We start from the raw sequence: 72089 nt of genomic DNA, 5'->3' as shown, positions 1-72089 counted from the left end.
AAGATTTTAAAAGCAATAACTGTCTTAAAAGTTCAGAACTTGGAATTTAAATAAATAATATCTACATCATGATAGGCTGATAATAATCTTTTAAAAATGTACAAAAAATTTACTTACAAATTGGTATTATTAGTTCATTGATGCATGAATCTCAATATAATTTCGGCTAACAATTTTGTTAAGAATTTTTAAATAACGCGAATAAAATAAGCGCACAAACGGTAATAATGAAATAATCAGGTTGATTTGTACCAAAAAAAAACCTCGATTTATCAGTTTTTTCCATTTATGTATAATATAATGTTACTCGAATACCGCATCGAAAGCGATGATTCCATCCTGGTTTTACTAAAACCGGGGTTTGATGATTAAAGGGTATAGAAAGCGGCGGAAATCTATTACGTAAATTCTTGATAGAAAACTCCCACAATCATCCTGACAAAAGCTTATCAAAATGATTCAAAATGGATGAGTTTCGTTCAAAGTAATTGATAAGTATTGTGAGTACGTTTGAGAGGAAAAATTGATTCGTGGTGTTGATAGGTAGATAATGTGTTACCGTTGAATTATTTACTCCACGAAAAAGTATTTAATTCATAGTAAATTGTTCACAGTTCACCTAGGTAATGTATGAAGAATCTAGTTATTCCATGAAATAGCTAGGTGTGATCAGTTAAATCATGAAATGAGCTGTTAAAAATTATTTTATACAAAAATATGGTTTTGAGCATGATAAAAAACATGGGTGACAAAAAAAGCTTCCAAAAATTAAAAAAAAATTATTTATTACATCACGTTTTGCTCGCATGACATTTTGAGTTGCACTTCATTCAATTTTTTACACATTGGCAACGTTTATTTTTTCAGCTTTTTCAACGGATACGTTACAATAGGAGTAATCAACTTCACCAGTCAAAACTTTTTTCCATGTTTTAAATGAAAAATCGAATTTTTTTGCAACCTTTCAATTTTTTTAAATCGACTTTATTACGACATAATGCCATCCCATTTTTTTAATACGTTGCTCAGCATAAAAAGTTGTCCATCATATAGGTGTATTTTTTTCAGAATTTCTGACAAAAAGCCAAAAGGGCTACAGGGCTAGGTCTTTTCACAGGAAAAATTACAAAAAAATCGCCGTCCCCCTCCTTCCTTACCACTTCTTGGTCAAATTGACGTAGAGACCCTTCATATATGTTCTAGCTTTGAATTAACCTTCATTTCTTACTTTATCACAGTTCATTCATTGAATTCACACTTTAACTGAATACACCTCGTGTATTTATGAAATAACTAGTTATTTCATACATTACTTGGGGTAAATACTTTAACGGTAACATATGTATTATAATTATTAGGTAATTTTAATTTTCATGAAAGGACTTCCAGTATTTTTCATAAACCTCTGTGAGAAATGGTCAGATAAGGCTTTATGTAGCTTTGTAAGTTCAATTGGTTGACATTTTTGAGCTTTTCAATTTTCAAAAATCTGTTTGAGGCTCCACAACTGCTCAAAACGGTTCGAAACCGTTTCAAATTGTCGGGGGGGGGGTCAATAAGATGCATACCAAATTTCAGATTTCTAAAATTAATGTGATGAAATATTGATTCTTTTCGATTTTCGGTCCTAGTTAGGGTTTCAAAAATTCACCAAAAATCGAAAAATGTACTTTGCCATCTTACTCATTTAAAATCATTCTATAACATCTCAAAATAAATTAAGTTTTATTTAATAATTATCATGTAATAAACACACATTCATAACTCTTATAATAATTGAGATGAATTAATTTCAATGAAAAAATGTTTAAAAGAACTTGATATCTACATTAAAATAAACTAGACAAGTTCTAGGAAACTTTGTATGGACGTTTTGTCAAGAAAGGAACCTTATGAAAAAATCAATTGCATTGCCGTGTGCTGTACTACCATCACATTTATGATTTCCCATCAATGTGACTCCACTTTGAACTTGTCTGCTCCTCGATTTTCTTGCGATTTGTCACAATTCCACAACTCTTAGCATTTTACAGCCACTGTGATAGTTTTTGTCGACGTAGGCGAAGATTATACCTATATACTCTGCACAGGTTTCAGTGTATCTGTTCTGAATGTAAATGCCACAGCAATCACCAACCCCTCTATGAAAGCACCATATTCCATGATGGTTAATACAAAGTGACGTATGTTTATATTCGCGAGCCCTGTAACTTTCGCCCCCACTTCAATAAACATAAATGCAAGGTCTGCCACGGAAGAAAACCCTCCGATCAGTACAAGAAGACGCAACTGTAATGAGAAGTTCTTCCATAACTGATTTCTGTCAATGCTGCTTTTTCTTAAGTACCAAATCGCGCCCAAAATCGGAATTAACCGTATGAGAGGAATGACGAATTCGGCACAAATTAGAATACTTCTATTGTAGTCATTGAAAAATACTTCAGAGGTAATGATGAGTAACGAAGGTGCTGAAGTACCTGCCAGACAATAAATTGCGAATTTTTTCGTATCGTAATGCGAAGATGATTGCAGATGAAGAGCGATTTTTCTAAAACACGAGCATATATCTATAGCCATAATTAATTTTAGACACATGGTTATCAAGATTAAATCGTTTCTAATGGCAGGTAAGGTCGATTTAAAGATGCCTTCCGGATTTACCACATAGCAAATCATCATGATGACATGATTAATGTAGTACAGTAATAATATAAAACAGTAAAGTGCGAGATATTTAGTCGTCAAGTTTCGCGGAGGCTTACTCTTGATGAATTTATAAATATGAATTATTACGCAGATGAACGATAGCATGCACGCAACCATAAGCAATACGAAAAAACTTTTGGTCACAAGTTTAAGAATTGAATCGGTAGCCATAGTTGCGAGTTTCTTGCAATCAATTCGTCTTGTGTTTTTCTACGGGATCGATGTTTAAGCTGAAACAAAATTGGAAAGCGATCATGCTAAAGCCTTGACGAGTATTTTTATCGATTTACTGAAGATTAAAAATATTAAATGCGTAAGAGTAACTCATTATGGTTTGCAGGGAGCCCAATACGCACCGATCAAAGTTATTTATGTAGGTGATGAAGTTCATTTTTAGTTAGTAAGTATTTCTAAAGCAATTTGAAATTTCTTAAAAAATTTAAAAACTCGCTGGAAGCTCCAAAAAAGTCAAATTGAGGTAGTTTTCGAGTTGGAAGATCGTGTAAATGCACCAAATAATACATTATTATACTGCTGAAAAAAACCTTTTTTTGTCCTTAAAGAAACAAGATTTTAAAAACAAAAATTGCCTCAAGAGTTCAGAATTTGCGATTTAAATAAACAATAGGTACTTCATGATAATCAAATAATAATCTTTAAAAATACACACATTTACTTACTAGGTAATTCAAATTATCAGTGCATTGATGTTTGAATCTCAATATTATGTAATTTCGGCCAACAATTTCGTTAAGAATTTTCAAATAACGCGAATCAAATAAGCGCACTAACGGTAATAATGAAACAATCAGTTTGATTTTAACCATATTAAAAGTACCTACTCGATTTATCATTTTTGTCCATATACGAGTATTATGTACAATGTTACTCGGAATACTGTTAGTATCGGAAGCGATGATTCCATCCTGATTTTTCGAAAACATTCATCGGGGTTTTCTCGGATCTATAATTTCTGATGTTGAAATCAGAGGTGTAACGATTACGATCATAATCGATCATTTCCGATTAATAATCACCGATTATTTTCAGTCGACCGCAATCGAATAGTTGCCGATTAGTCGGATCTTTGGCTAATTTTTTAAATTAATCCAAAAATGTTGTTTTTAAGTCTTCCTTTTGGTTTTATGTAGTTTGTTATATTTTGATGTTTCATTTTTTCATTTTCTCTACAACCCTTCCATTGCAATTTATTTTTGAGTAAAAAAATGAAAATGAAAAATTGTTCAGATAATGATTCAGAAAACATTGATGGCGGTGACTGACGTCACTCAATTCCAACCAACCATGAAACAGCAAATTTTTTTGACTGATTAATCGATCATCTCCGATTGAAATAAGATCGATGCAGCATCGATTATAATCGTTACACCTCTGGTTGAAATCGATTGATCTTGGATGCATACCTACATTTCAGCCAGGTAATGATTTCGTCCAATGGCAAACCTTTATTTTGTATGCTCAACCTATCAGATGTTCGTATTATCAAAATAAATAGGTCAACTCACCATACCTACCTAACTTGCATACATACAAGATTATTCAATCTCACTGTCTCTGTACTAGTGCCCTAACTGTACCTCGTGTACACTATACAGGTTGTGAAAACCAACCTAGTGATGCGATTTAGTCACAGATGATTAAGAGGTGTAGAAAGCGATAGAAATGTATTACGCGAACGCTTAATAGAAAATTCCCACAATCATCCCGACAAAAACTTATCATAAATGATTCAAAATGCAGTCTCATTCAGAGTAATTGATAAGTATTAAGTACGTTTGAGAGGAAAAATTGATTTATGGTGTTGATAAGTACCATTATTTTGATTTTAATTTTCATTAAAAGACTTTCAGTAGGGTCGTTCCACATCGATTCGACCAAAAACTGGTAGGGGGGGGGGGGGTCGGCGATTTTTTGAAATTTTTTCTGTGGAAAGGCCTTCCGAAGGGATGACTAATGGCGCAAATCGCAGCCCTCTAGCCCTTTTTTAAAGGCTGCTAGGGGGTGTCAACGTTTTCATTGACCTTGAAATATCATCCTTATTGTTTGAAATTGAAAATTGAATTTTTTCGAATTTTGTTTTTTTTTGTGATGAGTTTATTTTTTCGAGTAAAGATGGTTTTTCAACTTTTTCAACGGATACCTAAAAATAGGGCCAAATGGGTCAACTTTACCAATCATAACTTTTTTTCATGTTTTGAATCGAAAAATCGCATTTTTTCTCAAACTAAAATTTTTTTAAATCGACTTTGCGACGTGGTGCCATCCCAATTTTTTAATATGTTGTTCAGCATGAAAAGTTGTCCATAATATATTTTTTTCGGAATTTTTGGGAGTCGGAACGATATGAAAACTACGTTTTGAATAAACTTTTTGAGCTAATTTTTTGTACAAAAAAAGTGGCAACACTGATTTTTATGATATCACCTAATATCACCAAAAAGCCTTTCAAAACCCCTAACTGTTGGAAAAAGTTGCATTTTGGTACTGCTGAAATGGATGATATTTCAAGGTCAATGAAAACTTTGACACCCCCTAGCAGCCTTTAAAAAAGGGCTAGAGGGCTGCGATTTGCGCCATTATTGGTCATCCTTTCGGAAGGTTTTTCCACAGAAAAAATTTGAAAAAAATCGCCGACTCCCTCCCCCCTACCACTTCTCGTGGAATGACCCTGTATTTTTCAATAACCTCTGTGAGAAATGATCAGATAAGGTCTGATCAAAGCCCAAGTAACGTTGAAATTGACAAAGAAACAGCCGGTTTTCTGGTTTGGAGCATTAGTCCGCGAATTGTGAGTCGATATTATGGAATGGCATCGTCATTTTTCGGACAATTAACCTGAATAATAGGGGCAAGGGCATAGTTTCACTGCAATTCCTCAAAAACTGAATAAAACTACATGCATAAAAACCCGCTAGAGGCTTTAGAGCAGATCAAAACCATGGCCAATTGGCTGTAAAGGTTGAAAATGGGATACAAATCAAATTCAAGCTATTTTCAGTCTCCTATTCTCGAGTTCTGAATTTTTAATTTTTAAAAAAATAATAATCACTGGAGAAAATTTTGGAATTCGAATCGGCACCAAAGAATCTTGGAAATGTGTTCAATAATTCATCTTAAAGGATCACAAAGACCGAAATACGGTTTTATAGCTACTGAAAACGACTCGAAATCATCACCAATAGACCCACGAAGCGTAGCGATGTGCTATTTGTGGTGGAAGGGGGGGCAGAAATTACAAAATTCCCAACCAAAAATGTTCAAGCATCAAAAAAAAATTATAATACTTAATTATACTTTTCTAGTGCATTTTTAAAAATTGTCATGCCGGACTGAAATCAACTACTGGCATCTAAAACTTGAAAAAGTGTGTACGTATTTCAGTTTAAGATTTCTGGAGTTTTATTTGTAAATTTTTCTTTGAAAAAATCAACTAGTTTTGAACGAGGCTTTGGAAATTTTATAAACAAGAGGTAAAAAAACATAATTTTTGAATTGTGAAATTAACTTTTATGATTTTAATTTTAAAACTTCTACGAGAATAAAGTAAATTGGCCCGAACGAAGTAAGGGAAAATTTTGTGAAATTTGCTTATCTCTTATAAATGTGAGGGCGCATATACGAAAAGGGCCCGAATGACAAAAAAAAAAAACAATTTCAGGGAACTTTTTTTTTGGTCGTATGGTCCTTTTTCGTATGCGCTCTCACATATGAAATTGATTTTTCTGGATTTAATGCTTTTTGAATTGGAATAAAAACGTTTCAGGAATTTGAGTAGGTACCTACATCACTAGTCAAAATTTCTGCCATCCGTGCAGTTCACGCATGTTAATCTCTTTTTTAGTGATGAAGCGTGTAAATAATTTGCCTCCAAAAGAGAAGAATATGGCTTAGAGATGCGCTTAAGCCGCAAACCGATTAAAAATTAGCCGCGTATAATTTTTGGCCCGAATTAGATTTTTAAAAATTCACCAAAAATCAAAAAATGTACTTTAGAACCTACACATTTGAAATCATTCTAACATCTCAAAATGAATGAAGCTTTATTTAATAATTATCATAATAACTGCCTAGTTAGTATAAATCTAATAATAATTGAGATAGAAGAATTCCAATTAGGGAAAAAAAATTGTTATAATTACGATCAACTTGACATGTTCTGGGTATAAGGCTATTGATGTTAGAATGATTGCATAACCATTTGCCTAAATATTATATCAAATTTGCTCTGAACCTCAACTAAGAGGGGATCTTTTTCTCCCTTACGATTTAACTGTGTTTAAAATTGAAGAAAAAACTACATAAGTATACAGTATGACACAAAAGTAGTGCTCGGTGGCTTTTATTTCCAAGTGGAAAGAGCTAGCGAGATGAATGAAGTGGCGTTGAGTAGTGAAAAATAAGGGCTTTCAAATGAGACCTTGAAAATTTCTGGCCCATGCACAGGATGTCCACAAATTGAAAAACCGGTTTGGTCAAAAAATGCAAACTGGTTTTTATTAGCGCGATGTATTCTACACACTGAAGCGACAAAAATGTGATATGAATTTTTTGAAACTGGTTTATTAATTTGCAACCAGTTAACAAAAAATACCAAAAAATAGTAGATAGAGAAACAAGCGTGGAACAAAAGTTGTAGAGCATGAAAAATTACACAATTCTGTCTAATCACATTTTGAAACCGGTTCATTGGTTCGCATTTATCAACCAGTTTTTCACAATCACCCAAAAATTAAAGATAGAGAAAAAAACTTGAAACAAAGTTGTAGAGCGTGAAAAATTTGAAAATTGTCGCCGATCAGATTTTGAAACCGGTTCATTAATTTGCAACCAGTTGACAAAAAATACCCAAAAATTATATGGAGAAAAAAGCGTGAAACAAAAGTTGTAGGGCATGAAAAATTACACAATTTTGTTCAATCACATTTTGAAACCGGTTCATTGGTTCGCATTTCTCAACCAGTTTTTGACAATCACCTTAAAATTGTAATAGAAAAAAAAGTTTGAAACATAAATTGTGGAGTGTGAAAAATTGAACTATTTTCGCTTATCAGATTTTGAAACCAGTTCATTAATTTGCAGCAAGCCATCGAAAGTTACCTGGTTGCAAATTAATTAGCCATTTTCGAAATCTGATCAGCAAAAATGGTTCAATTTTTCACGCTCTACAACTTTTGTTTCAAGTATTTTTCTCTATCTTTAATTTTTAGTTGATTGTCAAAAACTAGTTGCTAAATGCGAACTAATGAACCGGTTTCAAAATGTGATTGAACAAAATTAACTAGTTGCAAATTAATAAACCGGTTTCAAAATCTGATCAGCAAAAATGTTTCAATTATTCACGCTCTACAACTTTTGTTTCAAGTTTTTTTCTTTATCTTTCATTTTTAGGTGATTGTCAAAAACTGGTTGATAAATGCGAACCAATGAACCGGTTTCAAAATGTGATTACATAGAATTGTGTTATTTTTCACACTATACAACTTTTGTTTCAAGCTTTTTTCACTATCTACAATTTTTGAATGATTTTCGATAACTGGTTGCAAATTGATGAACCGGTTTCAAAATCCGATCTGCGAAAATGGTTCAATTTTTCACACTATACAACTTTTGTTTCAAGCTTTTTTCACTTTCTACAATTTTTGAATGATTTTCGATAACTGGTTGTGAATTGATGAACCGGTTTCAAAATCCGATCTGCGAAAATGGTTCAATTTTTCACACTATACAACTTTTGTTTCAAGCTTTTTTCACTTTCTACAATTTTTGAATATTTTTCGATAAGTGGTTGCAAATTAATAAACCGGTTTCAAAATGTGATTAGACAGAATATTTTTAGGTGATTGTCAGAAACATGGTTACTACTTAGTAAATGCAAACCAATGAACCGGTTTCAAAATGTGATTAGACAGAATTGTGTTATTTTTCACGCTCTCCAACTTTTGTTTCAAGCTTTTTTCACTATCTACAATTTTTGAATAATTTTCGATAAATGGTTGCAAATTAATGAACCGGTTTCAAAATCCGATCAGGAAAAATGATTCAATTTTTCACACTCTACAACTTTTGTTTTCAAGTTTTTTTTCTCTATCTTCAATTTTTAGGTAATTTTTGATAACTGGTTGCAAATTAATGAACCAGTTACAAGATCCGATCCGCGAAAATGGTTCAGTTTTTTATGCTACATAACTTTTGTTTCAAGCTTTTTTCTCAAACTCTAATTTTTAGGTAATTTTTGATAACCGGTTGCAAATTAATGAACCGGTTTCAAAATCCGATCAGCGAAAATCGTTCAATTTTTTATGCTGTACAACCTTTGTTTCGGGCTTTTTCAATTTTTAAGGTGATTGTCAGAAACTGGTTGCTACCTCCACGCTTTTTTCTCTATCTATAATTTTTGGGTATTTATTGTTAACTGGTTGCAAATTAATGAACCGGTTTCAAAAAATTCATATCACGTTTTTGTCGCTTTAGTGTGTAGAATACATTGCGCCAATAAAAACCAGTTTGCATTTTTTGACCAAACCGGTTTTTCAATTTGATGGACAACTGGACATCCTGTGCATGGGCCAGAAATTTTCAAGGTCTCATTTGAAAGTCCTTATTTTTCCCTAATCAACGCCACTTCATTCATCTCGCTAGCTCTTTCCACTTGGAAATAAAAGCCACCGAGCACTACTTTTGTGTCACGGTACTGTATACTTAGAAGCTTTAAATTTTGAAAACACCTTGTAAAAATTGCTCGAAATACATTTGTAAACTCACTGATAAGAATGCCTATTACATTTAGGCAAATGGTTCTGCAACCATTCTTACATCAATACCCTCTTCTATTCCTTGATTTGCTTGCGATTTTCCACAATTCCACGGATCGTAGCATTTTACAGTCATTGTGATAGTTTTTGTCGGCGTACGCGAAGGTTACCTATGTATATTCTGCACAGGTTTCGTTGTATCTGCTCTGAATGTAAATGCCGCAGCAATCACAACTCCTTCCATGAAAATACTATGTTGCATGATTTCCATTATAACGGAACGCGAGTAATCCTCGTATGTACTCATTCTAATGAAAATAATATCAATTGGATCTATTACGGAAGAAAATCCACCAATCAGTATGAGAAGACGCATCTGTAGTGCAAAGTTCTTCCACAACTCATTTCTATCCATGCTGCTTGTTCTTATATACCTAATTGCGCCAAAAGTCGGAATTAAACGTATGAGAGGAATGGCGAATCCTGCCCAAGTCACAATACTTACACTGTCGACTTTGAAAAGTATTTCAGCAATAATGATAAGTAAGAAAGGTGCTGAAGTACTTGCCAGACAAAAAATTATAAATTTTTTCGTATTGTAATGTGAAGAAGATTGTAGATACCGAGCGACCTTTCTAAAACATAAGAATACATCTATAGCCATAAATAATTTTAGACACATTTTTACCAACGTTAAATAATTTTTAATTACGTATAACATCGATATGAGGATGCTTTCTGGATTTACCCCAAAGTACGAGTAGATCGTCATGATGAGATGATTAATGTAATACAGTAATAATATAAAACAGTAAAGTGCGAGATATTTAGTCGTGAAGTTTCGCGGGGGCTCACTCTTGAAGAATTTATAAATATGAATTACTACGCACATAAACGAAGCTATGTACGCAACGATCACGGATAAGTTACCAATCGTCGTTATAAGTTCAAGAATTGAATTGATATCCATAGTTGCGAGTTTCTTGCAATGAATTCGCCTGTGTTTTTCTGAGATCAATGTTTAAGCTGAAACACAATTGGAAACCGATCATGCTGAAGACTTTACCTACGAGTATTTTTACCAATTTACTGAAGATTGAAAATATTAAATACGTAAAAATAACTAATTGGCGCTTGTTCTGTCACTCCTGGAACTTCCAGAAGTGTACAAAACGGTCTAGAGGGAGCCCTATACGCACTGGTCAAAGTTATAGGCGATGAAGTTCATTTTTAGTATTTCTAGAGCGATTTGAAATTTCTGGAGAAATTAATAAACTCGCCGGAAGCTGCAAAAAAAAGTCGAATTGAGATAGTTTTCGAGTATACACCAGATGATATTTATACTGCCGAAAAAACCGCTCGGGATGTACTTTCTTTGAAAGTTTGATTTTTTTTCACTTTTTCTGGTATCTATAAATTGCTTAAATTTTTTTTTTGAACTGGCACTCCTGGAATTCCATTGGTAACTACCAAAAACGGTCGAGAGGGTGTCCAGTAAACACCCTTTAATGTTATAGGTGCAAAATTTCATTTTTAGACCATTTCACAACGATTTGAAATTTCTGGAACAATTACATAATAAAATCGCTGGGAAGCTCCAGAATGACCTAAAACTAGTATAGTTGTTGATGTGTGGGAGTTGAATTGAAGAAATTATTCACATTAGTTCATTCTTACTAAAAAAAATATATATATATATGGAACCTACTAGCGTTGCGAGGCCCGGTATATGTCACTGACGACCCGAGGCCCAGGCTTAGAAATATATATAGAAATAAATTGTAAGCTGATTTGTGATGTATTAGTAGGGGGTTATGTTGGTGGCTATTGAGGGGAAAGGAAAATTAATTTTTTTTAAAATGATGTATATCTTATTTTTTACCTACGTTTCGAGACCTAGTATACACTACCGACGCTACGAGGCCCTTGAGGATATCATGCCGACTGTCCGAGTCCCTGCAACGTTGCCGCGTTATTTTACTTACATCATCACGTGCTTTTACAAACTCGTGACAATTCCGGACGGTCCTTGGCTCGGACTTTAAAAATTTTTCTTATTTACATAAAAAAAATTTGTTTTATCATCACGTCGTCTGAAAAATTTGAAATGTCTCTGGTGTATGGAGATACAACTACTTTTGGGGTTATTTAAGGCAGGTAATGAAGTTCTTTTCTGTTGAGTAGAAAATAAATACAAACATATTAAAATCGAGGGGATTGGAGAACCAACAAAAGCGGATTTTTTAAAAAAATATCTAGGTACCTATACTTAACGGAGAAAATTTTGGATCTGATCCGGCACATGTTATTTTAAAAACGTGTGCCTAAATTGATCAAGAAGGTCACAAATAATGTAAGCACGAGTTTATGATTCGAAACCATTACAAATCAGTTCGGAAAGTCGAAAATAGCGTCCTACATATTAAATTAAATTTCAATTTTTTAGGCAAACTTGTTAAAATTTAGACTTTTTTGCGTTTTTTGGCTCACATTGAATTTTTAAAAATTCATAAAAACAAAAGAAATTTTGACTGATGATATGTTTTGTGGTCCTGTATTGAATTTCCTGTGTCTGGTTCGAAAATTTTTGTGCTAGTTAGGATAAGTACCTCTCCCTTGATAGGGGACCAAATGTGTCATTCCATAAAATTTCATCAAATGGAGATAGAACGCCGAAATTTACTCTGCAAACTAACTTCAATACGCTATGAAGTCGATTGCAGGTAGATTCCAAGTCATTTAGGAGCCTCCAGCGACTTTTTGAAAATTACTGGAACCTTCAGTAGGTTTTTGAAACTTGCATTTTCCAGATAATTTCATCAAATTCACTTTGCACAGTACCTACGTACTAAAATTAATTTGGACAGATTTTGTGACATTGAAAACAAATTTAAAAAAAACTGAAGTTATCAAAAAGGCACAGGAAGCTTCAAAATGGATTGAAACTGCCTGCAATCCACTTCGAAATACATAATGTCAAAAGTAAGGTGTGAACCGAATTTCATCATTTTATTTCAAACGGAGGTGGAAGCGTGATTAGTATGAAATCGATGCACAAAAAAAATACACCGACTTTAAGACAATAACTGGTTAATACTTTATCGCTCGTGTAGGTCATTAACCAGCACCAATTTCGAGCACGCGTATTTAAGATTATTTGAACAGGTTTTATGGCATTTTTTGGAATATTGAAATTTCTAAAAAGAGCTGGAAGCTTCAAAATCACTTGAAACCACCTGCAGTCGACTTTTTATAGTATTTAAATTGGTTTGCAAAATAAATTTTGGCTTTCCCACTCCATATGATAACATGTTGTGAAAATTTCAAATTCCAAAAATTGGCTGGAGATTCCAATAGTTTTCAAAAGATCGCTGTAGGGTCCAAAATGACTTGAACCCAACTGAAGTCATCTCAGAGGTTGTTAAAATGGGAGCGCGGAATAAATTTCGGCTTTCCATCTCCATTTGATGGAATTTTGTCGAAATTTCAAGTTTCAAAAAGTCGCTGGAGGCTCCAAAACGACTTGAAATCCGCTGGCAGTCAACTTCGTAGTGCATTAAGATTAGTTTGTCTCCATTTGATGAAATTTTTTGGGAATTTCAAGTTTCAAAAAACTACTGGAGGCTCCAGAACCACTCAAAACAGTTTGAAACAGTTTCCAATCGATTTGGCAGATCGAAAATAGTGCATATTCCAAATTTCAGCTTTCTAGGACAATTTGGTAAAATTTTGATTTTTACTTGCATTTTTGGCGTACTTACATTTAATTTTTTAAAAATTCATTAAAATTCAAAAAGGACATTTTAGCACTTGAAATTTTGACTGGTGATCTAGAAGACTGCCTTTGGCAAGAATTTAAACAGTGGAAATTGATACGCTAGAGAGATGGATATTTGTAATTTTTTCAGATTTTCTTTGATGAATAGATATTTACCTGTGTACACAAAACGTCAAATGCTCCCCAAAAATCGAAAAATCAACTTGAGCAGCTGAAAATTGGGGATGATGGTTTTTTAAGGTCCTCTTTCCACCAGTTCAAATTTTGTTCCAACCGATGATTATCATGTGGGAGGTTCTCTTGTTAGTTCGACATTTTAGAGGAAAAAGCTAGCCTATGTGCACTCTTAAAGTTCAGACTAATAATACCGTAAAGGTTTTCTTTCTTTTTTTTTTTTTTGCTGAAATACAGTGCTGAAAAAAATTGAAAAAAATTCCATGGATTGGCCCTCAGTCCACACACCATAGGAAATTCAAATCTTTTGGCCAACGTGCTGATAAATAGAAAGTTTTATGTAAAAAATAAAATTTTTCTGCATGAGGGTGAGAGAAGAAAGATGAGCGAAATTTTTTTAGCTCTCAAATACTTCCTTAGTATGTATAATCCCAAAAGTACCCTGTAAAAATCCGAGCCAAGGGGAGATTTTTAGTTCCGTCTCAAAAATTTCGAATTTTTAGTATTCTAAAAGTGCAAACAATCAGACAAGCTGTGAAAATTAATTAAGTATGTTAGCTATTTTACGTACTTATTAGGGTGACGAAATTCAGTTTTAGTCAGTTAGAAAATTTGAATCTGAGAGAAAATCGAACATGCTAAAATGTAGACCTCAATCCAACTGTTCCAGCTGTACCAAAAAATTTCAACAAATCCTCACTCTGCGGCACATTTCACATGAGCATGGCATGGAAACTTGAAGAGGTGCCTGCCTCCGATTTTTTTGGGACCAAGATTTTAAGAAAAGTCGTCTTAACCCCCTCCCCTCAGTAACCAAAACTTCAGTTGTCCAAACCGACTTCTACATTTTTGGTGAATTTTTAAAAATTCAAAATTGACCATCTTCGGTGTTTTATGTTTTTCTTTTCAAATTCCTACTTCTTCAGCATAAATTACGAAAATCAGTTCCGAAACTAGGTAATATAAATTCCTCCAAACTCAATTTTAACATCTCTCGCCATCCTGTAGTCTCCAGCGTTATTTTCGATTTCTCCGAAATTTAAAAATTTCTCCAGAAATCGAGAAAAATAATTTGAATTTCTAAAAATTGAGCTGTGGCTTATTCTTATGCCCAAGTGAAGCAAGGGCAAAAGCGATCGAAAATTGATAATTTTTCAAAAGTAAAACAACATTTTTCAATGTGAGAAGTTTATTTTTCACCGCACCCACTGATTTTTGACACAGAACAGAACAGGAAAATGATTTATCATTCTTGAAAGATGATGCGAAGAGTTGGTTTTTACTTTTTATGGCTTTAGAATTTTTTGTTTGTCAGGAAATTGTAATATTTTTAAAAATATGAACAAAGTCTGAACGAGGTGAGGGCAAAACCTATCGAAAATCCGCTGTTCATTTTTTTGGGACATAGAAATTGTTTCCGAATTTTTGGTGAAAAATAGGGTATTTTTTGACAGTTTGACTGCAATGCATTGAAGAGACCTTTGTTGAAAAATTTCAAGTAAAACCACATTATTTTAGAAAAGTCAATTTTTCTACTCTTTAACTTTGGTCACAGAAAGGAAAAGGAAAATGATCTGCATACGAGCGGAGCGAAAGAGAAAGCTTTTGAAAATTTATAATTCATGAAGTAAGAACTCGTGGTTTTTGGTAATTCTATGATTTTCCCAGCTTACATAACTTTTACCCAATTTTTTCCAACTCACCCGAATTACCTGAAAGATTCTCAGCTTTTTCCAATGCTTATCTGTTTGGGGGGTGAGACAGCTCCCACTCACCCTCCCATTCGGCACGTCTCTGAATTTCCTTCAGGTTTACAGAGGAGCTAGTTTTCATTACAAAAATCTCAATTTGTTTAAATCTTATTCTTGGTGTCTAATCAGTTAATACTATGACGTAATTTTTCAAAATTTCAACTCTTTTCACCAAAAAACCTTCGAAGGTACAATAAAAAATTGACATTTTTGAAATATCCCGGAGTCGGGAAACAACAAAAAGAAAAAAAATCGATTGGAAATAATACAAATTTGAGCCATCACTGCTTTAAACAAATGGCGTATATGTCAAACCAACCCTTCCGTCCCCCGCCCGGGAATGAGGTTACATAATTCTGAGCCATTCTAAGACCTCTAGCATAATTTTCAATTTCTCCAGAAGGCGTGAAAAATTCGGATAACTAAAAATTGAGTCGTGGCTTATTCTTGACCTAATTAAAGGGGCTAAATCACATTTGAGTCAATTTCCAGGCAGTCCCTCCAGTGGTTTTCTCATCATACGAGTATTATTATTAATGATATCGAAAGTGAAGAATGTTGGTCAGAAACACACGAGGTAATCGTCAGGAAATCCTCAAATGTGGATTAGCCCCTTAATCAGGTCGAGAATTACGTAAGGTGAGGGAGAAACGACACCCTCACTGTGTATTTTAGAATTGCATGATAAATCATATTTTCATTTTATTTTACCTCAACATTTTTCTCTCGTGAATACTTTCGATACTGGTTTCCAGGTTTTCAGCTCATAAAAACCGTCTTTCATCTGAAAAAAATCAAATTGCTGCTCTGAAGCCTTAAACCTTCTTCATGCTCACTGAGGGACTAGTTTTCATTACAAAACCTCCAATTTGTTTAAATCATTCCTGATGTGTAATCAATTCATGTACGTCATTTTTTTCAATTTCAAATCTTTAAAAAAAAAACGCAGAAAGTACAATTGGAAATTGAGAAAATTAAGTATCTTGAACTGAGGAAGTCGTTTCTCAAGAAAAAAAGCAGGTTAAAAATAATACAAATTTGATCCGTTGTCATTTCATAAAATTAATATGAGACATAGACTACACCTTATAGTGAATAGTTGAAACACCAACGCCCATCAACTCCACTCCAGACACAGTTGGGCTGTGTGCATGCGATGTTGCCGATGCATTGGGTCTCGTAACGTTGGTACCATTTAGTGGGTCTCGTATCGTTATATACAAGCAGGGTGGCACCCTCTACAGAGAGACAGTGCGAACCAAATCTGTATAAGTGGTGGCACTCAACATACGATCCGAGTCCCAAACAAAAATTTGGCAAACAGCATGCTTTAAGGTGTACATGATGAAAATTGTGAAAAACATGGGGAAACGTTCCGAGACCCGGGATCGGGTCTCGGAACGTCGCGTCGCGTCGGGCCTCGGACCGTCAGTATCATTTCCAGAAACGGGCCTGTATAAGCCGTAGTAAGCCTGTATATATATATATATTTTTTTTGAAAAAGTTTGTTAATTTGAACTTTAGTACCTTAAATTTCAGATACCTAGTTGTAAGACTTCGATAGATTCGTTTCGTTCAAACCAGAGAGTGCCAGTTCAAAAAGTTCCCTGGACCCTGGTTAATTTTTGAAAATCAGAGTCACGAAGATCAGCGTAACTTTTCCCACCGCAAAACAAATATCCATGTCAAAAATCAGACAGGGCACAAAAATCACCACTACAGAATTATTTCTATTAGCCCAATTTTCAGTAGCAATTTTACATATTTTTTTTCAACCCTTTGTATTTTTTTGGCTCAAGTTATGTTTTTAGTTCTTTTGGGTACAAATCCTAAATGTACGCCAAGTGATTGAAAAGGCAAAAGAATTCAACAAGCCAGTGTACATGTGCTTCAAGCATTTGACCATGTTAAGTGGAAGATCCTGGGGCCACTTGTACGACTCTCGTTCAACTCTCATTCAAGAGTTGAACTCAGATTAACTGGTCAAAAACAATGAGTTAAACTTAGTTCAGATTTGAACGAGAGTCATACAATTCACCCTTGGTGTACCAGAGCACCTTGTCAGTCTCATGGAGAGTCTGTATGAGGACAACATGGCACAGGTGAGAGTTGAAGGAGAGCTCACCATAATTTCCATACAGTAAAAGGAGTGAGACAGGGATGCATACTCAGCCTAATTCTCTTCAATGCATATGGAGAATGGGTAATAAGAACTGCCCTAGAGGATTGGGAAAAGGGAGTCAGAATTGGAGGAAAGACATTGTCAAATTTACATGCAAATGGCACAAACCTGCTTGCAGAGACACTAGATGAGATGAAGGAAATGTTAAAAATAAAGTAAAATTCGCGTCAACATTGTAATAGTTTATTTTTGTCATAATTACTCGTAATTCGTTGCATTATCAAGATACAATGTACAGTAAAAGCTCGTTATAACGCTCTTCAAGGGACCGGAGAAAAAGAGCGTTATAAGCCGAAGCACGTTATAACCAAAAGTCTCGGTTTAACGCTGATTAGCGTTATACCGCAAATTCTTGTTTTAAAGCGAAAAAGCGTTATGAAGGAAGTGGAAACGTGAACTTTATTTTGAATTTGAACAACTGTTCCAGTTGGAAATGAAAAAATCTGAAATTTTACTTTGATTTTGAGGTCTGCTATAATGATATGAATGATTTTTTGGCAAAATTTTGCCATAAAAGTTTTTTTGCTTTTTTAAAAATCAAAACTACGGCCAAAATTTTCAGAAAGTGATAATTTTTTACACATGAGTAAGCTTTTTTTTTTACAAAAAATTGGGGTTTTGTTGTTAAAATTATGAAAAAAATGTGATTTTTCCTAAATTTTAGAGCGTTAAAACGCAATTTATAATCGCTCATGAGCGTTATATCGCGATTAATTTTGCATTGGTTTAAATGGGGATGTCAAGGGACCAGAAGGAATCAGTGTAATAATAAAATCAGCGTTATATCCGAAAGCGTTATAACGAGCTTTTACTGTATGTGTAAAGTCAACAAAAAACCTCCGATGACTTTTGTATTTTTTCGATTTGAATATCCGAAATTCATTCGATTATTATTACCATTTTACGTTTTCAATCGCATTATGGCGATTTTCATTTGTTCTTATTTCAAATACATATGAGAGGCGTTTCGCGATATGGGTCCTTGTGGTGATTCGATGTTTTTTTTTTTATTGGTGATTCCGACTTACTTTTTCACAAGAAATCGAATGGTGCAATCAGATTTCGCCTATCTCATCAACTTCTCGTTTAAAAATTACTTGAACGTGAATACTCAAAAACTCACATTTTTGGGAAATCAAAAAACAAAGTTTTTGTTTGTTTTTGATTTTTAAAAAAAAAAAGAAAATGTCGATGGAAAAATTATTTTATTGTTGTTACCTATGTAAAATTTCATGGCGAATCCGAATTTCTCGGTATTTTTTTGCGGGGTAGTCTGTAACGTTGTGTAAATTCGCCTTTTCACCACAAGGTCCCTTCTCTAAATCACGGATATCAGGCGATGATGAATGAATTTCGTCAAAATTTCCCACCCAACCTATGCGCAAGACAACACTGCACCCAAAAATCAAAAAAAAAATCGAAAAATCGAAGCAATTCGATGTTTTCTCTCTCCTGAAAAAATCGAAATATCACCACAAGGGCCCTTATCGCAAAACCCCTCTCATATTTTAATTATTGTTAATGTGTTTCAATACATCTTTTATTTCGAATTGTGCATCGTATTTCATTAGGTTATGTTCGAATTTCATTAGGAAATGCTCAGGAAAATCAAAGAAGCCAACAATGAGGCAGGTCTGAGGGTCAACTAAGGAAAAACGAAAATAATGATAATTGACAGGAAGCAAAAGAACAGACCTGAAATATTGGAAATTGATAGTATTGAGGTTGTACAGGACTTTGTGTACCTTGGTTCACTAATAACGAATCAGGGAAGCTCAGCTGGAGAAATCAGGAGAAGGTCGGCCATAGCAAAGACAGCAATGGGAAAGCTCAACCGGATGCGGAAAAGCCACATTAGGAAGGCCACAAAGCTGAGAATTGTAAAAACGCTAGTCTTCTCCATCTTCCTGTACTTATGCGTCAGAATGCTGGACAGTACGCAAGGCAGATCAAGATAAAATTGACGCATTTGAAATGTACTGCTACAGACGCATGCTAAGGATATCATGGGTCCAGAAAAGACAATACTTCAACAACTGGGCGTAAAGGAAAGGCTAAGCACAGTCATCAGGAGACAAATGCTACACTACTTCGGACACATCGTGAGACAGGACAACCTGGAAAAATACAGTCCAAGGCCACATACTCGTAGAAGGCAAGAGGGGAAGGGGAAGATCACCCACCCGATACACGGACTTAATCAAGAAAACTGCCAAAATGTCACTGGGAGAATGCACGAGAAAGGCAGAGGACAGAGATAGCTGGAGGGAACTGATTGTGGGGATTTTGTAGTCGCAATGTCCGGATACGGGCAAGCAAGAAAGAAGAAGGGTACTAGTGAAAGTTTAATAAAGGAGGTGAAATTTCAACCTTCCGTTTCAAAGTCCAAACTCGACTTTTTTTTGCCATCTCCGAGCACGAGCCCTGTCCTACTTGGGCATATTTTGTAATTTCACATTGAAAATGGCGAATTTACAATTTTAGCATTTTTTTTCAACTCTGGCTTCATATTTTTCTCTGTCGATTACTTCGGGGTTGAAATGAAACTTATTTTTCATGAGGAATTCGTCAATAACGTTTTCAAAGAATGTTTTTCGGCCCTTGAAGAAATTATATTTAAAAAGCAAAAACTGTTGAAAGCTTAGAACGTACGATTCAAACAAATACTTACGTATTAATACGAGTACAATAGGCTAGTAATAATAATCTTTAAAAAATGCACACAAAATGTACTTACAAATTCAAATTATTGCGTTGATGTTCGAATCTCAATATAATTTCGCCCAACAATTTCGTTATAATTTTTAAATTAAGCGAATCAAAGAGGCGCACAAACGGTAACAACGAAACTATCAGTTTGATTTGAACCATAAAAATACTCGACCTATTATTTTTTTTCTATTACGTATGCGAGTGCTTAACTTATGTACGTAGAAAATTCCTATAATCATCTCGACGAAAGCTTATCAAAATGACTCAACTACAGTCTCGTTCAAAGCAACTGATAAGAATTCAGTAGCTATTTTTGGGAGAAAAAACTTATTTATACTGTTGATACGTACTTACGTAGGTATTATATTAATTATAATTTTTATGAAATTAAAACGACTCGAAATCATCGCCAATAGACCCAGGAGGCTGAAGTCGTGTGCTGCAATCAACTCGACATCCCAGAAAACTCCTTAGGACCAATTTTCGATTCGTTCTCATTCCTTTATGCCGAATTTGGTCAGAATCCTCCTACTATTTTTTTTTGCAAATTCACTCTACATCAGCATACCCATTTTAACTCGAAACAATTAATCTGCTAATATTTGCGATATCAATTTTCACATTATGTAGCTTCTTGTGAAGATATCAGTCATGTTTGTCAACGTTTCCAACAAATTAATCAGTAAAACATCCAACCCTTCCAAGAACGCTAATAGGCAACCAATATCACACCTCTTCATGCGTAGTATACACGCGATGAACGGCGGTTCTGGGTTATTTATGAAGTATACATACATAAGCTTAATGAAGTTGATTATCGTAAGCTACAGTCAATTGTATCGAATATCAATGAAATTTTGTCATACAGCAAAAGGCCTGAAAACGATGCGAAAAACCTGCTATATGTGACGCGGCATACGAAAAGGTTACCCCAAGCAAAAAAATCAAAAAAGTAGTTTTCGATAAAAATGCGTTTTAAGTGTTCTACTGTCAATTTTACATGAAAATAGCAAATGAAAAAAAAATCCATTTTTTGGTCGGGGTAACCTTTTCGTATGCCGCGTCACATATAGGATCGTATTGGGGTCATTCCATGTCAACTCAACCAAAAAAAGGCGATTTTGAAAGTCATGTCTTTCGATTTCGCTCAAATTTTTTTTACAATATCTACCCACCCAGTAAGTAAGAAAGCCGCAATCAGTTTGGTCCCAGCCCCCTCAGGGGGCGGGTGGGGGGGCTTCCATTATTTTCACATTGTCTCGAGGTACTCAACTTCAGCCGCCCATTGCTCCAAAACTATGACATTTTGATCAAAACTGATTTCACAGTTCGAAAGGGCATTGAATTTTGAACTTTTTAAGCATTTTGAAATTTTCAAAAGTTAAAAGTTGAACTTTCAATTTGAAAGTTCAAATTTCAAAATGGCGCTGTAAGTGGGAGCTACCATTTAAAATTTTGAAAAAATTTCCATAGATGTACATTTTGATACTTTTTTGAAATATTTAGGTTTCGAGTTGGGTCTCTTTGACGGAGGGGGAGCACCCCCACCCCCAAATTTGGGTGAAACTTTCGAAAGATAATCTGGGGCATGTGATATATCGAATTGTATGTTTTCGGCAACGCTGAATACGAATATGACGTTAGATTTTTGATAGGACCCCATCCACGTCCCTCAAAACCTCCCCAAAGGGGGTAAAAGTTCAAAAAAGTGTTTTGTTCGTGCGACACATGGAATAATATGTTTTTGGTGACGCTGAACACGAATATGACGTCAGATTCTTAATTGGACCTGTCCAGGGCCCCCTGCACCTCCCCAAAGGGGGTCCCCCATAAAAAAAATGGTAACATTCGTGTGACACATGAAATAGTATGTTTTCGATATCGCTGAACACGAATATAGCCATAGTTTTTTAAATCGACCTCACCCATGGCCCCCAGAACCTCCCCCAATTGGTAAAAGTCCAAATAAATTGTTGGGGGCCGTAGATGAGGTCCAATCAAAAATCTGACGTCATATTCGTGTTCAGCGTCACCAAAAACATATTATTCCATGTGTCGCACGAACAAAACACTTTTTTGAACTTTTACCCCCTTTGGGGAGGTTTTGGGGGACGTGGATGAGGTCCTATCAAAAATCTAACGTCATATTCGTATTCAGCGTTGCCGAAAACATACAATTCGATATATCACATGCCCCAGATTATCTTTCGAAAGTTTCACCCAAATTTGGGGGTGGGGGTGCTCCCCCTCCGTCAAAGAGACCCAACTCGAAACCTAAATATTTCGAAAAAGTATCAAAATGTACATCTATGGAAATTTTTTCAAAATTTTAAATGGTAGCTCCCACTTGCAGCGCCATTTTGAAATTTGAACTTTCAAATTGAAAGTTCAACTTTCAACTTTTGAAAATTTCAAAATGCTTAAAAAGTTCAAAATTCAATGCCCTTTCGAACTGTGAAATCAGTTTTGATCAAAGTATCATAGTTTTGGAGCAATGGGCGGCTGAAATTGAGTACCTCGAGACAATGTGAAAATAATGGAAGCCCCCCCACCCGCCCCCTGAGGGGGCTGGGACCAAACTGATTGCGGCTTTCTTACTCACTGGGTGGGTAGATATTGTAAAAAAAATTTGAGCGAAATCGAAGGACATGACCCAAAAACGTTGGTTGAGTTGACATGGAATGACCCATTGCCAAAGCAGCACATCGTACGTATGTGTATTTCATTACAATAATGCCAAACACAAAACCTTTCCATATTATCTGTAGTAGTTCTTTAGTACATCGTGTGCTTCCTTTTTTCCTCTGCAGTGGATTCTAATTAAAGGAATTCAAATAAACAAGAATTAACCAAAGTCCAAAAATAAACTGCGTAGATATTTAGGTATACTTACCTTTCTGAATGGAACTCGAAAGATAACGTAGTAAATTTATTCCACATAATGAAACGAAAAAAACTACGAAGCATGATCCGAGTAATGCAAATGAGATGAACGAGAGATGATCAGACCATAAGCGTACCTAAACAGTAATCCTTTTACGCACTTATCACCTGAAGATTATTAGAGTCGTGTGTTAGTAACTAATGCACTTATTTAAAAAGTAGTTACACCTTAGAGAAAGGTGTCGCAGACTTTTTTTTTTGCATATCACAATGATTTAAGCTCGTTATCAATCGAACAGCGTGAAAATCTTTTTACAAAATCCTATTTCGTGGAACGAGTTTCTATGTATACTTAAGTACCTTTTTTTTTTTTTTTTTTTTTTTTTTGTCGAAAGAGGTGAATAAAAACACTCTTGTCCATTTTACAGAACACTGCAAAACATATTCGTATTTCAGTGAAAGGAAAATTACCTATTTTTACTCTAATTAAAATCCGTTACATTTCAATAGTTCCCAGAGGCGTGACGAGACCCCCCCTCTCACCCTCTAGTAATTTTCATGCTAATTAGCCAGATGTGGGTTGAAAACATTTTGGAAAGGGAGGGGGGTTGGAAATAAAAATGTTCAATATTTTCAAATGTTCAAAAATAATGATTTTATACTTGACAAAAATTTGAATTGTTCAATTGCAAGTAGAAGTTAGTACTGAAATCCAAAATTCAAAATGCCCAATTTTTCGTATTTTTTGGGGGGCTTTTGGCGTTTGGAATTCCTCAAACATGGAAAACTGCAACTGTCATTCCCATACTTAAACCTGAGAAAAACGCTCACCTTCCCTCCAGTTACAGGCCTATTTCCTTAATTTCTGTCCCATGTAAAATTCTAGAAAAAATGGTTATGAAATGTCTTACTTGGTATATTGACTCTACAAATTCCCTCAGTTCTTTTCGAAGTGGCTTTCGGAAAAAAAGATTTACTCTGGACCATCTATTTAGTCTTACACAGGAAATCAATACTGCCTTTCAAAATAAAGAATTTGTACTCTCAGTCTTCTTTGATCTTAAAAAAGCTTTTGACAAAGCATGGAGATAAAAAATACATTCTATAGGAATTCGAGGGCATTTAGCTTACTTTATCCAAAACTTTTTATCAAATTGTACCTTTAGAGCAGAGTCCTGCACGGTATAGTTAAAAGTTATCTGCGTTAGTCGCGTGTCGTGTGCGGTAAGCTACCAAATATAACTCATCCAAAAGCAGTTATATTAGCGTTAGCCTATGCGGATAATTTTGTAGTTAAAATGACTAAACTACCTGCGATTATACCGCGCTCTTATCGGAAATGTAATGTTCGATTCTGTCTTATCTGTTTGATGAGTCACCAAAATGTATTGTTGAGACACTAGAGAACCGAATGCGGTTAACGTATGGTTATTAACCTAACTTACCGCTGGTTGCGCGCGCCGACAAAAGTAACTGCAGTTTGTAACCTGTAGTTAAATTAGCCGATAGCTCCGGCGGTTATCCGGCTATTTTAACTTAACCGTGCAGTACTCTGCTTTAGAGTCAGAATTGAAAATACATACTTACTCTGAATTTTTTGATATTGAAAATGGAGTCCCTCAAGGCTCTGTGCTTAGCACCATCCTATTTATACTCCTAATTGATGATATCTGTAGTAGCCTATTATTCCCCAACCTCTTTCCTTAAGAACTTTTGCAGATGATATAAACATTTCAATACGCTCAAATAACATCAAACTAGCCTCAGAAATGATCCAAAAAACTCTCAATATTGTATTGAAAAATGGGCTGAATCAAATGGACTAACATTTTCTGAATCTAAAACTCACTGTATACTTTTTACTAAGAGAAATAAAACTTACCTAGAACCTAGCCTTGAATTCAAAGGACATCCTTTAGTTTTTAAACCAACTACCAAATTCCTCGGACTTACTTTTGATAAAAAACTCACTTGGACTCCTCATTTTCTCAACATAAAAGCTCAACTTAACAAATGTTTGAATTTACTAAAAATTGTTAAAAATCCAAAGTATAACCCATCATGTGAACTATTACTCCACTTGTACAAAGCTCTGATACGTAGTAAAATTGAATATGGAAGTCCATGCTTTACAATCCTCTCAAATAAAACTACTAACATTCTCAAAACTGTTCAAAATTCCTTCTTGCGCATCTGCATAGGTGCTCTCTATTCGTCTCCAATTAATAGCATTTATTGTGAAGCTGCAGAGCCTCCTCCTGATGTTAGGAAAATTCTCATGACAAACAAATTCTTAACATCTGTTGCAAATAATCCATCTCACCCTCTTCAAAAATCACTCAAGGTCTACAGCTCTCAGCATTTCCTCCATACTTAAGGTCCAATCCCAGAATTTATCAAAAATATGAACAACCTACAAATTGACCTAGAAAACCTTATCCATAAACCAATATCTTATCCCCCTTGGTCTCTCAAACCTATACAGATGGAATTCTACTTAAGAAACTACCCAAAACATGATCAATCAAGAGTCATTACTTAGAACTGTTATCAAACTATACAGAATATAACTTATGCTTCACAGATGGTTCAAAAATTTCCAACATTCATACTGGTTATGCTTACTCAATAAATGACGAAGTTCTCAGTTTCAAAATTCACTGCTGTGCCTCAATTTTTACTGCTGAACTCACTGCCATAAAACATTGCCTAATAGATATAATTTCCATTCAATCAGAAAATAAAAAATTCTTAATCCAAAGCGACTCACTAAGTTAACTGCTATCCATTCAAAACATTTTTTCTGACCATCCCATAGTCCAAGACATACATAAGTCCCTTTTTAACCTCCAAAATTATGATTACTCAATTAGCTTCATGTATGTTCCCAGCCACTTAGGTATCACTGGAAACAAAACTGTTGATAGATTAGCAAAAACAGCCGCTCCCCCCACCCCTCTTACCTCTCTCACTCCTGATGATATTAAATCTTTAATTACACAAATAACACATTTACCAACTAGCAGAACTTTTGGTCACAACAAACTTCAAACAAACTCTTCCAACATAAAAAAACAACCCTCCCCTGGAAAAATCTAGGCCACCTGAACAGAAAAGAAGAAATCCTTATTACTAGACTAGAATAGGCCACACAAAAATTACTCATAACCACTTATACCAAAAAGAACCAAAACCCCCAAGTCAATTTTGCAGAAACGAACCCACGTCCATTCAACACATACTTTTCAAATGTCCCCAACTAAAACAAAACAGACTCACACTACAGATAAAAGAAAACCCACCTGCTATCCCTGACGAACCCTGTGAAATTCAAAAATTCATCTCCCTAATAAAAAACATCAACCTCACAAACCAAATCTAACCCCTCCCCCTCTACTGGTGTAATAATCTTGTAATTATAAACACCCAAAAAAAAAAAAAAAATTACAGAATATTTTTGATTTTGCTCGAGCAACGAGAGGATGAAAGCTTCCGAAAATTTACAATTTGTGAGGTACAAAAATCATTTTCAATGAAAGCATCTTCGTGGGTAATTCTCAGAAAAAGGTAAAATTCGTGTACATGGCAAATTTCTCAACGGTTTTAGCATGAAATTTTTTTTTTTTTTTGGTCCATTCAAGAATGACCCCGCACACATTTCACACATGGTATTGAGGTTTTTAGACCCTCCTTTCATTGGTGTACATTTGATTTTTTTTTTGGAAAAATTGACACATTCTCATTATCATAGAACATGAAGGTCTCTTATTGTGCAAATTGCAATTGCAATAAGTCTATAGGAAGCTCACAATTCACATTTGAAAACTGTCTCAAACTTTTGGCGCAAATTTTCGAGCAATTTTCAATTATTTTTGGTAGCTTCCCACTCCAACATTTTTTTCTGGTGAGTGGCTGCACTAGTTCACTGTTCTCATAGAAATGTTACCCCGCACCGTTCTTTTTAAAAACTACATTACAGCTCGTTCTGATCGTACTTATCTGTGAAGTTTTGATATTTCGCAAAATCTGTGTCCTTCGGCTTGGTGTTTTCATTTACGCCAATGAACCCGCCAAAACCAATAATTGAGCACGGGAAGTTATTCTACATGATAAGTACACATTTATTACGTGTTAAAAATCGAATAATGTCCAGTAGGTAAGGCTAGAAACGAAAAAACGTTGAGATTATCCTTCGGCTTGTCCAGCGCCCATTTGTCCTTCGACTTGGCCAAATTTCAGACAGCTGTACTTTTATCGTGCTAGTCGGCATATTACACGATAATACAAGCAAAATTTTACATTTTCTCCCTCCCCACACTTCACCTCTACCCCAACCAAAAAAATAAGTCCAGATTCGAACTCTGCGGCCTGAAAAACATAAATCGACATATTACACGATAATATAAGCAAAATTTGACATTTTCCCCCTCCCCACGCCTCACCCTCCACCTCTACAAAAAAAAATAACTCCAGATTCGAATTCTACGACCTTGAAAACATGTCAATCGACATATTACACATCGATGAGGGTCGAATTCTAATTATCGCCGTTTTAGGGGGCCGGGGTCCACAGTGGGGGGGATTGAATTGAGGCCAACACTAGAAAAGGGATCTGGGACACATATACAAATGATTCCCACTTGAAATTTTCCAAAAAAATGATTTTCGTTTTTCAAAATTATGCATATCAAAATCGACCCTTTTTCTGAGAATTACCCACAAACACCTTTTTCATTCTTGAAAATTTTCGAAAACTTGCACTGTAGAATTCAAATCTGTCCGATCGAAACTAGAGCAAAAAGCATTGAAGAAGTTGATGATTCGAAAAGTAAAATAACTGATGCAAAAAGTTGGAGCTCGAGTGAGGCGTGGACAAAAGCTCTCGAAAATTCACAATTCTTCATTTTTCTCAGGAGATGATTTTTATATCAAAAATTAGAAATTTTTGTCTCCAAATTGTCGGCAAAAAATGAGAGATTTTTTGATATTTCAGCAGAAGTTGTGAATTAGTGAATTTCTGGCAGTTTTGACTGGAATGCATTGGCGAGAACTTTTTCTTGTAAAATTTCGAGTAAAACAATATTATGTTTGACGTGAGAAGTCAATTTTTTTACTCTTCAACTTTGGTTGGAGAAAATAAAAGGGAAATGATCCGGCTCGAGCCAAGCGAGGACGAATACTAATGAAAATTTATATGTAATCCAAGAAATAATAACCCATAGTTTTGGGTAATTCTGTGATTTTCCCTGCTTTACACAATTTCTTACCAACTTTCCCAAAGTTCTCAAATTTTTCCAACCCACCCAATTTTTCCCAACAATTTCCCACTTTTTGCCTAAATTTTTCTGTCCGAGGAAGGAAGGGTCTCAACCCCTTCCCCCCTCACACCTCACGTTCAGAACGCTTCTGATTGTTCTTTGTGATACTTGTTCGAAATCATGCTTCCATCTCTCAAAATAAAAAAAAAGTTTTATTTGATAATTATTATTACATATAATGAAAGCATTATTACAAATCTAATGATAATTGAGATGAATTGATTTCAATAAGAAAAAGACTTATAACATAGGTAAATGAAAAACTTGACATATTCGAACAAACTCTCTGACATTTTTAATACATTATAAAAAATTTTTTGCACTTGGGTCAACTTAGCACCTTGATTTCTTTGCCATTCGTTTCGAATCCCAAATCCTCGACTTTCAGCATTTCACATTCACTGTGAAAGTTTCCGTCGTCGTACACGAAGGTTTCCTACCTACAGGTTTCAGTGTATCTGCTTTGAATGTGAATGCCACAGCAATGGCAACTCCTTCCACGAAAATACCATATTGCATCACCGTTATTACAGTGTTATGTATATCTACACCTCCTATGCCCCTAAAGCCCCACACATTGGTAATTACGATGAAAATCATTTCGCAAAAGTCGATTATCGAAGAAAATCCTCCAATCAGTACGAAAAGACGCATCTGCAGAGCGAAGTTTTTCCACAACTCGTTTCTGTCTACAGTGTTTTTTCTTAAATACCAAATCGAACAGAAAATCGGAACTAAGCGTATGATAGGAATGACGAGTCCAGCCCAAATCAGAATAGGTTCACCGTCGTATTTGAAAAGTACTTTAGTGATATTAGTGATAATGACAAGTAACGAAGGTGGTAATGAACCTGTCAGACAATAAATTATAAATTTTTTCGTATCGAATTGTGGAGACGATTGTAGATACAGCGCGATTTTTCGAAAACATAAGCAAATATCTATTGCCATAATGAATTTTAGACACATGGTTATCAACGTTAGATCAGTTTTAATGGCATATAACATCGGTTCCAGTATGCCATTTTTGTTTACTTTCAAGTAGATCATCATGATGAAATAATGAACGTAGTATAAAAATAAAATAAATGTGTAGAAGGTGAGATTTTTTATCGTCAAGCTCTGCGGTGGTTTACTTCTGATGAATTTATACATGTGAATCGTTACGCAGATGAACGAAGCTATGTACGCAACGAACATGAATAAGATAAAAATCGTCGACACAAGATTAAGAATTGAATTGATTGCCATAGTTGCGAGTTCTTTGCGGTTAATTCGTGGGTGTTTTTAATGGGCTGGGATCGATATGTGATATTTAAGCTGAAACAAAATTAGAAAGCGATCATGCTGAGGCCTATAATATAATTTTAATAATTGGAAATTTGCACTATAAAACACATAAGTAAGAATAATAATTAATATGTACCTGGTCTGGCTTTTTCTTTGTATTTTGTTCTTTTGATGTTGTTTGATATCACTTTTCATCAATCTTCCTGTAAATTATTAATAAACATATACTGAGACGGTTATTTAACAAGTGATAGAGAAAATTGGAAATTAATTATATTTATTGGTTTGTTCTGTAGCATGCGTCGACAGTTCGTCAACGCGTGACCACAGTTTACCCTTTCATGTGAGTAGGCAAGGTTTTCAATGAAAATTACCGACTTTATAAAGAATTTGATCCTGCGCAAAAACTACCAAACTTATAAATTTTTGTGATGTTGAGCTTGTACTCGTATGACTGCTAAGAGCTTGGATTTTGACGAAAAGTTGTGAGAAAAAGCATTTCGAATGGATGATTCCTCAGAAACAAATTGTTTAAAAATAAGTGAAGTGCTTATTTTTCATTATTGGAATACTTCAAATAGTTCAAATTCGGCCGCACCCTCCCTCCTCCCCTCCCAACCCACTGTGATCTCAAATGTCTCAACTACTATTTTCAGGCTATATCAAATTGAGGAAATTTTTGCTGTTTTCAATTTTTTTTTTTGCTCAAAAATTATTATTCTTTGATGTTTGCTTTCTATAAAAATGTATTTTGTAGTTTTTGGGTCAAAGAAGTCAATGCGACATCAAACGTTCAAAAAATACTACAATACCTACTGCTTTTCAAGATTTTCAGAGTGTTTAACCTCTCTCCTACTAGTAGTTTGTCCTATGACCCTAATACTCCAAGTAGTTTTTGCTTCAATTTTTTTAGTTGAAAAAATTCTTGACATCAAATGGAAGGGTTTAGATATTGTATGGTTTTTGAGAAAAGAGAAGACAAACCACAGTTAGGTACTGGAATCAAAGCGTAAATACATATAAAGATTAGATTAGAGTACCTATTCTGAGGACAAGTGCAGTATGAAAAAAAAAGCATTCTCACATTATGCGTGAGAAGACCGACCTTTCTTCAAATACAAATCTTTTATAAACAAATTGAGTCACTTTTTTGAAACATTTTTATAGCAATTGATCTGTTCACAATCGAATCGAATCCTTTAGGAACGATTGGTGATTAAATATGTAAATCGATTGATTTCTTGGAGAATCATTCGCAAACGGATCAATTAATTCACGATTGATTCAGTTTTCGTGAAACTATTGTAGGTATAGGGATTAATCTGTTTTCAAGCTAAGTGAATCGAATCGAATCATTCAGAAGTTCACAACCGAACGAATTGAATAATTTTTGATGAATCGTTCGCGAACGAATTGATTTGTGTAAGTGACTCGTTCACGAACGAATCGATTCATTTACTTGATTTTTGGTGAATCGTTCGCGACCGGATTAAATAATTTTTAGCGAATCATTCGCGAACGAATTGAATAATTTTATGTGAATCGTTCGCGAATGAATTGATTTGTATAAGCGACCCGTTTACGAACTAGTCGATTCATTTACTCAATTTTTGGTGAATCATTCGCGAACGAATTGAATAATTTTCAGTGGATCATTCGCGAACAAATCGAATAATTTTTGGTGAATCATTCGAGAACGAATTAAATAATTTTTTACGACTCATTCGAGAACGAATTGGTTCATAATGTCATAATCGCGAACGAACTGAATAATTTTTGGTGAATCGTTCGCGAACGAATTTATTTGTATGTATATGTGACTCGTTCACAAACGAATCGATTCATTTACTTAATTTTTTGTGAATCATTCGCGAACGAATATAATATTTTTTGGCGAATCATTCGCGAACGAATTTAACAATTTTTGACAAATCATTTGAGAACGAATTCATTCATAATCGCGAACAAACTAAATAATTCTTGGTGAATCATTCGCGAACAAATTGAATAATTTTAGGTGAATCGTTCGCGAACGAATTGATTCTTATAAGTGACCCGTTCACGAACAAATCGATTCATTTACTTAATTTTTGATGAATCATTCGCGAACGAATCGATTCTCATGAATGACTCGTTCACGAACGAATCGATTAATTTACTCAATTTTTGATGAATCATTCGCGAACGAATTTATTCGTATAAATGACTCGTTCACGAACGAATCGATTCATTTACTTAATTTTTGGTGAATCATTCGCGAACGAATTGAATAATTGTTGGTGAATCATTCGCGAACGAATTGAATAATTTTCGACGAATCATTCGAGAACGAATTGATTCATAATCGCGAACGAACTGAATAATTGTTGGTGAATCATTCGCGAACGATTTGATTCATATAAGTGAATTGTTTGCAAACGAATCGATCCATTTACTCAATTTTTGTTTAATCATTCACAAACAAATTGAATAATTTTTGGTGAACGAAATGATTCATAAACTGAAGAATTGATCAATTCGTTCGCGAATATTTTTTTCAAAAAATTAATCAATTCGTTCATAAGTGATTCTCTCAAATGAATTAATACTCTCACGAACAATTCACTGAAAATTGAAGTAATTTTACGTAAACAATTCGTTTGAAAACAGATCCACTTGTTAATAAACGATTTGTTGGGAATGATAGAGGGTTTGTGATATTAATATAATGTCCGGCTGGTAGCCTAGTTGTGAAATTTCAAATTTGATCAAATTCTGTTCAGCCGTTTCTAATGAATTTTGTGCAAAGTATGGCGTTAAAATACCCTGACCATCAAAATTTTGTATGCTTAGCTTCATTTTTTGATATTTGGAAAATTTTTGAAAATTCAGATGGCCTACTTATCGTGAACAAAACATAAAAATTTGGTAAAACTAAGGTTTTTTTTTGCATTATGTCTTATTTTTTTTTGGAGCTTCCCTCAAGAAATTTTTAGGTTTTGCAGCTTTGGAAAAATTGTAAAAATAAAAAATATCAAAATGAAATCTAGCATCTTTTCAGAACTGGAAAGTATAAAGCTCTTCTAGAAGCTTTAAAAAGGCTCAAAACCACCATCAATCGATTTGAAAGGTCAAAAATAAGATACGAACCAAATTCCGGCTTTTTATCTCAATTTGATCAAATTTCGATTATTCTATAAAAACCTGCAGGCAATTTTGAATTTTTTCAACTTCGTCTGAAATTAAGAAATAAAATTCAGTAATCGGAATCTGTGTGGCCTGGTGGTAATTTTTTGTACAAATTTAAAACTTTTTTTTGATCCAAAAACTGTCTGCTTTTACACACCGAAAAAATGTAAAATCGTCGATTTCACGATAAACTATTCGAAACTTCTTATACCCCTTGAAGTTGATTTCTTTAATGGATTCGAAATGTCAAACTTGATAACAGAATTGAATTTTTTGGCCTTTGCTGGAGTCTCCAGATAAACTTGAAAATGGCCGTAATTGATTCAACGAGTTGACTTGGGAAGTAGAATCAGTCAATCTAAACCCAGAAAATGTTCGTTTGGTATGGAATAACTTTACTTATCTTCTGGATATTATAATTTGAAAAGTTTATTTTTAATTTTTTTTTCTTATCTAATCACGTAGGTATATCTACGTATGTAGGCACATTGTTTTCTTGAACAAAAGACTAAAAATTTCAACATTCGTGTTTAGTAAAAATTAGCTTACCTACTAAGAATTTTGTTACAGATAACACGTCTATACTCTTCACTTATGAACGCAAATACATATCACAGTTTAGTAAACAATTTGTTATATGGTACCATGTACATAGAATCAGTAAGTTGTTTGCGGTGACTACCTATTGAGAGTACCTATTCAAATTTTCATGAATCAGGTTGTAGCACGTATTGCAATTTTGTGACAAGAAAAATATTTTTTGCAATGTTTCCTTTCAAAATTTTGAAAAAGTCGTTGAAATTGTGCATATTGAGTGGTCTTTCAAGATGCTATAGCAATGGAAAATCCTTACAAATGATACCCAATTTAAGTAGAGGTTTGAATCAGGGTGAAGAAAATTTCTCTCTCTTATTTTTAGATCCGGACCCAACACTTTTGTGCTGTCTCCATTCTTCAAAAGAAAAAAACAAAACAAAAAACAAAATTACCTTTGCAGTGTGCACCTGTTGTCGCTTCTCTAAAATTTTCAGACTTGTGATTTCAGATTGAAGATAGCGAATTTCCAATTTTGCAATTTTATAATGGCTGAACTTTTGACACATTCAGATTCATAGTGATTTTAAAAAACGAATTCCACATTTTCACTGTCGATTACACATACACATTCGACGACACGTTTTGGCGCTATGAGTTTTATAGTAGATAATGTATTATCATGTACCTTTTATCATTCGTACCTTGATATTCGGTACTTTTATATTCTTTGATACCTACTGCTGGTTTAAAATTCAAATAACCTATATTATTTTCATCATAAAAAATACCCTGTGATTAATTTTTCTGTGAATTTTGTTTTTTGGAAATCGAAAGAACATTTTCTTCTAAACTTACATCTACCTAAAACTTGTAAATCTTACCAAAAAAAATTAATGAAAAAAAAATTCATCCTATCATTGCGTATTTGACATGAAAAAAATAAAGTCGATCCTTTGGTGTATTTTCAAACTCATTTTATCCTTTAAAAAACAAGATTTGGAGAGAAAAAAAATTTGAAAAAAAACCTAATTCGTAGACAAATAATAACCTTTAAAAATGTATTTATCATTTACTTACAAATTCAAATTGGTATACATTCAATGTTGTTTGAATCACAATATGCAATGAGTACAACTTCTCGAACGATGATTAAGTGTAAACGGTCGTTATCATCAATTTAAATTGAAACAACGCGAATCAAAATAAAGCGCACGTGAACGTTAACTACATATGAAACAATCAGTTTGATTTGAACCGTGAAAAAATAGTTTTGTTCATTAATTTATCATTTTTTTTTTCGATATGCAACATTAATCGACTATCGTATCGGAAGCGATAAGTATGTAGTTCCCTCTGGTTTAGTGAAAATCATCATGGGATTTTCTCAGTTTCCGCTAATGAAATACATATCTGTGTCTATAGTTCGTCACAGAATTAATTGAATCAACACCCGACACGTGCTTATTCATAAAGAACTTACGTATCGCGAAGAAAATTAAGAATGATACATACATACGAAAAGAATTCCATATCTCACTATACCCACGTGTATTTCGTGGTGTAGATTTTTTTCCTTCTCGTTTCATTATTCGGGGTGTAAAATCAGAAATCTGCTCGAATGAAGTGTGTGCCTTGAGTCCCCTTGTCATTTGAAACCATTTCAGGAAACATGCCATTTTGTACCCTCCTTAACCTCCCCAGTCCCAGTCGTCGGTGCTGAATTTCATTTTGAGCCTGGTTATGACATTTTTTAAAACGCAGGATGAACCGAAAATCCGCTGAAGGCTTCAGAACAGCTCGAAACCACTTCCAATCGATTCAAAAAGTCAATAGGTAGATTTGATCAAAAAATTTGCCAAAAATCGAGAAACGAATTGCAGAAACTGATGTTTGCGCTGGTGGTGTGTTTTGGATCCTTTTCTTGTCACATCCAATTCTTGACAATGTACCTATTTTTATGTCGCCGTCGCTAAAGTGAGTGAATTATAGATACTTAGGAAATGAGGGTAGGTAATTAAGAAACAATACGGATCAGTTTCAAAGAAGGTTCAAAAGAAAGAGACAAATTGCAAACAGGTACCTACGATGAAGGAATTCCAGGAGACGTGATTTTTTGAAAAGGAGTTAGCGAGTTCGGTATGGCTTAGGTATACCTATTTATCTCGATTGTTCATATTATAAGTAGTATGTAGTACCTAAACTTGACATTTGCTAGAGCGAGAGAATGACATACCAAGAAAACAATGGTAAGGTAAGGATTAGGGAACACACAGGAGAAATAGAAAGGAAAGACAGGTAAGTATGAATGAAGGGATTCTAGGAAATGTTATACAACGTACTCGTATGTAATAAAAAGGAGCAAGAGAGCTCTTCAAATACAGCAATTCTCGTCCTCAATGAATAATTTTTTAAAAATTTCAGATTTAATTCTCATAAAATAAAATTACGAGTATTTTGAAGTATCAATCAACTTTCTCTTTACAAAATTTTAATATTTATATTTATATTTTTTTGGTGTTTATAATTACAAGACCCGTAAAGTGGAGGGGGGGTTCATCTCACTCCGAAATTGAAGTGTTGAAGCCCTTTTGAAATTTCAAACAAATGTAGCTCCTTCAATTTTGAAGTTGGACTAAAATTCTGAATGTAGCTTTTTGGATGACTTTTGGTGGAAGAAAGGACTTCTTGACGAAAGACGAAATTTTTGTTTGATAAGTAATATTTTAGTCTAGAAATCACCAAGGCTTGAACTTTTTGGCAATTTTGACAAAAATTAGGACATTTTTAAGAATAATTTTCATTAAAAACGAGACTACTTTTTCACAAATTTTGGCTGAAATGTGACTTCTAGACAATGTTGACAAAAAAACAAGACTTCCATTTGGCAATTTAAGAAAAAACAAGATTTTTTTGAAAAAATTAGGTCTTTCGACTATTTTGATAAAAATGAGGACTTCTTGACTACTTTGACAAAATTTAGGACTTTTCAGCAATTTTCGCATAAGTTTGGCTTTTTGATAATTTTGTCAAAAAAATGGGAATTTTAGACAATTTCGGCTAAAATTGGCCTTTATTACAAAACAATGTTGGCAAAAAAACCAGGACTTTCGTTTGGCAACTTCAGAAAAAATAAGGCTTTTAGATAATCTTGGCAAAAATTGGGACTTATTTTCAGTATTTTGACAAAACGTGAGACCTTTATGACAATTTTGGCAAAAAAATCTGACTTGTAGGTCAATTTTGGGTAAAATTGCACATTGACAATGTTGAAAAAAACAGGACTTTTTTTACTCGTATTCGGCAACTTTGGAAAAAATGAGGTTTTTTTATCCAAAATTAGGCCTTTAGACAATTTTGACAGAAATTATGACCTTTAAAATTATTTTTAACAAAACGCGAGATTTTCTGTCAATTTTGGCCTTTTTTGATTTTTGATAAAAAAGTGGAACTTTTTGACAGTTTTGGCAAAAAATTAGACTTTTTCTAAATTTTTGGTACAGTTGAATTTTATGGCAATTTTGGCAAAAAAAATGAAACTCTGATGTCTAAAATGGAACTTTATTCACAATATTGGCAAAAAATGAGACTTTTGGACTATTCCGATGTCTAAAATGAAACTTTATTCACAATATTGGCAAAAAATGAGACTTCAGGACAATTTTGATGCCTAAAATTAGACTTTATTGTCACAAATTAGGCGTTCGGACAATTTTTATCAAAGTTAAGACTTATCCCTATCGACCAAACTTGGCGTTTTTATGCCACATAGATATCTGAATAGCATTTCACAATTTGCAAACGATTTATGCGATTCAGTTTCTTATAATGATATCGTATGTATGTCTGACTATATCAACCATGTCACAGGTATATCTATCGATATCTGCAACAACGTATTTCTCATCATAACTTTTCTAGATATCGTTTCGATATTGTGGAAAGGATATGGGTTTGGTGATATCTCTAGGATATCTGTAGAATATCGTTTCTACACGAGGTGGTTTATGTAAAAGTAGCGATATCCTGCAGATTTCCAAGATATAGAACGATATCTTCAACACGTTTTTTTGTATTCAGTAAGGAGTGCAATGTGTGTAGAGTATCAGTCAAGTCAAGATGGCTGAAAAGTGAAATTAATGGTTTGTTATCTCTAAAGTGTTTTCTGGAATGTTTCATAACTTTGTTCATTTTTTGTTTTTTAAGGATGGTGAAGTTTTTTTGAAACATTTTATAAATCAGTGTATGTGTTTGTGTTGGATGATATTTCCGAAGTCTTGAGAATTGAGCATTTTTAAATGGAATGATGAAGCTACCAATACAAATTCCATTAGACTGTGATTTCATTTTCATTGAGGTACTTTGTTTTATTATTTCAACTCATTTTTTGAAAATATATACATGCCTTTTTTTTTTTTTCTACAAAAACATGGTTCAAAACGTTTCAAAAACGTAATTTTAAAAATTTGAATTCTTTTCGAAACTTTGTTGTGACCAATTTTACTATCAAAACTCCAAAATAAAGTGATATCTCCAAAAGTAACACATCATAATCATTCTTTTGTTAAATGTATGTACCTTATATGATCATTAGGCCAGATATTGTGGTTGGTACCACACAAGAGATAACAATAAATAAACGATTTGCCCTGGCACCTCCTCCCTGGGCCAGTGGTGCCCCTGTGTGAGGTTCCCTAGTTAGTGGCTTGTGAGCTTTGAGAGTGAGGCATTCTCCATATTTGAGTGAGGTTATTGATCTTACTCAGAATTTTTGAATTGTATTGATGTGAAATGTATGTTTTGAAGCTAATACTGTGAGTCATAGAGAGTAATTTTGTACCTACTTGTAGGTATTGAAAAACAAGAGAAGTGAAAATTTTTACATTACCTACTGGTGTAAAAAATTGACTTTTTTTGTTTTACAATGCAAAATTATTCTTTGTGACTTGTTGTATTGTCTTCATGTCTTAGATTTTACATCAATGTGGTTCGAAAACTCTATATCAAAATTCACCAGAAGAAAGATATACATACGATATAGATGGGTACCTATTTCACAGAAATCGGATGATATCTACAGATATAGGCTAGATATCTAGCGATATAGCAAACGATATCCTCTGGATATCGAAAATATATTCCTCAGATATCTATGTGATATATACTATAGCAGTGCTATATCTTGCAGATATCGCTGGTCAGATTTCTGAATATCCCTGAATATCGCTGAGATATCATCAGATTTACAACGATTTAGCGATATAGGCGGACATTTTCGCTATTGTATGGATATAGCACAGACATGATACAGACTTGTATGAGATATGAAAAGATATCGTTTGGTCGCTAGGGATGAAAATCATTTTAACAAAAAGTGAGACTTTCTTGAAAAATTTGGCAATGAATGTGACTCTTTGACAAATTATGGCAACATTTTGGACTTTTCATGATTTTTGATAAATAAGTGAAACTTTTTGAAAGTTTTGACCAAAAATTAGACTTTTTCTAAATTTTGACTACTGCAGTTGAATTTTATGACAATTTTGAAAAAAAATGAGACTTTCAGACAATTCTGATGTCTAAAATGGGTCTGTATTCAAAATGTTGGCAAATAAAAGAGGACGTTTATTTGATAAGCTAATTTAGGATAAAATGAAAATTTTTTGTCAAAAATTAGGACTTTTCCCATCATTTTGCCATTTGACAATTTTGACCAAAAATGGGGGACTCTTTTGACAAATTAGGTACCTATGACAAAATTTTGGATTTTTTTACAATACTGATGAAAAAGTAGGACTTACTGACATTTTGGGCAAAAAGTGAGACTTTTTCACAATTTTGGCAAAGTTTTGCACTTGGACAATCTGACAAAAAATGAAACTTTTTTGTTAAATTGGAACTGTTGACGAACAACGTTGGCAAAAAATAGGGCTTTTATTTTGACAATTTATGAATAAACAAAACTTTTTTGACAAAAATTCGGCCTTTCGACAATTTTGACAAAAATTGGGACTTTTCAACAATTTTTATAAAAGTTAGATTTTTTTACCATCTTGGCAAAAATGAGGATTTTTTGACAAGTTTGGCAAAAATGAGGATTTTTTGACTATTTTGACAAAAATGAGGACTTTTCAACAATTTTTACAAAAGTTAGATTTTTTGACCATTTTGGCAAAAATGAGGATTTTTTGGCTATTTTGACAAAATAATGTGAACTTTTCAAACAATTTTTACCAAAGTTCGATTTTTTGACCAGTTTGGCAAAAATTAAGATTTTTTGCCCATTTTGACAAAAATTAAGATTTTTTGCCCATTTTGACAAAAATTAAGATTTCTTGACCGTTTTGATAAAAATGAGGACTTTTTAACAATTTTTACAAAAGTTTGATTTTTTGGCCATTTTGGCAAAAATTGGGATTTTTTGACAATTTTGGCAAAAATGAGGACTCTTTGACTATTTTTGACAAGATTGAAGATTTCTTGACAATTTTGGAAAAAATTTCGTAACTTGACGTAACATTCAACCTGCAAAATCAAATGTTGATTTTTGTTTTTGCCATTTGTAAACTTCTCAAAGGTGATTTGAAAACGATTTTCTCGATGATGAAACGATGATATTCAAATTATTCTATGCCTGAAACATTTTGAGAAAATATGCTGAATTTGCCTACTCTGTTCATTGATCAAACTTTCGTTGAGGTGAAAAAATACAAAAAATTTATGGTCATTACTCTTAGGCATGCCTTCTCTTTCATACCAAATTTTAAGTCATGCTATTGAAACCACTTTGAGATGACATCAAAGAACGCCTTGAAAATCACACTAGGGGTACTTCTTCCCTTCCCTCTATTTCCGAACGGAGATTTTAAAAAAATGTTGCTTTAAGAAACAAATCGTAAACAAATTTACGTAATTAGAACCACAGGGTTCCAGCCTGGGGCACGTTCATCATGCTTAATGGATTATAGAGCAGAGCCTATAAAATTTGAAAAATGTTCAATTCATTTTGAAAATTTTCTTTATTGATCTCTTGAAAACGTGTTCAAATAAGTTGAAATTTTATACTCGAAAACACAACACTTGAACGTGTCAAATCCGAAGTAAATTATATTGATAATAACTATGTATTACGAAATATGGTTAAATTCAAAGAATCTTCAGGTGCTATCTCAAGTACGTGATTTTGTACCTATATAGATATGTACATTGTACAATAAGTATTTCCATTCAATGTTACCAATTTTTATTCCAAAATTATTTCCTTCCTGTATTTCTTTTTTTAGCCTTTTTCTCGAGAAATAATTCAATGATAACTTATAAGATTTAATAGGCCTATTGTTTCTACGTCTTTTTTATGCTAGAAATTTTTTCCCAACAAATTTGATTAGGATACTTCGTTGTCATAGAATTTTTAATTAATTATTTTCTCTCCCGAATAATATACTTAGTCAGAAAAATCTGAAAAATTCGTAGAAAACCCGCCTCATAAAAATCATTACATCCTCGCGTGATCATTTCTTTATGTGGTATCATTATCTCATAGAAATAATTTACTTACATGTGTTTGTACTTTGATGTATCATGTAGTTGAAATTAGCTACACTCGTAATCCGCTGCTGTAAATTGACCATAATAGTTCGTTTCCAGTTTGTCCGTTCTTAAAAGAAACCAAATTCTCGATAGATTTCAACCGGTCCTAACGAATTTCCCATTTTTCACAACCTTTTACTAAAATAAAAAAGAAAGCAAACATTCGGCATTCTTTATCAATGAGAAAACGTAAATTAAGTATAAATTCTCGCCAACACTGAACTTGACGTCACCGGTGGGTGTGTGCTACATATGATCAACCTGTTGAATTTTAATCCTTCCCTTTCGTTTCTTCACGTGTCTACCTCTACCTGTCGTTAATCTTGTCTTTGTCTAACGCGTTAATCGGTTTATGTACCTACGAAATTCTTACTTGGAATTCCGCAGTCGCTGCCGCGCCGGTGGCCGGTGTAGTGTCGAGTTATACCTATTCATTTATCGTAGTGAAATTTTCGAGTAACCAGTTTTTTGTAACGTGCAATTTCTTTGAAAATTATTAGCTACGTACGTACATGAGTTTTGAGAACTGAGCACCCAATTTGGATCCTCTGATAGGTAAGTCTTTTATGATTTTATTCTTTTTTTGTTTGTTTGTATTGCATTGAATGATTTTAATGTGCTTGGAAACGAATCTGAGTGACATTTGGTGATTACTGATTGTGATTATGAGTACAATCATGTGATACCTATGATAAAGATGAGGATGTGTGATGACCTGGGGATGACTGAGGCTACTCATTTTGACTTTTTTTTTTTTAAATATACGTGAACAGCTTTGAGGTTTTTACATATCTATATTTCATTTCAATTTTCATTGTTCCAATTTATTTTTGAGGAGTGAGGAGGAAATGTAGGGCTGGGGCTCTCCAAACCAACTTAATCGGGTATATAAATTTTTCATAAGTCAATTTGGACAGTTTTATGGCACTTGTTGAAAATCAGGAATTTCCAAAATATGTCTGGAGGCTTCAGCACAGCTCGAAATCGCCTCCAATTGACTCGACGTATTGAAATTAGGATATAAAGTGAATTTTAGCTTTCCAACTTCATTGAGGTAAAATTTTCTAAGGAATTTAAATTTTCAAAAATCTGCTGGAGGCTCCAGAACTGCTTAAAACGGTTCTAAACCAGTTCCAAATAATGCTGTTGACCGAAAATGAGGTGCTTGTAAATTAAATTTTATTTTTACTTCCAAATCTTTCTGGAAAAAAATTTCTAGACATCTGCTGGAGCCTCCAGAACCACTCAAAACGGTACGAAACCTGTTCCAATCGATACCAGTGGTCGAAAGTAAGGTTACCAAATTTTACTTTAGTTTTTCCAACCTCATTGGGTAAAATTTTGTAAGGAATTTCAATTGTCGAAAATCTGCTGGAGGCTCCAGAATTGCTCAAAACTGTTTTAAACCAGTTCCAATCAATACCGTTGGCCGAAAATAAGGTACTTGTGAATCAAACTTAATTTTTGCTTCCAAACATATGCGGAAAAAATTTTCTAGAAATCTGCTGGAGCCTCCAGAACGACTCAAAACGATACAAAACCAGTTCTAATCGATACCGGTAGTCGAAAGTACGATTACCTAATTTTACTTCAGTTTTGCCAACCTGATTGGGTAAAATTTTGTAGAAATTTTAATTTATTAAAAATCTGCTGTAGGCTCCAGAACTGCCCAAAAATTTTCTAAACCTGTTCCAATCAATACTTCTGGCCAAAAATACGGTAATTAAATTTCATTTTTGCTTCCAAACCTCACTGGGAAAAATTTTTGTAGAAATTTCAATTTTCGAAAATCTGCTGGAGGCTCCAGAACTACTCAAAACGGTTCGAAACCGGTTCCAATCGATACCGCTGGTTGAAAATGAAGTTAGAAAATTTTACTTGAGTTTTCCATCCTCATTGGGTAAAATTTTGTGGAAATTTCAATTTTCAAAAATCTGCTGGAGGCTCCAGAACTGCCCAAAAATTTTCTAAACTTGTTCCAATCAATACTTCTGGCCAAAAATAAGGTAATTAAATTTAATTTCTGCTTCCAAACCTCACTGGGAAAAATTTTTGTAGAAATTTAAATTTTCGAAAATCTGCTGGAGGCTCCAGAACTGCTCAAAACGGTTCGAAACCGTTTTCAATCGCTACAGTTGGTTGAAAATGAAATTAGAAAATTTTACTTGAGTTTTCCATCCTCATTGGGTAAAATTTTGTGGAAATTTCAATTTTCAAAAATCTTCTGGAGGCTCCAGAACTGCTCAAAATGGTTTGAAATCGTTTTCTAATTGATGCCGGTAGTCGACGGCAAGGTTTATAAAATTTTATTTTAGCTTTCCAACCTCACATGGTAAAATTTTGTAGAAATTTCCATTTTTGAAAATCTACTGGAGGCTCCAGAATTGCTCAAAACGGTTCGAAACTGTTTCCAATCGATACCGGTGGTCGAAAATAAGGTTACCTTTTACTTTTAGTCTTTCTACTTCACTGGATAAAATTTTGTTATAGAAATTTCAATTTTCTAAAATCTTCTGGAGGCTCTAGAATTACTCAAAACGGTTCGAAACCAGTTTCAATTGGTTCCAGTGACTGAAAATGAAATACACATCAAAATTTAGCTTTCCAAGTCAATTTGGTGAAACTTCAATTTTTTCCATAATTATTTCTTAACCCGAATTTAGTTTTCAAAAATTGACAAAAATCGTCAAATTGGCGTAAAGCACCTGAAATTTTGACAGGAGATGAACTTTTGCAAACTCCAACTTCTTTTTTTGCATTTTTTTAGAAAACAGATTTATTCGAGAGCCCAAATTAAATATTTTTGAAGAAATGAAAAAAATCAAAATCCACAGGAGGCCCCAAAACGGTTCGAAACTATTACCAATCGACTTGTTATGTTAAAAATAGGGTACAAACCAAATTTCAGCTTTCTAGGTCAATTAGCTTACATTTTGATTTTTTTCTAATTTTTGCTCAAATTTCAATTTTCAAAAATTTGCCAAAAATGTAACAATGAATTTCAGTATTTGAAATTTTGGCTGGTGGTATATTTTGTTGTGCTCTTTCGATTCCCCTTTATCCAGTTCAAAATTTTTCCCTGGTTGGTGTTTCTTTTTACAAAAAATTAACCGAGTCAATACAAATCAAAAATCATCTACTTTCACTTTCCATCTTGGACGAATTTCCTGTTGTGAGGGTGTGGGGGGGGGGGAGATTGAAAAATATTTTGCTGACGGGTCTCCGAAAATTGTAACGAATTCGTGCTTAGTTCTGATAAAATCCTGTATTTTGATTTTGAAATGAAAAAAAGTTCTAGTTCGACGCGACGTACGGAGACTAGAATTTTCGATATTGTGGTTTCAAAATCAACTCAAGTGACAATTTAATTTTTTTCGTCCCCATTTGCAAAAAGGGAGCTCGTCTTCGAGCAAAAATTTATAAATTTTGATTTTCCTGAAAATTGATGTCTTATGGAATGTAACAAAAAAAGATCCTAAAATGCTCTCAAGAAGACGAGATGAGAAGTGAAACTTTTCGAGTCAACATTCAACTTCTCCTTTCCTCACAAAACCCCAAAAAATTTGGAAAAAATTGCAAAAAATCATGCAAAATTGATTCAAAAAAAGAAAAAGTATATTGTAACTCCGAATAATATTCTGGGTAGATTAATGAACTTCATACACTCTTCCTCCCATCCTCTCTAATGCACCGAAATTAAAAGGAAAATTGAACACGTTTTTTCCTCAAGGGGGGGGGGGAGATAGAAGTGAAAATATCGTATCACATTTATGTTTTGTAGGACGTTTTCAATTATTTCCTTTGAAAATTAAAACTTTGGTATTCGGGAGGGAGAAGGGGTGTTTGAAATTTTCACCCATGATAAAATAAAGTACGAGTATCTATATCTAGGTAATAAAGTGCATTGACGTGTGTAGTTGATAGCAATACCGAATGAATAACATTTACGTAACTATGACTTTCATTTCTTTGAATTATGCTATTTTACTACTGTATCTCATGTTGTAGGTTTCAAATAAATTATGCATTCTGATCCCGTTAAATACTTCCCACCACGTACCTGTAGTAATTCATCGCAACACTAATCATGAGACGTAAATTATGGAAAATTCAGCGCCAGCTGATAATACAAATCATCGGAGAAGACATCGTGGTTTCCAATTGGACATCGATAACGCTATTTTACTCGGAAATACCAGATTCCAGATCACTCGGCGCAATTGAAAACGTATTAATTGCTTCTCTTCTTACAGGATTAATTCTATCCACCTTTTGTTTGCTCGTACACTTGTACAAATTTTGCAAAAGCGAGAGTCCGCAAAGTTTACCTACTAAAAACCTAACGTTTTATTGTTTCTGTTTATTAATTTCGTTTTTGTACGAGTTCACTAGAGCTATACTGAGAGGTACATGTTGCGAATTTTTTTGCTGGATTTCGTTTTATAAATTGTTAACGATACCGTTTTTGAAATTCGTCATAGCTTTAGATGTGTTTTTTTGCTTGAGGAGAACCGTTTTAAGTTTGGAGAAATTTTCAGGGTCGCATAATTTTACGTTTATTTTATATTGCGTTATTAGTGCTGGGATGCCTTTGTTGAGTATTTCATTGCTGGGTTACTTTTTGGTGAATTCTTTCGAAGTGTATGCTGTGATACTTAAGATGGCTGCGGGGATTCGACTGATGCGTTTAGTTTTGTTTTTTTGCGTTTTAAGGTATATCAGGTTGGCTAGTTTCGGTAATACTTTATTAATACCGAATGTTTTGCTGCATATACGTCTTATTGTGGTGGTAGGAGTGTTATCGGCTATTTCCGATATTGTCGATTTAATTTGCATGATGGTTGATTATAAAATCGATATATTAGGTCGTATACCTCAATTGGGTATCGTTTTCGAAGGATTCGTTATCGGTTTATTTTTCACGTTTAAGAAAGATACGTTTAAAAGTACCGCTGGTTGAAGTACTTACTCGAAAGTATAATGGGTTGATTTAATTGAAAATTTTGTGTCGTGGAATTGACGATATGACACAAGAGTGAACCTTGCTGTGGAATCGGGAGTGTTACGAGTACTTTGAGTAAAGTGAGATAATTTTTGTGGTATGTATTGTATGTATAACCTGACGCCTGAAAGAAGTTTAACCGATAAGTTTCAGGAATTTTTACGTGAGAAATTGGACTGAAAAAATTGATTTTTTTTCAAAAGATTATGTTGATTTTCCAAGCCAAATTTACTGTTTCAGACGGAAACAAAAGGCCATGTGTTGGAAAAATTGCTGTAAAATTTTATCATCTGAAATTTTTTTTTCAATTGTATCCTCAACTTAGTTTACAAGACCCACAAAGATAAAATTTGGTGCTCCAAAACACAGAATTTCAATCACTTTTTCCAACAACTTCGACAGCTTATAAACCCCAATTTGTACATCACAACAATTAAAATTGGAATGAAAGAGGGTAATCTGTAAATTTGGCTTTGAAAATCAAAATAATCTTTTGAAGAAAATTAAGGAAAATCCTCAATTTCCAAAATGAGTGATCAATAAAATTCAGTGTTTTTTTTTTCAAATGTCACAATCTGATTGTTCTTGTTCATTTCAACTTCTCTCGCTTAAATTTTTGGAATTTGTCGGTTGAACTTCGCTCTGGCATTTAATAAATAAATTGAAGATGAAAGTGCTGTATTGGGCCTTATAAAAGTGTACCATCTGAGCTCAGATTTGCACTAAAAAAATGAAAATTTTGAAAAAAATGGTGTATGATTAGTAATAAGTAGCCTACTGAGTAAATACATATACGAAATTACGAATTGAAGTGCATATTTTAAGTAAAGTATAGATTTTGATTAAATCTTAAGAGTCGTAAGGCGGAGATTGCCTAATGTTACATTGTTTTGTTTCTATAATATGCTAATTGAAGGAAATTTCATCTAAATGTTTTTATAAACAATTAAAATTGTTATGTGCATGTGAAATGATCTGTTGAATAAATATTGAAACTCCTACTTTGATTTTTTATTAAATCCACAATTACTCTTACATGTAGAATTACAGTTGTTGTTTTATCAACTATAGCTCTTGGAGAAATAGGCGGTGGTTGAATGATGATGAAAAAGACTATTTGAAATTTATTTCTTAGCGAAAGAAATTTCATCTGGATCATGCCAACTAAGGCTGATTTGTGATCTCCCCCCCCCCGCCCTTCCTTTTTTCCCTGTCCAAAACTGTGTTTCGCTCAGTACTCACTAAATATATTTTGTAAATCAATCGTTTCCTACTGAAATTCAGTAATGGTTCACTGATTCAAAAGAGGCAAAATTCGAATACTAGAGAATCAGTGAAACATACTGCTGATTCAGTAAAACTCCTTACTTTTGAATCAGTTGAAAAATTACTGAATGAACCGCGATTTTTTTACCAATTCAATGGGTGTTTATTGTTTAATAATTACTGAAGTGTTGGTTGATGTAATTTCACTGTACTAAATCAGTAAGAATATAGTCAGTCATTTTTTAGTAAATTGTTCGTGAGAGTATCAATTCATTTAAGGGAATTGTTCGTGAACGAATTAATTAATTTTTCGAAAGAACCATTTGCGTACGAATGGATTCATTTGATTATTTCGTTAATTCACGAAACAATTCGTTCGCGAATGATTCGCCAAAAATTATTCAATTCGTTGTTGAATGATTCGTCCAAAAATTATTCAATTCGCGAATGATTCATAAAAAATTATTCAATTCGTTCGCGAATGATTCACCAAAAATTAAGTAAATGAATCGATTCGTTCGCGAATGGTTCACCAAAAATTAGGTAAATGAATTGATTCGTTCGCGAATGATTCACCAAAAGATTATTCAATTCGTTCGTTAATGATTCACCAAAAATTAAGTAAATGAATTGAATTGATTCGTTCGCGAATGAATTATGAAAAATTTTTCAATTCGTTCGCGAATGATTCACTGAAAAATTATCCAATTCGTTTGTGAATGATTCACTGAAAATTATTCAATTCGTTCACGAATGATTCACTTGGATATCAATTAATTCGTTCAATTGATTCACCAAAAATTATTTAAATCGTTCGCTAATGATTCACTAAAATTGTTCAATTCGTTTGCGAATGGTTCACTAAAAAATTATTCAATTCGTTCGCGAATGATTCATTGACAATTGATCAATTCGTTCGCGAATGATTCACCAAAAATTATTCAATTTGTTACGAATGATTCACTAAAAATTAAGTAAGTAAATTGATTCATTCGCGAATGATTCACTAAAAATTATTCAATTTGTTTGCGAATGATTCACCAAAAAATTATTCAATTCGCGAATGATTCATAAAAAATTATTCAATTCGTTCGCGAATGATTCACCAAAAATTAAGTTAATGAATCGATTCGTTCGCGAATGGTTCACCAAAAATTAGGTAAATGAATTGATTCGTTCGCGAATGATTCACCTAAAATTATTAAATTCGTTCGCGAATGATTCACTAAAAGATTATTCAATTCGTTCGTTAATGATTCACCAAAAATTAAGTAAATGAATTAAATTGATTCGTTCGCGAAAGAATTATGAAAATTTTTTCAATTCGTTCGCGAATGATTCATCAACAATTGATCAATTCGTTCGCGAATGATTCACTGAAAAATTATCCAATTCGTTTGTGAATGATTCACTGAAAATTATTCAATTCGTTCACGAATGATTCACTTGGATATCAATCAATTCGTTCAATTGATTCACCAAAAATTATTTAAATCGTTCGTGAATGATTCACTAAAGTTGTTCAATTCGTTTGCGAATGGTTCACTAAAAAATTATTCAATTCGTTCGCGAATGATTCACCAAAAATTATTCAATTCATTCGCGAATGATTCACTAAAAAATCATTCAATTAGTTTGTCAATGATTCATCAACAATAAAATTGATCGATTCGTTCGCGAATGATTCACCAAAATCACTTGTCCTACCTAATGTGATAATAATCTGAAAAATTTGTATTTTCCCCCTATATTGGTAGGTAAATTTTAAGCCGAACACTTCCCCTTCCTCATCTTAAAATACCTCTATATGCATAGTTTTGTACTTAGAAATGGGGCCAAATTTAAATTGGCCACGGGCCCGCACTGGCTCTCCTGTCTGGCTGGCTTCCCAAGGTCACTTGTCTTCCTGTGTGGCTTCCTAAGATCATTGGCACACCTGTCTGGCCTCTCAAGGTCACTGACCCGTAATATGCCTTCAGAAGTGTGATCATTTTATCAAAAAACCACTTCCTGAGAATTTCGATAAAAATTCATCTTTTCATCAATTTGCCAAAAATTAACACTCTCTGACACTTTTGACAAAAAATGCGAATTTTTTGACTATTTTGGCAAAAACAGGCAAAGAACAGGACTGTTTGAGAATATTGTTTCATGTAACGATTAGACGTTACCAGTATTTTTTAACGCCCCCCCTCCCCAACCACGGGAAGCTATCTGCTGTAAAATCGTTGAAAAAGGTAGATCATGAAAATTGTTCATGCCCAAACTGTCTCTAACCATTATTTATTTCAATTTTTTAGCCATGAAAAGTTTTTATTTTTGAAGAAATTTTGGAGCCCATCACCCCCCCCCCCTCCCTGCATCGATGACTTGATCTCTTGTGAGATCAAAATTATTTTCCGAGATTCGATTCGTTCGAGTATTTTCAGATTTTGACGCGATTGGTAAATGTGCAAAGATGATTGAAATATGTACATAATGATTTTCTGGTGGTGTTTAACTCACGTGTCCCCTCCTCAGTCCTCTACAAGGCTCATTTTTCGGCAGGAAAAATTTTTGAATTTGGTGAATCATTGCTAGGTACCTATTTCAAGAAACTTTGAAACATTAATTCCTCCGTTCTCCCCACCCCTTCCTCATAAACCCAAGCCGTAATCTTCGATGTTCAATTTATTGTTCACCTCACTCGAATTTTCACGTTTTAGGTTACAACATTGTGTTGATGATTTTCCCCCCATTTCAAGAGAAAAGTTGTCCCAGAGGTTGAATGTGGGAGATGTGCAATTATTCCTTTTGTCACATGCCGGACTAACAGCATCGTAAACCGATGTGAAAATAGCAACCAATCGCGAAAAACAACGAGTTAGATAATCAAATCAAATCAACTAAGAAACCAACAAGAAAGAAATACTCGTAAGTATGCATTAAAATACACGACATTGACAGTGCAAACTCTAAATCCACATTCCCTCCGTTTCCCCCCGTATCTTCATCCAATTAAACTCATCCGAGTGGAAATTATCCTCAGTTAATAATCCCGATCCAACTTACTAATCCATTTCACACATTATCTCCCATAAGCAAAGTTGTAAAAAAAAACACCTCGCAAAAAGCTCATGCAAAGTCTGTACTCGTATTACTCGTACTACGAGGGAATTGGTCGACCACGTAGGTACCCCTTTCAAAGTTTTTACTGTTTTATATACACATCCGAATAATATCAAAGTTAAATAGAAAGCCACCAGTTATACTTTTTTTAATAAACTAAACAGCTTGAGCGGTAAAAAATTTCCAAGTACTTTCGGGTAAAAGTTTTTTTTTAGCCAACTTTTACGATCTTACTCCCTCACGGGAAAACCTGCGAAGAACTTTGAAAATACCCACCCTGCTGCCTCGCCACGCGCCCGTTTCCCCAGATGTCTAATTTCCTTAACAAGATTAACTTTTTAATGATTGTAATATAAGAAAGTTTCGCGGAGACAAAAAAATCTCTTCTTAAGCCCGAATCCAATTTTCGTTTTATATTTTTATTATCGACTGTTACAGCGTTTTTTTTTTTATATTTTATTACGAGACGATGTTTAGACGCGCTTACAGAACCAGGAGACGAGACACGATATTGTGCTAACTGCTCCAGAACATGTACAAGAGGTATTATAAGCCGAGTGAGCTGTGCTGCGAGAATATCTCTACGTAGTGTAATCCACATGCATAAAAAATTGAAAAGTAGGAACCGAAGTCTTTCGATATGAATCTTAAATAATGGCAAAGAAGAAAAAAAAAAGAACAGACGAAGATTAGTATTCTATTTCCAGTTCAAAAGAGAAAAAAAGACTTGGCGGTACATGAGACTAAAGTTTTCCACGTACGCGAGATGCTGCGAGATATAGTTTCAAAGTCAAAATTAATTCTGGGTAAAAAATTTTCATTTCTCTATTACATACGTATACGATCGTACATATATACTACAATACGCCCAAAATGTTGGCTAACAACTCTTTATAAGTTGTTATTATATCACGCATCAATAAATACCGAACTTATTACCCGAGTAAACGTATTATATAAAGATAGTAAATATTACCCAAAGTTTTTATATATTATATAACCTCTCTACTCTTATACTCGAGCATCTTTTTTTCATCTTCTTTTTGCCTCATCCCTGCTTTCAACATTCGGATAATTTTTATTTCTCCCCAGTATCGTTTATACTGTCAAGATGGAAAATGTTGGAAAATTACATGGAAAATTTTACCATTTAAATGTGGCCAAAGTTTTAACCAAGAACGCGAAAATACTCGTAAAGAAAAATATGGCTTTTACGAAATTACGACCTAGTTAGATAGGCAATGGCAATACGTACCGTCGACGAAAAAATGAAAAAAAAAGTTAACACGCGTACTCCTGTATCAGCAAAACTAAGCTAAATTTCCAGCTTTATATAAAATCAAAAGACACGTTTGCCAAAAGCCATATAATCTCTATATAAGATTGATTAAATTGCGAAAATTTGATTAATCGTTTTTTACCAAACATGACAGCATTTTTAACCGTTGGTAAAAGAAAAATTTACGCGACTCCATTTCCGTTATCGTTTGCTGCAGCCTATACGAGATAGACAAGACATCTGCCCTCTTTCACGTCCCTCTTGCCAGTATCTGAAAATTATCTGTCTTTTTGTTCTCATTCTGTAAAATGTAGAATAAGGTTCTCAATTATAAGACGTATAGTACGATTTTTGACGAGAATTCTTCATTTTTTATGGCAGTGATAAAAACGTGGATACCTTAATATGCGCAGACAAATCTGGTAATGAAGAATAAAAGTTGTCCACCCGTTCAAAATCTACACTCATATGGAACTTACTTATTGAACAATCGTCGTAGGTGCCCTAAATGATTGAAAATTGAAAAAAAAAACACACAAAAATGCGTGGGAAGACCGACTTTTCTTCAAATAAAAAAAAAAATCTTTTACAAACGAATTAATTCACATCTTGTGGAACACTTGCATAGAAATTGATCTGTTTACGCGTACCATTGATTCGAATCATTTACGAACGATTAGTGATTAAATAAATTGATTGACTTCTTAGTGAATCGTTCGCGAACGAAATAATCGATTTTTAGTGAATCATTCACAAAAAATTTTATTAATTTTTGGTGAATCAATTGAACGAATTGATTGATTTCTAAGTGAATCATTCGCGAACGAATTGAATAATTTTTAGTAAATTATTCGCAAACTAATTGGATAATTTTTGAGTGGATCATTCGCGAACGAATTCATCAATTGTTGATGAATCACAGGGATCGCGGAGGGGGGGGGTCTAGTGCCTCCACCTCCAGCTCCGGCTCCCAAAATTTTTAAAAAAATACCTCCGGCTCCAGCTCCAGCTCCGGAGATTTTTCATGAGTACCTCCACCTCCACCTCCGGCTCCACTTGATAAATTTCAAGTACCTCTTGCTCCGGCTCCGGCTCCCGGAGCAAGGCCCAAAAAAGGGTATCCTCCGGGGGCTCCTGCCCTCCAGCTCCGCCTCCGGAGGTCAAGGAGGGGGGGTTTTGAGCCTTCCCCTCCGGCTATTTGAAAAAAAATACCTCCGGCTCCAGCTCCGGCTCCGGTTTTTTTTTGTAAGTGCCTCCGCCTCCACCTCCAGCTCCAGTAAAAAATTTCAAGTACCTCTTGCTCCGGCTCCTGCTCCCGGAGCAAGGCAAAAAAAGGGTACCCTCCGGGGGCCTCCGGGCCTCCACCTCCGCTCCGCTCCGCGATCCCTGATGAATCATTCGTGTACGAATTGAATAATTTTTCAGTGAACCATTCGCGAACGAATTGAACAATTTTAGTGAATCATTCGCGAACAATTCAAATAATTTTTGGTAAATCATTCCGCCTTTTTTTCCAAAGTTGTGCCTACCGCAATAGCCATCATTTTTTACAAAAATTTAGCTGAAAACGTCGACAAATTTTGAAAAAATCACGTTAGGCATGTCTTGTTGAGGTCTCAGAATTTCGATTTTTGGCCAATTCCGTGTAACAAGAATAAAAAATTAATGCCTAAAAGTGGTCCCAAAATTTGAACAAAAAAATCAAAATTTTCCGAAAAATGTGATTGTGCTACTTCAACTTTTGGAATCGACTGAAACTCAACTTGTGACCAAAGAAGACGATTCCCAGAGTTGTATCCGCCTAATCGCATTTTTCGATCATTTTTGTGTAATCTTTTGAAAATTTTGGAACCAAGGCACAAACAAAAATTTCAAAATTATAGTCCAGTATCATCATTTTTGCGCCCGTCCATCGAAAATGATATTGCAAAAAAAAAATTTGATAATACTTATTCGTATAATTATTACAATAATCATCGTACCATAATACATTTTCAGCGATTAATCTGAATCTGATCGTGAACTTGTGATCATTCTATTCGAGATTCGTCAAGGCCGTTAAGGATAGATGTCTGTACAACTGATTCGAGTAGTTTCCTTATTTGTTCCACATCTCGCGACAATTTTTCATCTCGTTTAACAATTTTCGCATCAATTTCAGCAATTTTCGCATCGATCTCAGCATTTTTCGTATCGAGTTTATGTGTTAATTCTTGCAAAAATTTTTCATCTCGTTTAACAATTTTTACATCAATTTCAGCAATTTTTGCATCGATTTCACTAATTTTCGTATCGAGCTTACGTGTCAATTCACACAGCTCGCCAAACTGAGTAACCAATTCTTCGACAGATTTGATGTTAGATGGATCTGTTTTTACCACAATATGCTGGTCTGTATTTTTGGTAGATTCGGATTGATTCCGTTTCTCTATGATTTGTTCGGCTTGTTTAACAATACACGATGGCATTATGCCAATATGCTCTTTGGAAAAAAACTGAGCAGTCATCTTATTCTGCTCGCTTGGTCGCACAAAAACTGTCATTTTTGTACCCATTCTAAAGGACATGATGATCTGATATCTGTATATATTATCGCGAAAAAATAGAAATCCACGTTCGAGTTTTCTGATTGATTCGTGGTTGAAAAAGCTCGGCCAACGAGACCGAACATATTTGAATGGATTGCCGTGGGCCATGCGTTCGAACTGCGATATTTGTTTGGCTCCTGTTATCAGAGCAACCACTTCGACGTTCTCCATGATAGCTCGCGTATCACTGACGGCCAAACCGTGGAGCAGATTATGAAGTACAATAGTCACCAAGAAGACAAAAAAAATAAAGAACAAGTAGCCGTAGTTGAGATTCGAACCGAGTGGTAAATTCGAAGCATCGAATTCGCCAGTCATCATGATGATGGACTTGATCAACGATACAGGCGGATTTTGCCACGAATTGATTGAATTATTTTTATCAGTGTTCGATCTGGTTTCGTTGGCTTTATCGTTGAATAAAATGAAAAAGCTGTAGGCGAACGATGCGATCAGAATCGAGTACAGAATGAAGAATTTGGCGAAATTCAGCGTCACTGTTTTGAACATCTCGATGTAAATGGAGAGTGATGGGAGTTTACCGAGTAAAAATACGAATTCGATCCAAGATGTCAAGATGGCGGTTGCTGCGAGATGCGCGTTGTATTCACTGATGAGAAAAACATCTACGACAGAGATTATGATGATTTTCAACCAGTTCTTTATCCAACTGTACGACAAGATTGAAAGGAAAAATGTGCATAGTTCGTTTAAAACGAGTATGAGGTAAAAGAATAATGTTACAGATGCAGAAACCCAGGATAGTTTACATTGGTAGCTGGTAGAGCTGTTGGATATGGTCCTCGATGATGAACAGTCTTGAATTTGGAAAATATACGCGCTCAGGACCAAACAAAACAACAAATAGAATGTTAAAGCGAAGCAGTAATATTTTTTAACGAAACACCATTTTATATAGAGGAAGCTTTTCGTCAAAGGGTGTTTGAATAATTTTCTCAATTCGGGTTCTCGTTTGATTATAGCGAAGAATTTCATCTCATGGCCGGTTGGATTTGAGCTCTGGTCTAGTTGTCTGAATACTTTGTAGTCAAACCTTATGGTTTCTTCGGATTTCGTGGAAGAAATCCAATATTTCTTAGCGTGAATACAATTGTCAAAATATCGTTCGAGGATTATTGGCGGAATAGAAGTCAAAGGAAGCTTACCTTCGGGATTTCTGAGGTATAAATTGGCTCCAGCGTGAACCAATGAACTGATGGCGATTTCGTTGTTGAAAGCGATCGCGTAATGTAGAGCTGTCATATTCATTTTGTCTGTCAGATCTATATTTAGTCTATGAGGTTCAGGAAACCTGCGATCTAAGAGTGATTTTAAAATCAAACGATGACTATCTGAAGTGACGGCTCTATCGTTCATACCGCGAATCGTCGAATGCAAAACCGATCCCGTTCCTTCGATTTGCAGTTCAACTACTGGTAAACTCAATAACCTCTGGACTATTTGAGAATGACCCTTGTAAGCAGCTACCATTATTGGTGTTAGGGATGTTGAAAAGTCATTTAGACTTCCAGCACGTTTATTCAAACGAATATTTTTTTTCAACAGCGCGTTCACTACGTCGATGTAATTGTATTCGCAGGCTAAATGTAGGTAGGTCTTGTCGCCATCGGTGAGACCCTCGTCCAGAGTTTTCTTATCAATTTCGGCGACTCTATTCACGAACAATTCGGTCAAACCGAAACGTAAATATGAGAATAAAATATCTTGGAGTTGTCGCGTTGATCGTGTAGGAAGCTCTGCTCCTAGCTGGGGATATTTTTGCAATATTATTTCTCGGCAGCTACGAACACGTCCTTGAGTATCTTTTTGAAATTCCATATCGACGTCGAAGTGCTCGATGAACACTCTGGCAGCTTCGATGCTCCCTTGAAGCAGTATGAAATGCGGAGCTTTTGGATTATACGGGTATTTAGTGGTTCGAGGAAGGCAGCGAACTATGAAGCGAGTTATTTCGACGTTGTTTTTTTCGATTGCAGTGTGCATAAGTGTATTAGCGAATTTATCACCCGCGATGAAGATGCGTTGCCGTAAAGCCATAATGAATTGCTGTATTGTACTGGGATCTGAATTGGCGAGAGCTTCGTTCAATGCGAGCTTACCAGTGAGTTGATTTTGCAGCCATATTGAAGCTCCGTTTAGTATAAGAGTGTAAATGTATGCCTGGTTGCCGTGAGATCGACAAGCTAAATCTAATAACGTACCGTTATCTGGATCTGCGTAGAAATGGTCGACGTCTATGTCTGGGCATTTTATCAGGTTGTTGAACTCGTCGTATTTTCGATTCTTGAACGAAGACAGTAGTTTTTGTTGATTGGTGTTGGGTTTTGATAAATCGTCGCTGATCATTGTGAAAAAAGTAATCGGTTGTACTGAAATTACCAAAGGAAAGAGAACACTATAATCGCCTTTACACGATTGCACAATGACTGAAGTATCATCAGATGTGCGATGCATAAAAATGACTAATTAGGTACCTATTTAAAAATACTTAACATCTCCATGTTTAGGTGTACCTATGTGAGTGATGTCTCATATTTCCTGCGATAGTTACATTTCATACGAGTTTCCGTTTCGATTTGGTAACGTTTAACCCAACAAAACTATCAGATAGGAGATGGTGACATATATTCATCCATCCTGATAAGGAGTACCGAGGTAAATTGGTACGGGGTTTTCACTACATATTTCAATTTTTATCAACTGGTACTCCCTTGGAAATGAACTCATATGGCCTAGTAAGGTGTATGTCTATTGCCTATACACCTCATTTCGCAAAGTTAGAATTTTCCACCTCCCATCCACCAAAGTTATTACCTCGGGTAAGAGAATAATTCCCTATTTTTAATTTTTCTCCTATCTGCAAAAAAAAGTGGTGCCAGTATAGCTCTTCAAGTTGAAAAAATGGAAAAAAAATGGTCAAAAAAATTCAATTCATCAAAATTCTTTATTTCTACGTCAAATTTTCTAAATAATCCCCGTTTCAATAAAAAACTTTCTTCGGCCCTTCGAACCATATTGACCCTTTAGTAAGGAGCCGCCCCTCAAAGTTGAAAAAATCACAAAAAATGAGAATAGGTAAATCAAAATTAATAGGGGAAAATTCTTGAAAATACATACCTCATTTCCACATTACAATTGTTCTGCATAACCTCCTTTTCAAGAAAAAACCTTCGTTGTATCATCAAATGACGTTGGGTCTCTTGTATTGAGCCCTCCACCCTCCCAATTTAGAAAAAATAGAAAAAGATAGAAAACTAATGTCTGTTGAAATTGTTTGAAAATTTTTCAATCGGCAGAATCTTTCAAAATAAGCGCATCTTTAAGAAAAGCCTTGCCTTGGCCCTCCAAATAATATTGGCCACCCTTGCATAAAGCGCCCAAAGTTGAAAAATATCAAAAAAAATGTAAAATTGATGTCTACAGGTAAGTACTAATTGTTTGAAAATTTTTCATGCCATTTTTTCATCTTTTTTGGGGGGGAGGGGGGGAGAGGAAGACACGATTCTTTTGCTCATTATTTTCTTTGTTTTAGAGCAAGTTTTGTTATTATTTCTTCCCAGTTTATAGGTATCTAGTGTGTGTAGACTTCTTATTTTTTTTCAAAAATTTCAATTGGGAAACAAAAGAAAACAAGCCCAAGCGAAGCGAGGGCGAAAGGTCTCAAAAATTTGTGTTTCGAGAAGTATAAAAATAGTTTTTTTTTTCATAATCGGCCTTTCTTATGCTAAACCCTCCACAAAGCGCGGGCCTGGGGCAAACTGCCCCCTTTGCTCCTCTTCTCGATGGTCCTGCCTACACGTATCTTTAGTAGTGACTTATTGCAGCAGTTCTCACCCAAAATGTAAGTGTTGAGGTAAAATCATCCCACAAAATTTTTTGAGTCGATCTCTCCCCATTCAACCAGAAAAATTGTGCCCATATGTGGTCAAACTCAAAATTCAAAATTTGATCGTTCTTTTTTTTGTGGAAGAGGTGTAGTTGAAGCAAGCTTCAAGCAAGTGACCCCAGTGAACGTAAGATACCTACTAAGATCTCTCACACAACGCAAACTTTGCACCCCCCCCCCATCTCCACCCACACACGCCTCTCTGAAAAAAACCATTCACACCATCGCTACAAGCCCCACTTCAAACGCCCCTGACAGATTAATACATTTCCACATTTTTTTTTTTTTTTAATATAAAAAACATGTAAGGTGCACCGGGGGAAGTCAGAATTTGGGTTAAGTCAGAAAAACTGCTCTAGCTCTTAGAGGTTTATATCTGCTGAAGCGCTACTGAGGGGTAACTTCAGGGTACTACCCCTACTTCTTCACAGCATAAAAATTTTCGCGATCCAGTTTCATCTTTACAGGTTTCTGATTGGTTCTTTTTTAGTTGCTGTTTTGAATTTGATTTCAAATTGTAACCAGTATTTTTCAAACTACTTTTTACTTCAGAAGAAATAGTTGAAACAAAATTGGGAACCTACATAATAAATTTGAGTCATATTGGTTCATTAGTAGGAGATAACAGTTGATCAAAGTTGAAATAGTGAAAATCCGTTCTGACTTCCCCCGGTGCACCTTAATCTAAACTACGATGGAAAGGAGCCTATTACAAATCCTGTTCAGGATCACAGCAGAGACGGTCAGGAGCAGGGGCCCCACTTGGTGGCTACAACCAGCAGTGTCTTGCCTCCAGGCAGAAGGGGAAAGTTTGTTAGTACTGCTACTAACGACACCATTGCACAGCATTACCTGGAAAAGAGTATCTGAAACACTTTGATATATTTATTAGTTTCAAGCATGGTAGATATACAACATAATATAGTAATGTAGCATAAGATTGATTCACAGGCTTGGTTAGGCAAGGCACTCTTGTATTTCTTCACATTTATAAGTAAATCAACGGGTTGTCAAAAATTGAGATGGAATAGACGGACGGTGAGTTCCAGCAAAAAATTTTCGACCATTTTCTGATTGTGGTGGTCCAAAAATTTTGAAACTTTCATAGAAAATAATTACTAGTTAGGTGTGTGCTTGGTTTTGTTTCGAGGAGGGGGGATGTTGAAAATTTCAAAAATTCGATGAAAAAATTGGGTAGAAGACCCTTTGCGAAATTTTTGCCACTGTACTATTCGTGTTTACCTACGCTTGAGGCTCAGAAATGGAAAATGGTAATTTTCGTGTATTTACGTTCATACTTTGGTTGAAATTTCATTTTTTCCAAAAATATAGACATTGAAAGTCCAAACAGGGAAAAAATGAAGAAAAAGCACGTCGTTTTTTTGCAAAATTTTTATTTTTTTGAGCATGTTGCATCGATTTTTGAGCTCCACAAAAAATATACGTTCTACATTAGGGTGCAACTAAATATCTCATAAAATTTCGCAGAGAACCCTTCCTCGTTTTTTCTACAAATTTTTGAAATTTTCACCCCCCTTCCTCCAAAAACTTCGCGAATAATGAACTTTTTTTTCAAGTTTCACGCACACACCTTTCTAGTTACTATTTTCTACGAAAGTTTCAACATTTTTGGACCCCCCCCCCCCCGGGTAAACGAGAATTTTGAATTTGGAGCTCGTATGGACACATTTTTTTGGGTTGGAGTAGGAGGGGGGGTCGACTCGAAAATATCTTTTTGGGTGAGTTTCGTCAAAATTGAAAAAAGTGCGGATTTCACTAACTTATCCTGAAAGCCTCTTTATTAAGCGTCGGTAGGTACTGAGATCACCAGCATCATACTTCTCCTACTTATTACTGTTAAGCAAAATACGTATTGTATCCTCCCACTCATGGCGCGAGCTGATGTGGTAAAATAAAAAAATATAAATATTGTCTCTCGCTGGAATTCCACGGTGAAACTAAACTCTTTGGCAAAGAAACACTCGAATGGGTAGTAAAAAAACCTCGACGATTTAAGGTACAACGAACGTCCTTAAAGACGTTGAAAGGGAAACATTGTCGGTTCGAAGCAAGTGATAAAAGGGTACACATAGCTCGAGCCATTAGGAAAGGCAAACGATTCGATGTTTGTATGTGTGGGTTCGACGATGTGACGACGACGATGTCGAAAGCAACGAAAAAGAGAAAGGGTGCGATACACGTAGCGTTTGTGATTGGTTTTAATTCATCTCGTTTTGTCTGATTAATGCGCCGAGTTGTACTTTGTGTTTGGGAGGCGAATGTAAATAAAATTATATTTGGTAAATTTACTCTGGGTAGTTGGATGTTTTTCTATTTGAGTTAGTAGTTTTATTTGTAGTGGAGATGGCAATTTGGTAGCGATGTTTTTCCTATACTATATCCAAGTGTGCTGTAGCAAGAATCCGTTTCGAACGCCGAGTATGGTAGATAGAGATACTCACTCGTATAGTACGACGAAACTCTCTCGCACACACCAATATACGTATATACTAAATTTAATCAATTTCATAGTCGGGTATTTTTGGCATTTAAAGCACATCTTTGACGTTCCCACACATGTATGTAGAGCAAGCGAGAGAGCGAAATCCTGGTGCATGGTACCAGTTCGCTGGGTGGAAAAATAGCAGGGCGTGACAGCGCGATTGGCGCGCGGCGGTAAAAACCAAAAAACGAATTTGACAGATACAAAGAAAAGAAGCATTGCGAAGACTATAATCTGTTTCCACTTGATTTAACCGCGCGCGAAATACAACAAAACAATGAATGCTTTTTTCATTCTTTCGATTAAACGTTTTCGATAGTTGGTACGATTCCAGAAATTCGCATTTGATAACTTTATTTTACTTAAACAATCGTTATATACGAGAAAAGGATTTGTAGCCGTTCTTTTTTTTCTCTCTCCCTGCTGCTCATCCTGTAGTTCTACCACCTCGACTACAACCAAACCTCGCCCTCACTCTGTCTTATTTTATTTTACTATGTACTGCGATGATTCTGATTCTGGGTTCATGTTGGAGGCGGTGATTGGTGGTCGTCTGCGGCTCGTGACGAATTTTCCAATCTAATCTTATATCGATGGGCTTTCCAAGTGATTACGAGATGAAATTTAGATGTGGTATATTTAGGCAGCACGATGTGTTCGGTTTCGAGTTTTACCAGTGTTTTGTGCCCTGATTTAGAGCGCTTCGTGGTTATTCTTTTTCTCTTCGTTGTCGTTTTTGGCCCAATGTGGTCGAGATTCTCGGAGACGGAGAGTTTGAAATTTATAGCCGAGATGGTCGCAAATGTTACCGAATCCATTTCGAGTATTACCTATTGTTGAGAAAGAATCGCAAAAACCGATGTAATTTACATTCCGAGTTTTATAAATTAATCGTAACGTGATCGCAATTTTTTAAACGGTATTTCTCGATGTTGGTGATATTATTTTCGCACAGAGTACGTGGAGTTGTTTGACTTTTGCAAACGATGATGGGCTTTTTAATTAATTCTTTATTCGTGGGATGAGATTGATTTCACCTTGAGAACGTTCACGTGTAAGCTGCATTATCCATCAGACTTCTCACTTGTCTGTATCCTCACTCCCTCCCCATTTTCTACAAGACTCCATGGTCCATATTGGAGACCAGGGTATCTAACAGGTAGTGAAAGTAGTGAAACAGTAGTGAATTTGGTCAAAAAGGTATTGAAAAAATAAAAAAATTCATTATTTCGCTCATTTTCCAATTTCAATTTTTGAAAAATGTTACTTTGTCAATTTTTTGCAGGGAGGGGGGGTGGTCGAGTGGAGAGCTTTCTGAAAATTTGTTTGAAAAATTCCATTAAATACCATGTTGGATATTCTTGAGGAGGAGGAGGAGGGGGTGAATTTGACAAATTTTATGACACTTTCTGCAGTTTTGACAAATTATCATTCTATTTTGAGAATTTCCAATTAATTCTTGATATTTTTCAATAATCTAAGCAGCCAGTGTAAAATTTAACCCAAATGAGACATTTTCTCAAATTGTGGTCGTTTCTTGATGGCTCATCAATTTTTGATATTTTTGAGTGATTTTCACAATCAATTTTACAATTATTATGATACTTTATTTATGAATATTCATTTTGGCTCTTTATTAAACGTCGAGATCGTCAGAATTTTTACTTTGGCCTTCGACCATTATTATTTCATATATCTGTTGATTGATCAATAGTTTTATAACTAACTAATCCACCTTTATTCTTCTTTGTTTCAGGTGAGTGCAAATTTCCTTCCAAAAATGATGAAATATATGAACTCGTGTATGAGAACGAGTGAGTAATTTTATAATCCTTATGAGAAAAGTGACATAAGTCACTTCTACAGCTGTGACCTTTTATTTTCAATGGCAAATAAAAAAAAAATATTTAAAATCACGGAATATGAAAATCAGCTGAAATAATTGTCCATCAGGTTTGAATTGAGGTGATCTGATTTTCCAAATACAAATTTGGAAACAGTAGATCAAATTTTCAAGTTCACAAACAATTTTGATTTTTAATGAATTTTTAAAAAATCAAACTCGTGTCAAAAATCGAAAAAATTAAAATTTTACCAAACACGCCAAAAAAGCTGAAATTTGACATGTGCCCTCTTTTCGACCCTCTAAATTGATTGGAAATGGTTTCAAACCATTTTGAGTGGTAGTTCAGGAGCATCTTAGCAGATTTTTGAAAATTGGAATTTCCCCAATTTGGAGTAGGTGTTGTTAAATGAGTTATTTCTTCAATTTCTCCCATTTGATCAAGGCATTTCATGCTTAATAGCTGGATATGTTCTTTTATGGAGGTTAATTCGAGTTCTTTTTGAAGCTCGAGGTTGTGTACAAACCAGGGGCTCTTGGTAATAATTCGCATTATTTTGTTTTGAAAGATTTTCATCTTCTTGATATTGGTGTTTGATGTACTTAGCTATGTTATACATCCATAAGTTAAGATGGGTCTAGTAAGCTGGTGTATATAATTTTTCCACATCTTACATTGAGTTTTGATTTCTTGTTTAGGAGAGGATAGAGTAATCAAAGTCTTTGGTAAGCCAATTGCAATTTCTTCTTGATGTGCTTAGTGAAATGAAGTTTTCCAGATATCTAGCAGTGTTTGATTTCCATGGAATTTAAGAGTTATTGATTGAGATATAGATTTGTGGCTGTCCTCTTCTTAATGTAAAGATCTTTGATTCGCATTTGGAAGGGTTAAGTTTCAGTTTCCATTGATTGTACCAGTCGCAGACTCCATTTACAGACGACTATAATATCTAATTTAATGATAGGTTCTTCTAAGGAGTAGTCTTGTGTTAAAAGGCAAACATCGTCAGTAAACAACAGTGCTTCACAGTCTATGGGTTTCAGATTATGACAGTACAATATTGTATAGAAGAGGGCTTAGTACTGCTCCTTATGGTACATCAATGGACACTCTTTTTTCATTTGATATTTCTGTTCCAATTTTAACGACAAATGTTCGATCCTGCAAGAATGAGCGAATCATTTTTATAACATAAAGTAGAATGTTGAGGTTGAGTTGTTGAAATTTATCTTAGTACCCCATTTTTAATATGCTGAGTCGATTGGAGGTGGTTTCAGGCTGTGTTGGAGCCTTCGAGTATATTTTGGAAATTTCAGATTTTCTAAAAAGTGGTCTGAAAACCGTCCAAATTATAGCGTCATTTTTTTTTCAAAATGCAGGGTATCTAATAGGTAGTGAAAGCAGTGAAAAATTGGTGATTTTAAAAATGGGCAGTGAGAGTTGTGAAAAAGTTGTAAATTTAGTGAAAAAGGTAGTGAAAAAATGAAAAAATCGAACTTGTCACAAAAATCTTCAAATTATTGAAAAAATTGATTGAAATTTAAAAAATGCTTTGTATACAAATTTTCTTTCAATTTCAAATTTTTGAAAATTTTCCTGGGAAAAATTTGATTTTGGTGATGGGGGGGGGGGTCAAGTGGAGAGCCTTCTAAAAATTTGATTGAATTTTTCAAAAAAAACTGTTACATACCATGGTGGACATAAAGTTCAGATAAGACATTTATTGCTCTCATAATATTTTATACGAGTATTATTCATACTCGTCACGTAACATTTCAAATTTCATAGGTATTAAATCAAATAATTATGATGGAAAATTTTTTTGGAATCGTCATAATTTCTCGATTGCGTTAAATTTACATCAAATCTGCGGAAATGAGTTGATAACATTCGTTTATTTTTTCAGTTTCAGTTGCTAACTCGCGAAATGAAATTACGAATTTCATATTACCTAATGATTATTACATACGAGTACATGATAAGTGGACAAAATAATCAGTTTTTAATAAATATTTTTCGAAAAATTGACGCGTTTTGAGGGGAAGTTGGTGGTACCTAATGGACGTAAAATGAAGCTTGATTCGCGTTATCACAGATGAGTCGTCATGGAAGTATTTATGGGAAAAATGGAAGCAAACAGCGATAATACACGTGTAGTTAATCAGCAACGTTGTTGATAAGATATTCGCTCAGCATCGTCATTTAGGATCTGTTTAAAATTTGATACGTACATATAGATCAAATCACATAATCGAAATCCTCCCTCGCATCCCCCCCGAACTTAATTGTCGGATTCTGGAAATATCTATACACATAAAATAAAATTTGAATTTTTTCGAAAAGAGATGAACTTTTTGTGTACTTTGTGGAGTAGAATGATTATTTGAAAAATTATTGTAGGAAGGCGCCAAGATAAAGAAAGATGAGGAAAGCATTCATTGTCAGGATTCTAATTATTCTCGTTAACGACATTTTTTCAACAAAAAAATGAGGACTTTTATTAAATTTTTTAATCAGGCTAAAAAATCGAAAAATTAATTAATCTGAACAGTTAGAATTTAGATTTTTTAGGAATTTTGCAACACTTGATCCTTCCAAAAAAGTGCAAATTTCATTCAAATTTTAATGTGTGACTCTTACATCAAGTTGTTCTCGTTTTCATTTTCATAAGTGAGGGTCATTGGGTAATTCTGATATTTTTCAGCTATAATAAATTTGAACTTATTGATTTTTTGGGTGGGAGTAGGAGGAGGGTCGAGTCTGGACGTTTCTGAAGATTCGACAAAAAATTAGGTGGATACGCTTTTGTTGTTGTTTTTTTTTTTTTTGAATATTTCAATGGTCTAAGGGGCAAGTTTTGGATTTTTGATTCGAGTGATCGTTAAAAATGGAATCTGCGTTCTCAAAACTCGCTTACATTTTGATATTTGAAAATGAATTTGCATTTTTTGAAAATTTTCAAACTCAAGGTTAAAGAGCACATTTTGAACGATCGGGTCGAATTAAAATCAACATCTTCAAAAACCTCGAAAACTTACATTTTGGTATCAAAAATGCGTTTTTTGATGATTTTTCAGACTCCTTAAAAACCTAAATTAGGCATTTTTCGGTACATTTGGAACTTTTCGACTAGATGGTCATCACAAATTGAATCAACTCCCTCGAAAACCTAAATTTCGATTCTGATTATTTTTATTTAATGAAAATGTTTTTTTTCTTCGTTGGCCTCCCTTCACAGAGCACATTTTCAGCTCTTTGGTCAAATTAATCATCAGAAATTAAATCAGCATCCTCTGAAACTTTCCAGTTTCCAATTCGATGTTTTAACGGTTCATCTTCAAAACTGTGATATATTTAACTAGAATTTTTCGCCCACATCTACGTGTAAGCCCTCTTCCCCTTCCAAAAATAAGGTCCGTGAACCCCGAAACATTTATTCACAAGTTGAAGAAATTTCTATCCAAGTTTTTGACCTTATTCCTTTTGACTTAAAATAATTATCATCTTTAAATCGAAATGTGGGATTTTAATCTTTCCTCCTCCCCTTCATCAGGTGAATAGGGTGGGTACAAAGTTTTGAAATTCTCTGAAGGAAAAAATATTGGTCTGATTACGCCTGAACAGATCTAATTCGATCAAAATCCCGATCTGATTAAATCTTGCCAGATCCAATCGGATCAGAGGCATATTTGAATCTAAAGAAGTTGAATGATTTTGGGACGATTTTCCTCAAAAATTAAGGTGCAATTTAGAAAACACCTTCGTTCATTTTATTTGTATTTTTTTTTACATATTTTAAAAAAATTTGAAATCATCTTTCTCCGGCTTTACCCTTCCATCAACTGAAGAAATACATTCTCACGTTTAAAAATCTGCCTATCCATTCATTTCAAGCGTCTTGAAAAATAATTTTGAAAACACGTCTGCTTTCTGCATATTATTTTTATTTACTTCCATATCTTTATCTTTCGTATAAATAATCGTGTCAATATTTGAAGAAAAAATTATCGATCGATTGATATTTCACTTGTACATAGTTGATTATTGCAAAATTCCAATGCGAACGTCGTGCTTGGGCCGATTTACGTAGGTTTATTTTCAAAACAGATGAAACGAGGTAATAATTTTTAATGGGTTCTTATTCGATGCGCAGCTTCATAAACAAAGAAAATTGTATTGTTGGTCGTTGGTCGGTTGATTGGTGGGAATTCCACGTCCGAGAGAGGGAAACACAGCTAGTACGCGATAATTTGAAAAGTAAACTCGGCTCGCATTAAAGCGTCACATTACGAAGGGAAAAATTGCCACCACTTTGCCAATCACAGGCAATAAAATCGTATGGAATTTGTCCGATGATAAAAATCAATTCTCAGCCTTATATAGTACACTTAAAAATAATCTGCCGCAGATGAAGAAAGAAGCGGAGAAAAAAAATCGAAATTGGCGATAAATTGCACTTTCTAGTCCTCTTTTAATCTTTTGCTCTGCTCGCGCTGGCAAAAATGATGGAAATTTTCGATTAAACTTTTTCTTTAGTATTATATCTGTTTGTCCGACGATGATAATAATAATAACAACGGCGGAGAAGAGCAAGAAGGGGAGTGAAATCACCCCGACTACCACCCTTGTTCATTGTGTGAGTTGTGCGTTGTTCAAACAGTGTACAAGGCTGATTGAGGGAACCGAGGCACCAAAAATGGAAAAGTGAAGTCCGAACTGAAATAAGATGTTTATCTGAAAGAGTAGAGTGAGCGCGGGAAGGGCAGGGGCAAGGGCATACGCCATCGCCCGCATGGTTACATTATTCGGAAAATTCTTTTGTCGGAAAAATGCATAAATTAAAGGGCGAAAGTTTTTTGCACAGAAAGTCGAAAGTTTTTGCGATGAAGAGATGCAGGAGGATGGTGAGGTGGAGAATGAGGAGGAGGTGGAACAGCAAAAGATAATTTTCTTCCGTTGAGATTTTCGGTAGCGAAGATAATTTGTAAACGGAGCGCGTTACATTTAGTTTCGGACGGAAATTGGTTTATATATAAGAAGGGGGAAAAGTAACGTTATACTACGTATATGGTGGGCCGGCGGAGACGAAGAGTTAAAATTTTTCTTGTCCCCGTTTGAAACGTTTAATATTGGGTGTCTACTTAACGGTATTAAACCCGTTCGAAGTTGCCTCTCTCCCGGTATAAATACGTGATCCAACTTTTAACGACTTAACGTATCGAGTCAAAAGCTGTAAATGTTCACAAAGTACCGCATTTCGCAGAAATCGCCCGCTTTTTGTATTTTACTCATAAAAGTTGCATTCTAAATAGTTCGAGTGGTTCTCAATGACGATTCTATGCTGTATTGTATGTATGTGTGAGCCGAAGCAACACTGGACTTATCGCGAAGGCGCAATGGTGATATGAAAAAACCTACCTTACACGACAAAACGCCTTTAGAAGGAACCATTTTGAAAATAATGACCTTTATTCCCTCCTCCCTTCTCCTAATCTTCATGATACTTTCATATAAAAAAAATTACAAAAATAATTTTGCAAAAATTTTCCGAGAAAATTTCTTTCTTCTGTTACTTATAAGCGATTTTCTAATAACAAGATTGAATTTTTTTATTCGAGATAAAAAAGTACTGGTATGATAAAAAACAAACTTGTTTTGATGGAGCAGACCGAAAATGGTCTAAAAATGGTATATCTTGCTTAGCTTGGGCGGAAAAACGTGTTCATTCCTTCCCCCTTTTTGAAGTAATTTTCATTTTTTGACCAAATACGTTGAAAGAGTATGATAAAAATTTCATTAAAATCGCTCAAAAGAAGTTTAAAGATTTATAACGCGAAAAATTGAATTGGTAGAGGAATTGTCGATACTCTTTCCACTCCACAAAGAAAGACATAAGTAGGTAAATATTGTAGTGTCCATAAAAACGTAGAAAAATCAAGAAATTGAAATGTAAATTTTGACCCCTCACTCCAAAAAAAGTCGTGAAGTGTACGCAAAATCTCCTGTCATTGAAAAATTGAAACGATGAAGGTATTTTTGACACCCTTTCCTCCGACAAAAAAATCTCGAAAGATCCAGAGACATTGTAGCCCGGCATAATATGACAGTAGGAATAATTGCACCCCCCTCCCATCCTCTCGGAGAATTTTTCCTTTGAGCTAGGGGACATCCCAAATATTTAAAATCAAACTTTAAAAAAAGGTCTTTTCAACATAACATTCGCACGAAATATTTTGAACTGGACGGGGCTAGATTAAAAAGGCTTGCGAAAATTCATCACCAGTCAACATTTCCAGTGCTGAAGCGTATTTTTCGATTTTTGGTAAATTTTTGAAATTCAAATTTAGCTCAAAAATGTGGGGAAAAAATCAAAATTTTTCCAAATTGACCTAGAAAGCTGAAATTTGGGATATACCCTATTTTTGATCTGCGAGATCGATTGGAAACGGTTTCAACCCGTTTTGAGCAGTTTTGGAGCCTCCAGCAGATTTTTGAAACTTGAAATTTCCACAAAATTTCATTTAATAAACTTGGAAATCCAAAATTCACGATGCACTTCAACTTAAACCTGCTATTAAGTCAACTATTGATGAGTATAAGTCATTTTGAAGCCTCCAGGGACTTTTTGAAAATTCTTGGAAGCTCCAGTAGATTTTTAAAACTTGAAATTTCCACAAAATTTCATAAAATGCAGTTGGCAACCGAAAATTCATTCCGTAAACTAATTTCAATACGTTATGAAGTCGATTGCAAGTAAATGTCATGTCTTTTTGGAGCCTCCAAGGCCTTTTGAAGGTTACTGGAGCCTCCAGCAGATTTCTCAATGGCCGAAATTTCCATAAAATTTTACCAAACAGGACTAGAATTCCAAAATTCATTCTGCGCTCTAATTTCAACACCCTATCAAGTTGACTGCAGGTGAGTTCTCATCATTTTAGAGCCTCCAGTGACCTTTTGAGAATTCTTAGAGCCTCCAGCAGATTTAAGAGACCTAAAATGTCATAAAAATCAGTTGGAAAGCTATAATTTACTCTGTAAACTAATTTCAATACTCTATGAAGTCGACTACCGGTAGATTTCAAGTCGTTTTGGAGCCTCCAGCGACTTTTTGGAAATTACTGGAGCTTCCAGCAGATTTTTCAATCTCCAAAATTTCCATAAAATTTTACTATACAGAGCTGGAAGTCCAAAATTCACTCTACATTTCAATTTCAACTCGCTATCAAGTCGACTGCAGGTGAGTTCAAGCCATTTTGGAGCCTCCAGTGGCCTTTTGAAAATTTCTAGAGCCTCCAGCAGATTTAAGAAATCTAAAATTTCATGAAAAGCAGTTGGAAAGCTAAAATTCACTCCTTAAACTAATTTCAATACTCTATAAAGTCGACTACCGGATTTCAAGTCGTTTTGGAGCCTCCAGTGGGTTTTTGAAAATTACTGGAGCCTCCAGCAGATTTTTCAATCTCCGAAATTTCCATGAAATTTTACTATGCAGAGCTGGAAGTCCAAAATTCACTCTACATTACAATTTCAAAACGTTATCAAGTAGACTGCAGGTGGGTTCAAGTCACTTTAGAGCCTCCAGTGGCCTTTTGAAAATTGCTAGAGTCTACAACAGATTTTAGAAACTTAAAATCTCATAAAAAGCAGTTGGAAAGCTAAAATTTACTCTTTAAACTAATTCCAATACTCTATGAAGTCGACTATCGGTAGATTTCGAGTCGTTTTGGAGCCTCCAGTGACTTTTTGGAAATTACTGGAGCCTCCAGCAGATTTTTCAATCTCCGAAATTTCCATAAAATTTTACTATACAGAGCTGGAAGTCCAAAATTCACTCTACATTCCAATTTCAACACGCTATCAAGTCGATTGCAGGCGAGTACAAGCCATTTTGGAGCCTCCAGTGGCCTTTTGAAAATTTCTAGAGCCTCTTGCAGATTTAAGAAATCTAAAATTTCATAAAAAGCAGCTGGAAAGCTGAAATTTACTCTGTAAACTAATTTCAATACTCTATGAAGTCGACTACCGGTAGATTTCAAGTCGTTTTGGAGTCTCCAGCGACTTTTTGGAAATTACCGGAGCCTCCAGCAAATTTTTCAATGTTCAAAATTTCTACGAAATTTTACCAAACAAAGATACCCCATTTTTGACATTATTCTGAGGTGGGTCGCAGGGTTTCAATCCGTTTTGGAGCCTCCAGCAGATTTTTTTAGAAACTTCTGTTTTTCAAAAAATGCCACAAAATCTATCCGAATTAACTTTGGGCTTTCCAACTCCATTTTATTAGATTTTATAGAAATTTCAAATTTCAAAAATTCACTGGAAACTCCAGAACTACTTGAAATCTACGTGCAGTCGACTTCATGGTGCATTGAAATTAATTTACAGAGTGAATTTCGGCTTCATCCATTTGATGAAACTTTGAGGGAATTTAAAGTTTCAGAAATCTACTGGAGGCTCCAAGAATTGAAAAAAAGTCGCTGGAGGCCCCAAAATGACTCAAATCCACCAGCAGTGGACCTAATAAGTTGAAGTGGAGCGTGAATTTCTGGTTTCAACTTCATTTGATAAAATTTTGTGGAAATTTCAAATTTCAAAAATCTGCTGGAGCCTCCAGAACTGTTCAAAACGGTTTTAAACCATTTTCAATCAATTTGGCTGGTCGAAAATGGGATGTATCCTAAATTTTAGCTTTTTACGTCAATTTCGTAAAATTTTGTTTTTTTCTCATTTTTGACATTTTGATTTTCAAAAATTCACCAAAAATCGAAAAACACACTTTAGCATTTGAAATTTTGACTGGTAGTGGTGATAAATTTTTGCATACTCTTTCGATCTAGCTTTGCCCAGTTCAAAAATTTCTTGCGAGTCCTATTGTTGGAAAGCAAAATCTCCGATTTCAGCTGACCTGTCAATCAAAATGGCCGCTATTTTGTCAGTAATCACAACTTTTTTTTGGCAAGTTTGCTTTAAAATGTTTCTTAGGATGTCCCCTTTAAGTAAAAAGTTATTCCAGATGATCAGGGGAGGGGCAAGTTTTCCTATTGTTGTACGCCGGACTTTTGGTAAAGTGAAAAATTGTCATATAAAATTTTAATCCAGTTTATTCAAAAAAAAAAGAAGTCTCGAAATCTTTGAAAAATGTCCTGCTAAAAGTCGAATCCTGCTTTTTCATTTTGAAAATTTTATGATACGCCTTGAAAGGTTGTTGAGTAATGCGTATTCTTCATTCAGATTTTAGCAGTTTTTGGTTACTTTTCAGTGATTTTAATGCTTTTTCGATTGTTTTTACATCATTTTTACTCATTTTGAACACTGTTTGTGCATTTTTTTTTGCAAATTTTACTACAATATCGACATTTTTTGGTAATTATTAGTGGTTTTAATACTATTTGGGGGGGGGGGGGATTACACTTTTTCATGCATTTTGAGCAAATCTTAGGTACTGAAATTTTTTGGTAATTTTTTGTGATGTGAGTTCAATCATTTCAATACGTTCAATGTTCATGACACGTCAACCTTTTTGAAAATGTTTAATTCGAAAAGTAAAATGACATTTTTTTTATGCATAAAAAAAAGACTATCATAATCTTTAGATGAGGCCCAATTTATACAAGAGCCCACTCGGTAACTGCCCTTTTTACCATGTGTTAAATCTGCTTCTGCGAGTCGATTTCATGCTATATGTGCCAAAGGAACATCGGACTTATTAAAAAGGCCAGAACCTCGCTTACAA

At 34.5% G+C, this 72089-nt stretch overlaps 1 protein-coding gene and 2 long non-coding RNA genes across 3 annotated transcripts; 1 reads left to right on the top strand and 2 right to left on the bottom strand.

Annotated features, from left to right (window-relative positions):
* Positions 1–28408: 28408 nt before the first annotated feature.
* LOC135833739 (uncharacterized) lies at positions 28409–34615 on the bottom strand. Its single transcript, XR_010556525.1, has 3 exons — positions 34350–34615; positions 29704–29770; positions 28409–29597 (listed from the first exon to the last, which is right to left on the bottom strand). It is a non-coding gene; the product is annotated as an uncharacterized LOC135833739 (long non-coding RNA).
* Positions 34616–40893: 6278 nt separating this feature from the next.
* LOC135833742 (uncharacterized) lies at positions 40894–46862 on the top strand. Its single transcript, XR_010556526.1, has 2 exons — positions 40894–41414; positions 44868–46862. It is a non-coding gene; the product is annotated as an uncharacterized LOC135833742 (long non-coding RNA).
* Positions 46863–53544: 6682 nt separating this feature from the next.
* Positions 53545–56469, bottom strand: LOC135836361 (transient receptor potential cation channel protein painless-like). The gene has a single exon (XM_065351154.1). The coding sequence runs from the start codon at positions 56467–56469 to the stop codon at positions 53545–53547; it is 2925 nt and encodes a 974-aa protein (XP_065207226.1).
* Positions 56470–72089: the final 15620 nt, after the last annotated feature.

Source organism: Planococcus citri, chromosome 1 (genome assembly GCF_950023065.1).
Source record: "Planococcus citri chromosome 1, ihPlaCitr1.1, whole genome shotgun sequence".
NCBI lineage: Eukaryota > Metazoa > Arthropoda > Insecta > Hemiptera > Pseudococcidae > Planococcus > Planococcus citri.
Note: the sequence above shows the minus strand (reverse complement) of the source record. Positions and strands in the feature narration are given on the sequence as shown.

Coding starts and splice junctions, on each gene's coding strand:
- LOC135836361 (XM_065351154.1), bottom strand. CDS start 56,469: ATGATCAGCGACGATTTATCAAAACCCAACACCAATCAACAAAAACTA.